Source organism: Apium graveolens, chromosome 7 (genome assembly GCF_009905375.1).
Source record: "Apium graveolens cultivar Ventura chromosome 7, ASM990537v1, whole genome shotgun sequence".
Lineage (NCBI taxonomy): Eukaryota > Viridiplantae > Streptophyta > Magnoliopsida > Apiales > Apiaceae > Apium > Apium graveolens.
In genome coordinates, this window is record NC_133653.1 from 91,691,547 (window position 1) to 91,763,635 (window position 72,089).

The following is a 72,089-nucleotide window of genomic DNA, read 5'->3' on the forward strand; positions in this document are numbered from 1 at the left end:
GTATTAGCCATAATACATTGGCGTGCTTGTATAGATCTCTTTTGAAATAACTCTAGCTTATAGGTTTTCGAAACCTCATACAATACGTCCTATATTATTTTGGATAGACCTCTTCCTCTCAGTGAAGAGATTCTATTCTTCAAATGATCTCGAAGAGTTAATAGAAACTTCATGTTCAAATTTTTTATCTCATAAATTTTTCCATGAAACTTTAGATCCTTTATCAACCTGTTGAATTTCTCAAACATTCCAGCAATGCCTTCATTTGGCTTTACCATAAAGGTTTCATACTGAGAGATAAGAACCTGCTTTATGTTCTCTCTCACTTCCTCAGTGCCTTCACATAGAACTTTTATGTGATCCAAAATAAGTTTAGCACTGCTAAGATGAGCAATAGTACCAAACATATCCAGATCCATAAAATCATAGATTATAATTTGAAAACATCCATCCAAAGCCACTTTCTCCTTTTTAGTCTCATTGTATTGTGATGGATCTTTTGGAACAAACCTTGATGGAATGACTTTTGTTCATTGAGTGGACTCAACAACCTCTGTCGGAGGCATATATGAACCAAATTTCAGTATGTCTAGATATAAAATATTAGAAGCCTTGATGAACATCATCTTCTTCTTTTTCCATAGAGCATGGTGCTCTCAATCAAACTTTGGGATCTTCATACTGCTTAGTTTTTTAGAACTCATTGTTTGTTTAGATCTTTTACTGTATGTGTGTTTATAGCCGGCTCTGATACCACTTGTTAGTAAACAAGGATCTCAACACTAAGAAGAGGATGAATGACTAGTTAAAAAACTTTTGGAATGTTTTCAAAACTAGAAATTTAGTTTATAAAATATCAAAGTTTAACAAAATAAAGCATGTAAAATACTAAGAGATTTGGGTCAATTTTATATTGTTATAGTTCCAACAAAAAATGATGGTATTTTTCTTGGCTTCTTCTCAAGAACTGTTTCTTGAATTTGGCTCACAGAGAGAAAATATATTACAAGAATGAATATGTTATTTGTTTCACACTAGCTAAAGATAGGATGTGTACCATATATGTAACGCCCCCAAATCCGGGGTCAGAAGATTTGGTCATCACTATAGAACCTCAATCCAAATCAACCTGTTTAATCAATAATTAAATGTCAGCGGAAGATATTTAGCACAATTGACCCCAAACTAATCCAAGATTTTTTAAGGTTACAGTTCTAGAAACAAGAAATCCAAGTTCCACAAATAAATTTTTCACTTTCTTTTAAAATGCTTTTCAACAAATTTCAACTCAAAACTAAACCCACTAGTATAACTTCGAAATAAAGTATACTAGGCCCAAATGAAATACACAACTATAATATAATATAATATAAACAACTTTATACAATAAAACTTACACTAGCCCGCAAACCCTGGACCAGCCACCTTCCAAGAGCTTCTTCTTTGCTTCCTTGAATTACGCAGTGGAACAGCGTAAGCTAATCCTCACTGGAGGTTAAATTTAAAAAAACAGGCAAGTATGAGCGGAAGAAATGCTCAGCAAGATCATTGTAATATATGTAAGGTCATTTTGATATAAACCCGACATTTGCATTAGAGCAGAACATTTAAAATCATAATTGCGGAATCATAAAATTTTAGTTGAGGAACCTCATAATTGATTCCTTAATTATATTCAAAACTATTTTGATATTTTTGAGCGAAAAGCTTCAGCCATACTTTAAATCTTGACGAGAATAAAACTCGTAAAATAGTGTTTACGGAAATATCGTAAACAATTCTAACATAAAACAATGATTATGGATTGAATCGTAAACTTTACTCAAAACCGAACTCTTGAAATTAATACTTATTTTGTTATCATATCAAATTAGATATCACTACGAACTTTGATGCTCACAACATCCCATACTGAAGTCAACACCAATCATCTGTACTAATACCACCTTTGATATTTAACAACAAATTAAGTATCCTCAAAGTCAGAAACTGAATCAAAATCGTATTTCATCTTTTATCCGGAAATAAAATACTTAATAAATCATTCCTTGTAAGATTATCAAAAACAATATAATAATTTAGATTAGAATCCTCGAACGACGGTGTGTTGCCGTCGGTGATCAGCCACGGAGCAACACTGGTATACCGAAGCATATCCAACTAAACAAAGGGGTACCCAAGGCACATATCGGCCTAGCAAGGTATTATATCCTGTATAACACATAGCTCATGATGGATAGCCGCCACGGCCTCTTACGCAACCATCCAATCTTAAAAACATTTTATTAAAAGGGGTCATAATACTTGACACCCTTATAAACTTTTATTCCCCCATTTACTTGGGCAGGAATACTCGCAAAACCAACTCATTTTTCTCAAAATCCAAAACATTTATAAATCCATTAATTTGATAAGTAAAATCATTTAACTATTCTGAACATAGAATAACAGAAGAGTACTTGCATAATAAACATTTAACTCAGCGATATGTAAAACATTTATCTATTCTGAACTGAAAGTAGGGAAAGCAATACTTGCATAATAGGATTTAAAATAAAAATCACTTGAACAATAAGTGATGATAGGGATACTTGCCTTTGGTCCTTAGCAATCATATACACTCGCAATAAGACAAATATCTCATGATGCTTTCTCAAGACGTCACCATTTCCTATTCTTAATTCTTTGATATGTGGCTAATGCGGTTACTGCGGTCTGATACGAAATCTTATCCAACTTCAGTCTTGATCCCCAACGTCTGGTTCTGTCCATCTCGAATCATCCGTAACTACTAAACCACTATGCAACTCTCCATTTTTCTTTTCTTTTGCTTGGTCTCACGTCCTTAATGCCCGATCCTATCATAAGCAAAAAGATACTACTTTAGTATCCTTCTGAAACGACTATCTTATTTCTACCCTTTCACGATATATATATATATATATATATATATATATATATAGCACATAACAAGTAGCATACATTATAGTTTAAAACTTACTACCAACTCAGAATATTATTTAACACAAGAACGCGCAACTTATGATAATATTTCTACGGAAAATTCGGCATGACCTATTCGTAATATGGACAATACCCTGAATAACCACACCACGGATACAACCCACAAGTCATTTTAATGTTCTTACCCAAACATATCCTATACGTGTTACATCTAACGATCATAACATGCTTTCAAATCATTAAAATCAAATCAGTCAAATAGATTTAGATATAGGAGAATTTTAGAAAATTTTGGCATGAAGTATTCGTAATTAAAACTATCCACCTATTTTTCAATTCCACAATTTAACCTTATAACCATACAAAATAAAGCTGCCTCAACTTGCAGCAACATAAAAGTAAACAAGTAAGAAAAATTACCCGCCCAGACTTACGGCACCTAAAAAATTACTCCCTCTGTTTTTTTTATTTGACGCTTTGACTTTTGCACGTATTTCAATGTGGTTTGACCGGCTAGTTAGAAATATGATTTTAAAAATTTTCTTTTTGTGAATTAAAATATATGTTGTCTACTTTTATTTACAAAAATAAAATTTTATAAATGATAATTTTAACTAGCCGGTCAAAAAACATTGAAATGTGTGCAAAAGTCAAAGCGACAAATAAAAAAAACAGAGGGAGTAAGAAAAATTACCCGCCCAGACTTGCGGCACCTAAACAATTAAGTAAAATTACCCGCCCAGGCTTGCGGCACCTAAACAATTAAGAAAAATTACCCGCCCAGACTTGCGGCACCTAAACAATTAAGTATACTTAATAATTTATAATATTTGAACTTACAGTTATATAATTTAGCATCACCAATTCAACTCGAGTAAACACTTAAATAAATCACCTCGCACATATATCACATAGACTAGTAACTATACACATATTCAAATCACACTCTAATAATTAGCAACGGAACTCAATCTCAAATAGGTATATACTAACATGTATTTCCATAAAACATATCGCTGCTATCACATATACAAATAACAAGTCAATGTACATGTGCACAAGTCAAGTATGCTAACTTAAATCTATAATTTAATAAACTAGAAAACACATATCAAAACACTAACCAACACTTCTATACTATAGGTTCATATATTTAATCTATTAAACAATAACTAGCAATCACATATATTAGCACAAAACCACATGTCGAGTTATAACACACAAAATAGCTTCCGAACCTAAAATTTAAGTTAACCAACCTCAAACGAATGATATTTTACAACACCTAGATGAACTTAAACAGAAAAGTTTAAAACATAAAAGTTGTAGGATATTTCGCGACCTTTCCAAAATGGTAAGGCTCGCTAAAAATGACCAAGTAACGAATTCAGAAACTTTAAAATAAACAGTTGCACAAGCATATTCAGCCCTGTTTCCGCAAGTAACTTAGTAGTTGAGACTCTTAAATCATTGAATTGGTTAATGAACTATAAGTAAAAATTGTAAATTCTGAATTAAGCTTTCCAAATTGGTATAGTTCAAAGTCATAGCTAAAATAATTAATTTACTATGAATTTTTGAAGTCAGGATGTATCAAACTAAAATAACAGGACAAATTTTATAAACGGCAGATTTTATCATAATTGCAAGCCGAATTTGGAAAAACACAAAGCAAAAAAAATTGTAGATAATTCCATTATCTTTCCATAGAGTGCAAAATCATTATCATACGATGAACTAGTTAAAAGTTACAAATTTAACAAGAACTCAGCTTATTTCTAAACGGATTTGACAACACAATTCACAACATATCATCCATATAACTCACTAATAATCCTTCAAATAACTATGTACAAATCTGAAAATTTTGTAGAACAACTTAAAATACCAAGACTCAAATTTAAAACCACCATAAACTATTATAACTTAAACATATATTAACCGGGTCAAGTCATAATGACTTAACGAACCAAAACTCAAGTTATACACTACTACACCATTGTTATAAATCTAAAATCCCGAAAATCATCCGTACCAACTGAAATTTCAGGTTTTATAAAATCAAGAATAGTAGTTGTCATTTAGACATTCAATCCGCCTAAGAATATAATCGAAATTCCACCAAGTATTGACTTACACAACTCGAAACTACACAAAATCAATTAGCAAGTTCATAACGATAATTAACAAGCAAAAATCAACCTAAACAAAATAATAATTTATACCGCCGGCTCGCCAAAGTTCATTTCCGGCGGTAGCAGGCCCGATGAGAGCCCAACAACGGGTTTCTCTGTACCAAGGCTCCACCCCTTCCTCCTTTAACCTTTATTCATCACTCATATCTCCATTAACATCTAATTCCACTATAAATCACAAGACCCATTTCAAATTTGTATATATATACGAATATGCTTACACGCAGCTATCAAAATGACTGTGAATAGATTTTGAAGAGGATGGGTAGTTAAATTATGCAAGAAAATGGAGAAAAGTGAGGATTGAGCGGTGGTGGAATTCTTGGCCGAGAGAAAATAAGAGAGAGAGTAGAGGGATGGAGAAGAATTGAGAGATGAGATGAAGAACAGGAGAGGGATTGATGTTAATTTATAAAAATAAAAATAAACTGAATTGTTAAAAACTGCCACGTTTTAGAAAATAGGACACGTACCCCTTTTTAGGGCCCGGTCCCGGATTGATTTGCAAAATAACGAACAAATGCACGGGCAACCATACACTGGAAAAATACCAAAATAATTTTAAAAAAATCCTAAAATAATTAATTACATATAAAATAAAATTTTCATAATTTTTGAATCATTTTTGAAATTAATAAAAATACCCCACTTTAATTCACACATAAAATCATTTAAAAAGCAATAATTGCCAAAATATTATTTTCTAAATTTTCTAAATCTTTATAATTATTTAATGAAATTATAAAGTCATAAAAATAATTTTATGGATAATACACAGTTTTATATAAATTAAACACTACAACAACCCCTAATAAATAGGATTTAATAATACAGCTCGACAAACAGATAAAAATAAAATACACCAATCATCATATAATCAAATAAACATGATTTCACACATATCTTAACTTCACAAAATATATCCCTCATATAATTCACATAATTCTCATTTAACGACTGATTAAATATTTTTATAATAATAATAAACAGATTTTGAAAAGTCCTGGTCATTATAATATAAATAAAAACAATATACTACAAAGTGTGCACACCCATTTACAGTAAGATGTCTTATTCTGCAAAGCGACAAGTTGCAACTTTTTAAGGACCACTTTATTCTTTAATACACCACTCATTCTTTGTTGTGTATTTCTTCTTTTCTTTCTCTCCAAGATTAGATGAGGCTTTACACATGTCCATGAACCACCTCCATGCATAATATGTAGTGTGATTCAGTTTCTTCAATTCCGGTAATCTGTACCTTCATTTGTCTTGTTGTGATGGATAAATAAAAATCCGTGAACTCTGCTTTTGCTTGACTTCATGATATAGTTCTCTTTTGAATTCTCGATTTAGAATAACTTTGTACAGAGTTAGACTTCACAACGTAGCATCTTTCTTGACTTCTCGGTATAGCACAGAGTTAGACTTTACGATGTAGTGCAGATTTGGACATCACGGTCTTGAACAAATTTGGACTTCTCGACATGGACCAAATTTGAACTTTACAGTATAGCTTTGACTTGGACTTTACTATTTGACATTGATGAACTTCATTACATAGCTCTTCTAGACTTCACGATATTGATCTTATCGAAATTCCTGCAACTTATTGACTTCATGAGTCTTCTTTCTTCAATTTGCTGCTTGAACAATCTTCATTGAACTTTTACCAAATTGATTTATTCTATATATATATTATATACAGAACTATTGCATAGAAATTCCTAAGCTCTTAAAGCATTAAGAGTTCTCTAGAAGGCAAACAAGACATGTCCGACAGAAACCTATCACTAATCCAAATGATTGAATTCATCTGCCATGTAAAGTGATAGTGTAACTTAAATAGACTTGTTATCATGGTATAGACATGTCATTTTATTTTTAATCTATAATAAAACAATATTTGACAGTGGAAATGAGAATATTTGAAGTTGTTCACATGACTATTACAAATTCGAAAAGGGAGGTTTTTTTATAAATTAACATATAATAAATATATAATATTATATTTTAAGACAATTAAGTTAAAAAAAATTACATCTTATATGTAGATTTAAGTAAATTAAAATAATATAGTATACAATTTTTTTTTAAAAGTTAAATACATTCAACACCCGCATTATTTTTCACAAGGTTTGGACCCTCAATACGAGCAAAGGTGATAGGAGTGTAAGGAGTCAAATTGTTTGTGAGCTACTCGAACTCGGCTCCTAAAATATTCAAATATGACTCAGTAATAATCGAGCCAGGCTTGAGCTTGAACTCTTTAAATTCTTTACCGAGCCGAGCATGAGTTTCTCGGATCGTAAGTTTTGTGAGCCTTATCGAGTCTATACTATTTTTAAGTTTTTTAATATAAATATTGTTAGGTCACACAACAATATAGAAGGGGGTTGAATACAATGTTTATACAATCAAATCGATTTAACACAAGTATGTAACAAAGATTAAATATATTAAATAAACTCTGTTACAATATGAACTGTTGTTATCTCTTAGTGATGAACAAATATCACTAAGAGCTGCTAGGTTACAATGTATAATCTTCTCGATAATGATAACACATCTAGTGTAAATCCTAAGTCTGTGTTTATATAGTACACTGTTAGATATATTTGATAATGTCATGGCTAATATGTTTTATGTTTAGCTTTCAGATCTTATGTGAACAGGATAAATCAGTACTTATACTGGAAGTCAGGACTTAAGGATATCAGTACTTATATTATCAGGAGATAATCATCAGAAGATAGATATCAGAACTTAAGTGTTGAAGGACAATCAGATAAGGACAGTAGCTGATTAAAGGAACGAAGATCGAGATAAACATAAGAAGAGATATGCATGAAGAAGGAATTTCGTGAAGAATGGAATACTTGGAAGAAAAGATATCTGATTGATATATTTTAGGAAGCGGAATTATATTCCATATCAATTAGCGATTATCTTGTAACTGTGTAGTATATAAACACAGACATAGGGTTTACACTATAAGTGTTATCATTATTAGAAAAGATTATTCATTGTAACCCTAGCAGCTCTCGTGATATTTGTTCATCACTGAGAGGTAACAGTTCCATACTGTAACAGAGTTTATTATTTCAATAAAGTTTGTTTTCTGTTACTTAAGTTCTTAAAGTTCGATTTGAGTGTACAATACACTGTATTCACCCCCTCTACAGTGTGTGTGTTACCTAACAATTGGTATCAGAGCCTATCTGTTAACTTACATACAGTTAAAGATCCAAACATAATCATGTCGGATACAGAAACTCCAACTAAGCCTACCACAACTGAGGAACAACCAAAGACACAAATTCAGAGTCGGTATGAGACCATCAGAGTCCCCATACTGAGACCATCTGAATATCCCATATGGAAGGTAAGGATGACCATGTTCCTGGAAGCAACAGATCCAGAATACCTGGATAGAATCAAGGAAGGTCCTCACAAACCAACCAAACTCGCTGTTGCAGTTGCAGGTGAAGCAGCAACGACCGTACCAAAGGAGAAGAGTGATTATACTGCTGAGGACATAACATCAATTGCTAAGGATGCTAAGGTACGACACTTACTGCATAGTGCCATTGATAATGTAATGTCAAACAGGTTAATCAACTGCAAGACTGCTAAGGAGATATGGGATGCTCTGGAAACAAGGTGTCAGGGAACTGACACAATTAAGAAGAACAGGAAGACAATACTCACTCAAGAGTATGAACACTTTGACTCAAAGACTAATGAGTCATTGAATGATTTATATGATAGATTTGTCAAACTTTTGAATGATTTGTCATTGGTTGATAAAGAGTATGATCTTGAAGATTCAAACCTTAAGTTCCTGTTAGCTCTTCCTGAATGTTGGGATTTGAAGGCAACGACAATAAGAGACAACTACAATCTTGATGAAACAACTCTTGACGAAATCTATGGAATGCTCAAGACTCATGAGCTGGAGATGGAACAAAGAAGCAAGAGAAAAGGAGGAAAGTCAAGGACAGTTGCTCTTAAGGCTGAAGAAGAATTCCCCAAATCAGCTTCCTCAAAGAAAGACAAGGGTAAAGCTCTTTTCATAAAGTCTGATACTGAGTCATCAAGTTCTGAGAGTGATGATGACTCAGATTCTGAAAGCTTGCCTGAGACTGATGCTGATGAGGAGATGATGAAGCTGTGTGCTCTTATGGTGAAAGGAATCACCAAGATTGCATACAGGAAGTTCAGGAAGGGAAAGAAGTTTTCCAGGAAAAGCATAAGTTCTGATAAGAAGAATTTCAGAAGATCTGAAGGCAGAGGAGGAAAGTCTGACAGAGGAGATTACACCAATGTTAAATGCTATAACTGTGGTGAGAAAGGCCACATATCTCCTGACTGCAAGAAGGTAAAGGGTGACAGAGGCAAGGATCTTGTCACAAAGCAGAAAAGCTGGACAGACACTTCAGACTCTGAAAGTGAGGAGAACTATGCATTGATGGCAAATGCTGATAAAGAAAGTGTTGATAGCAGTTCTGAAGCTACTGAAACAAAGGTACCTCAGACTACTTATGCTTTTCATACTGATGATATTAATGAGTTGAGAAGATATCTTAAAACCATGTTGGTTAGTTATAGAGATCAAACCTTAACATGTGAAAGATTAACTTCTGAAAATCTTGCATTTAAGAAAAGGAATGATTTCTTAGAAAAAGAGTTAGTCATGTTCCATCAAACTCAGAAGGATATAGATGATGCTTTTTATGTTAGGGATGAAGTGCTAAAAATGAATGAATCTCTAAAAACTGAGTTAGAAAAGGAAAGAGAGATAATCAGGACTTGGACTAACTCTGGCAGAACAACTCAAAATTTGCTAAGTAGTGAAAATTGGAAAGAGGGCTTAGGTTATGGAGAGAATAAGAATGATAAAGGAACTGAAGAAATTAAGCATGTTGTTAAGCAAAAGCCAAAGTTAAAACCTGTTAAGTTTGTAACTGTAAAGTCTGATAATGAGAAATCAGAAGTTAAAGAGGAATTAACTTCTGACAAACTAAAACAGGAAAAGACAGCTGAAGTAAACATAGGCTTAATGACAAAGAAGCAGCTTAAGCATAAGCTGAAAGATGTTAAGAATGCAAACAAGGTAAAATCACCTAGGAAAAATAGGAATGGAAAGGAAGGTGTGAACAAAAGCAATGATTATAAACCTGTTCCTGATGCTCCTAGGAAAACGTGTCATAACTGTGGAAGTTCTAACCATCTGGCTTCTTTTTGCAGGAAAAATAAGAATACTAACTCCTTACCTTCAAAATCAGGAGTTAAGAGTCAGTCTGTTAGATACAAACCACAAAATCCTTGTTTTCATTATGGTAGTTTATGACATTCCATTTATACTTGTAAGGAATATCATAGTTTGTACTATGATTATTATCAAATAAAACCTTCTTTGAAGAAAGTTTCCATTGTTCCTTCTAGTGTAAATTCTGATTCAAAGTCTGATAGTGTAAATTCTGATAAGAAAAATATTAACATAAACTCTGATGCTAAATCCGCTGCAAATGTTAACAAACTTAATAAGGCCAAAGGATCCAAGCAAGTTTGGGTCCTTAAAACTAATAATTAGTGGTCTTTGTGATTGCAGGGCAACAGGAAAAATATTCTAGTTCTGGACAGTGGATGTTCAGGACATATGACTGGAAATAAGGCCCTGCTATCAGACTTTGTGGAGAAAGCTGGCCCAAGTGTTTCTTATGGAGATGGCAACATTGGAAAAACATTGGGATATGGCAATATCAATCTTGGAAATGTCATAATTAAACAAGTAGCTCTGGTCTCAGGACTTAAACACAACCTACTAAGTATAAGTCAAATCTGTGACAGAGGTTATCATGTTGATTTCTTTGAAGAACACTGTGAAGTTGTGAGTAAATCTAAAGGCAAAGTTGTTCTGAAAGGATACAGACGTGGTAACATTTATGAAGCTAAGCTTTCAACAAGTACTGATGGCTCTGCAATCTATCTGTTAAGTAGAGCATCAATTGAAGAAAGCTGGAATTGGCATAAGAAACTCTCTCATTTAAATTTCAACAATATAAATGAACTGGTCAAGAAAGATCTTGTGAGAGGATTGCCAAACACAGTATTTGCTCCTGATGGTCTTTGTGATTCATGTCAGAAAGCCAAACAAAGAAAATCTTCATTCAAGAGCAAAACTGATTCATCAATTCTTGAGCCTTATCATCTTATACATGTTGATCTATTTGGTCCAGTAAATGTCATGTCTATTGCTAAGAAGAAGTATGCGTTGGTCATAGTGGATGAGTTCACCAGATACACATGGGTGTATTTCTTGCACACAAAAAGTGAAACTGCATCTATCTTGATTGATCATGTCAAACAGCTGGATAAAATGGTCAAAGATTCTGTGAAAATTTTAAGGAGTGATAATGGCACTGAGTTCAAGAATTTGATAATGGAAGAGTTCTGCAAAAGCCATGGAATAAAGCAGGAATTTTCTGCTCCTAGAACTCCACAGCAAAATGGAGTTGTTGAAAGGAAGAATAGAACTCTCATTGAAGCTGCACGTACAATGCTTGAAGAAGCAAAGCTTCCAACCTATTTCTGGGCTGAAGCTGTGCAGACTGCTTGTTTTACTCAAAATGCAACACTCATTAACAAGCATGGAAAAACACCATATGAGATGGTGAAGAAAAAGAAGCCAAATCTGAAATATTTTCATGTATTTGGATGCAAGTGTTTTGTTCTCAAGACTCATCCTGAACAGCTATCAAAGTTTGATCTAAAAGCTGATGAAGGAATCTTTGTTGGATATCCACTTTCCATAAAAGCCTTCAGAGTCTATAATTTGAGAACAAAAGTGGTCATGGAATCTATCAATGTCTCTTTTGATGACAAGAAGATCACTGGTCTTAAAGATTTCGTTGACCATGATCAGCTGAGATTTGAAAATGAAGACTCATATTCTGATACTGAAAATCCTGACAGTCTAAGTCCTGATACTGCAAATTCTGATGGATTAAACTCTGATGTTATTGAAACTGTGGTGACTACGTTAAAGGAAGATGCCCCTATACAGGGGGAACATACTCAAGATCCTACCACATCTCAAGAAACATTCGAACATGCATCTGGCTCTTCAAGTTCTGATTCGTCAAGTTCTGATAAGCCAAGTTCTGATAGTACTGAAAATCTAAATACTGAAGAATCCAACTCAGAGAGCATAGTTTCAGGGGGAGCATCAGAAAATTAAAATGAAGATAGCATGGATCATGGGGGAGCATCCAGTTCTAGAGAAAACCTTCCATCTGCAAGGAAGTGGACAAAATCACATACACCTGATTTGATAATTGGAAATCCTGATGCAGGTGTCAGAACTAGAACAGGTACTTCAAATGAGTGTCTTTACAATTCTTTTCTCTCTCAGACTGAGCCAAAGAAAGTGGAAGCTGCCAATTTCTTGGAGGCAGATTGGTTTCTTGGTACAGCAAGAAACAAAAGTCAATTTCCACATCAACTGCAGAAGCAGAGTATATTGCTGCAGGAAGCTGTTGTGCACAGATTCTTTGGATGAAGAATCAGTTACTGGATTATGGGTTAACATATTTCAAAATCCCTATTTACTGTGATAATCAAAGTGTTATTGCTATGACAGGTAATCCAGTTCAACACTCAATGACAAAGCACAGCAGCATCAGGTACCACTTCATCAGGGAACATGTGGATGAAGGTACAGTGGAATTGCATTTTGTTCCCACAGATCAACAATTGGCAGATATCTTCACAAAACCATTATGTGAAGCTACTTTTACAAGATTGGTAAATGAACTTGGAATGGTTTCACGTTCTTTCTCTAAATCTGCTTAGACTTGTTCTATGAATCAGACTTTATGCTCATTATTTACAGAATTAATCTCATTGTATATTATGTGCTTAATTGATAAATGTCTTTAAGTATTGACTGTTGTCTGATATATGTTTCTAAAGTATGATAAGTGATATGTTTGTTCTAGTACCTATTCAATCCTATGAGGATAACTGTGCTAGATACTGACCTAGTAGTCTTCAATAAACAAAATGATTCCATGGAAGAAGTAATTATTTCAGTGGAAATCTTATGACACTAGCAAATTCTGATAACTGAGCTTAGTTAAGTTTACTTTGTATATCTTATTACTAAGTCACAAATTAGAATAATGCTACTCATCTGTTAAGTTCTGATACTAGTAAAACTGCTGAATGTACTAAGTGCTGATAAACCTCTCTTATCAAAAGAATAAGCAAAAAGATCAAAGATTAAAATCAGGTACTCCTTTGAGATCTTGAGTAAAAATGTGGAAGGGACGACCCAAGTGCATTGCTGGTATTAAGTAAATATGCATCAGAAAAGCAAAATATTTTCTTGTTGACTTTTCACACTCTATGATTACTGGAGAAATACTCTAAAAATAGCATAAATTCTGATAAACAGTCGTGACTCACTTACACTGAGAAGCCACTGTAAAACAGAATTGCAAAAGATGCATAAAATTAGCACAAAACAGTAGAGATGGACTCTAGCATGAACTCATTCATCAGTAGGTTTCAGGACAATGACATATCTTTAGCAAAATTTTAGTTATGCCTTATTTCTAAGATGTACTGAAGTGAATCAGACTTTACTCTTTGTCTATTTTTAGCTTAATGCACACACTAATCACTCCATCTGAATGATGAAAATTTCTGTGGTGGTCTATGTTATTTTAGATAAACAGTCATTGTGTCATTATTGCACAAATTCTGAGGACAAGTTCTAAGTTACACGTTCTGATGATTAAGTTCTGACGTCCATAACTCAGAACTTGTATGAGTATTTACTAAGATAGGCATTCCTTTTTCGAGTTAAGAAATTATGTTCTGATGACTGTTAAGTTCTGGTATAGGTCTAAGTTCTGATTTCTCAGTCTAATCCTTTACTTGGCTTATCTGTGAATAAAATTTGATAACAGTCTCAGTTCGAACTCGAATATGTTGAAGTGGAAGATTAATAGTCACTATGATTAGGATTAATGGTATTTGTACTTGAACAGTCCACTGTTTCTTGTGTCTTGTGCGGTCTAGACCATGACTCCTCTTTCCAATGACTGTTATTCTTTTTCAAAGTCTAGGGAGATGAGGTAGAATTAATTCTACCTGTCAGCATTAAATATCTTTGCGTCTCTTGGCATTCTCTTGCCTTTATAAGCAACCACTTCACATCAGTCTTTCCATCACATTCTTCTCACACACTTATCTTCATACTTTTTCTTTCAAAAACATAATGGTCAGATACAACATGTTTTTGAACTACCAAACCTTCAATATGGAGCTAAGTTGTGCCGAGTGGCAGCAGGAATGGCATGTCACAGCCATTCCTGAGGAGATATGGGACTCTGTCCTACAGGAGGTACTGACACGCCTCCTGTTCTTCTATATGGACTACCATCGCCATCTGGAGCGATTGGAGGAGGAAAGGCGGGAAGCTATCCGTCAGCAAGAGCGAATCATACGACTCGCCATCTTGTTCGTCGAAGATAGGAAGAGGAAGATGACTTAATCTTGTCTTCTTCCTGTTCTTCTTCATCCTCAGCTTTGTCAGGCTTCTTAGCTAGGACTAAAGTTGTTGACGTTAGGATTAGAAGCTTAGGGAAAATCTTGTATAAGTATTGATGTAATTTCCATTTCATAAATATATTGACTTGATATATTAATGAAAATTATTTTTACTTCAAGATTTTGTCTCTGAGTTATTTTATCTTGTATTGATAAATCCTGATTGATATTCTGATGACCATTTAAATTTTGTTTTTATTTAAGTTCTGATTCTCTGTCAGCACTTATTCATCGAAATTATCTCGGTCATTTTTAACATGATTTATTTTCAGAATATTAATGTTGCAGTGAACAATAATTCAATCAGTGCTAACGGGTTAAATTTTGAATTAAAATTGTTTCCCTTGATAAATGGAACAGTTTTTCCTTGAAACTCGGCAAATGGGTAAGTAATGATTACTATTTTCTCGAGCCCAGTAACTATCCGTTATTACTGCATGTCTGACAGGTGTCCAACGGTAATATTTTTTTTGTATAAGTACAGCAGAGAGAAGATTTCTTTAATCTTTTTAATTTCTTCATCTTTTATCTCTCTTCTTACTTTTACTCTCCTTCACTTTACTTTTTCCATTGTTTTCATACAGACATTATCTCAAACACCTATCAGGCATACTTAATTCTCAATTTTTTCACATGGCACCAAAGGATTTAATCATTGATGGAGCTAAGTTTGTTCCAAACAACTATGCTGCAATTCTTGATCATACTGACGCTCCATCTGAATTGCACTTTGTGCAAGATCTTCTTGCACATAGTGAGGTTGGGTACGCTCTAACTCAGCCTGAATTATTTTCAAGTCAACAAGTTCTGAGGTTCTGGAGGACTGGAGTTTTTGATGATGGTGGTAACCGTGGAACTCCCAGTATTATCTTCCAAGTGGGTGATTCATCTTTTGTAGTCACTCCTGGTACAGTACGCAGGGCTTTACATCTTCCAGAGGATTGTACTTTCTCAGTTCCAGAGGACTCAGCCCTTCGGGAGTTAATGGCTGAATTGGGATATGAAAAGAGTCTTACGAAACTTGGACAGTTGAAACGGGCTAATATCAGAAGAGAATGGAGTTTCTTCTTTGATTGCATCACCAAAGCTTTTGGCAACAAATGTTCAAATTTTGATGTTATCCCAATTCTGAGTCAGCACATAGGGTATGCTATTATCCATCAAACTCATTTTGATTTTGCAACTGGAATAATTGGTTTTATTGGGGATAGGATGACAGAGGATCGAGATGTTTATTTTGCTAGATTCTGTCAACTTATTTACACTTACTGTACTGATGAACCCCAGTTAGTCAGCACTTAAACCCCACCTTTTGAGGTTGCAAAAAGGTACTTTAATGACCTGGTAAATGCTGATAATAAGAAGAAAGTGGTTAGACCATTACAGATTCCTAAGTCTGTAAAACAGATCCTGGTAAATGCTGATCCTGCTACTTATAGATCTGTTTACTCTGATGTCCAACCACCTCCAACCACCCAAAATCCATCAACCTCAGTACCTACCTCTCATTCTACTCAACCTACCCTCAGAACTTATCTCCAATCCTATCTCTCCACTTCACAGACTGCTCAACCTTCTTCTTCAGCACCTACTGTGAAGCCTACATCCTCTAAGCCAAAGAGAACAAAGACTGTTCCTCAAACACCTCAAAAGAGGAGGAGACTTACTTTGAGAGATGAATCAGATTCTGAGGAACAGATTCCTTCTTCAGAACCTGTGGTGGTTGAAGCTGAGAAAGCAACTTCTCAGAAGGATTCTGAAATTGGGGGTTCTAGGCTTCTCAAGAGGCTTAGACGTATGATAGTTCCTGAAACTCCCAAGGAATCCAAATCAACAAGGAAGTACAAGAAACAGAGGGCACAAAGGCCAGTTTCAGATGATGAGGAGGAAGCAGCTAAGGAAGGAGATCAGGAATCTCTGATCTCACAAGACAAGGAATTTGCTCTAGTCACTTCTTCTCCATCAACTCCATCTCAGGAAGCTGTATCTGACAAGGCTAACTCACCATCTGTGTCTCTTGTTAATCGAGGCACAAGTGTTGAAATTGATATTCAGAACCTGGTTGTGCCTGCAATACTTTTTTTAGAAGCTCCAACAGCAAATAATCCTTCCACAACACATGTTACTGATGCTGTTCAAACTCCAGAGTTATCAACAACACCTTCTCTGCATCAAGATACTGATGATCAGATTTTAGGTGAGCATCAGGATATGGCTGTTGATCAGAACTTAGTATCAGATCAGCAATTAGAGGATGCTGAAGCCTCCATTGCTACTCACACTGTTGTCTTATCAGAAGATACTGATTCTTTAAGTTCTGATGCTGCAAATGTTGGAGATACTGGTGAAGCTGCTACAACTGTAGATGCTGATGAAGCAGGTCCTTCAGGACATACTCCTCCACCGACTCTTCCTAAGTCTGAACTGGTAAAGGAGTTTGTTATCAGGGATGCACCAGTGCCTTGGAGTGAAACTCCTGCAGGTCAGGAGTGGACTAAGGAATGGAACTCAGTTTCATGTGTTCCAAATGTTTTACATCTTGCTGAGCACTTGACTAAAGCTGATGAAATGTTAAATTCTGATGATTTTAAAACCCAGCTTAGAGTCACTGCATTGAGTACTAAACATCTATAAGGTCTTCATTCCGATACTCATGCAGAGCTACACAAGATTCAGGAGAACTTTATCAAACAGGAACAAGTTTGGAAAATTGATAAGAAAAAGTTCTTTCAACCTACCATTGACAGGATTGCTTATATTGAGAAAACTCAAGAGAAACAACAAGCTCAGATTGATCAAATTCTGACAAATCAAGCTTCTCAGCAATCGCAACTTACTGAAATCTAGACCTCAATGGAACTACTTATCTCTCTTTTATTACCTGCTGATGCCAAAAAGGGGGAGAAGGTAATTAAGTCCAAATGCAAAACCAACAAGACACTGCAAGGAAAGGATGATGGAAAAGATGACCAAGGAAACTCTGGAATGGGTAGTGGTCATAGTCAAGGTAGAAGGTTTACATTAAGACAAGCTAGTCACAGAACAAGTTCTGATACTGGGAAAAGAATAAGTTCTGCTGCTGGTAAAAGGATACGTTCTGATGAACTTCTAGATCTTGATGAGGAAATGTCAAGACAGTTATTTCTTCAAGAAAATCCAGGGATGGACTTGGAAAGTTTAAAGGAAGAAGAAGCCAGACTTAAATCAGAGAAAGTCACATCTAAATCTGAAGCTTCTGGTAAAAAGTTACTTCCAAAACCTAAAGGCATTGTGATCAAAGAAAGGACACATAGTGAAGCAACTTTGGCTAGATCACAACCACAGATAGATCCAAGATCCAAGGGTAAAGAAAAGGTTGGTGAACCTATCAAGGCTTATGTACCTCCTGAGGAAGAAGAAATTACTGATGGAAAACATGATCTTGCTCTGACTTCAAGAAAAGTTCTTAAAACAACCTCTGACATGGCTCAAGTTGTTCAGAGTCAAGAAATTGTAAGTTCTGATATTCAGAAGAAGCAAGTAACCTCTGACAGTGCTCAAGTTAACTTGATATCAGAAAATAGATCAAAGACACTCCTACCAGGATTCACTAAAGCAAAACAGACTCAATCTTTGAAGACTACTACAAGTGGTTTTGAAGCAAGAGTAGTTACTGGAAAGGAAGCTAGAGATAAAACTGGATTGGGAAGTGCTGATGAAAGAAGAGTACACAACACTACCAATGATCCAACTTCCTTGAGTGAACCAGGTATTGGAGCAACTCCTGAGAGATTGAATCAACTGGAATCTGTACAGATGGTTTACCATACCTACTTGAAAGAATACATCATGTTGTATTTCATGACAGATGGTAGGGTTTATCATATAAGACAAAATGCCATTCCTTTGAAGTATTTTGAAGAATTGGAGCATGTACTTTTCTTACTTCAAGTGGATGACAGAATAACAGAGACTGCTGCAAACTACTTAAAAGAACAGATTCAGAGACAGAAAAGGCTTTATTCTGTTAAGTCTGATAGCAGATATGTTCCAAAGTACAGAGATCACAATGGTGATATTGTTGATATGAAGCCTAATACTGCACAAATCAGAACGTATCTTGGTATTAAGGGACTTGAATTCAATCTTGAGTCTGACAAAGCTTATGTCATAAGACTAGATCAGGAGTTGAGAAAAGCAAAGATTAATGATATCAGAGCTGCAATCTTTCAAACTGGTGAAGATACTGCAGAGCTTAAAGGTGTTAAAAGGAGAATGATTGATGAACTAAGATATGCTGAGAAATGTTTGTTGAAGAACTATCTCAGAACAACTCCTGACATCAGAGAGATCAGAAAATGAAGAAGCCAAGTCGAAGATCTATAACTGCTTAAATTCTGATATTTATACAGATTGAAGTTGTTATCAGAAGTTGAAATTGGTAAAAACTTTAAGGACTGTAAGTTGTAGTTATCTAGTCTATTTCTCATGCATTTGTACTTAATGTTTTTGACATCATCAAATATCTGTTAAACTTGTATATTTTGTTAATTTACAAGTTGGGGAAGATTGTTAGATATATTTGATAATGTCATGGCTAATATGTTTTATGTTTAGCTTTCAGATCTTATGTGAACAGGATAAATCAGTACTTAACTGTTGATCAGTACTTATACTAGAAGTCAGGACTTAAGGATATCAGTACTTATATTATCAGGAGATAATCATCAGAAGATAGATATCAGAACTTAAGTGCTGAAGGACAATCAGATAAGGACACTAGCTGATTAAAGGAAAGAAGATCAAGATAAACATAAGAAGAGATATGCATGAAGAAGGAATTCCGTGAAGAATGGAATACTTGGAAGAAAAGATATCTGATTGATATATTTTAGGAAGCAGAATTATATTCCATATCAATTAGCGATTATCTTGTAACTGTGTAGTATATAAACACAGACATAGGGTTTACACTATAAGTGTTATCATTATTAGAAAAGATTATTCATTGTAACCCTAGCAGCTCTCGTGATATTTGTTCATCACTGAGAGGTAACAGTTCCATACTGTAACAGAGTTTATTGTTTCAATAAAGTTTGTTTTCTGTTACTTAAGTTCTTAAAGTTCGATTTGAGTGTACTATACATTGTATTCACCCCCTCTACAGTGTGTGTGTGACCTAACATACACAGTTACAAGATAACTTCTAATTGATATGGAATATAATTATGTCTCCTAAAATATATTAATCATATATCTTTTACAAGTCTTCCAGTCTTCTAACTCTTTCCGTGCATATCTTCTTTTGTTTTAGTCTCGATCTTCTCCTGTAAATCAGCTTCCTTCCTTATATAAAAGTATTCCCGTACTTAAGTTCTGATATGACCTTAAGTTCTGATATTAAGTTCTAACTTCCAGTCAGTCCTGATTTCAGTAAGTCCTGATATGTCCTGTTTGTTAAGATCTGAAAACTAAACATGAATCATATTAGACATGACATCTCAAATATATCTAACAATCTCCCTCAACTTGTAAATTATGCAAAATATACAAGTTAATAGATTTGATGATGTCAAAAACATTTAAGTACAAATGCAATAAGAGTTTAACTAGATAACTAACTACAACTTATAGTCCTGGTAGCTTTTACCAATCTCACTGAGTCAATCTGAATCCATAATGATTCTTGACAAAGCTTGATATCAGCTTTTCTTCTTTATTCCTCAGGACTTGAGATAGTGTAGTCTTGACTTGCTTCAAATCTTCATCCTGACTTCCAATCTGGTAGATTGCAGTCCTTAGAGCAGAAATATGGTTTATTTCTAAACCATCATCCAGTCTTATTACCCTAGGATGAGAAGAATCTTCATTGTAGCATAGACATTTCCCTTTCAGAATCACTTCAAGTTTAGCAGAATCATTCTTCATTAGAATTTCACTTCCATCATCTTCAACAATATTAGGAATAAATTCTGTAACCCTTGAACCAAAAATTCTAGCTTTATCTCTTATGATCTTCAATATGAAATTTGACCATCTCCTGGTAATATCAGACTTTACCTCTAAAAGGTAATGAAAGAATTGAAGTTCTTTCATTGATTTATTCAGCATATATGATTCTGACATCTGATATGTCCTTCCATCTTCAAGAAGTAGAATCAGATTTTCCTTGACCTTATGCTTGTCATGAGCATCCAGTACCACTTGAACAGAGATAACCTTATCATGGTGTTTCTGTGTTACATCTTCAAGAGGTCTGTTAGTCAATAGAAATGGATCTCTAGTAGCAACTTCAACTCCTTTCTTGATCTTTGCTTCATCAGAACCTAGCCCAGTCATGTCTCTTGGTTCTCTAGCATTTAACCCAATAGTCATGAAAGTAGACAGCAATTGGATTTTCTTTGGATCTGATGGTTTGACATTTTTCCACAGAAGTTTCTTTTTATCAGCTACTTCCATCTTGTCTAAATCAACTTGAGCACTGTCAGAGGTTGATGTATTGATGACTTTATCAGATTTGTTGTTTCCGTTGTAGCTTGCAGTTCTTCACTCTGAACAACTTGAGCCTTGTTAGAGGTTGTCTTTGAATCTTCAGAAATCTTCCTTCTTTTCAGAGTTTGAACATCTTCATCTTCAACATGAGTATCATCAGTAACTTGAACCATTTTACACACTGGTTTTATCAGAATTTGAGGAATTTTCATCTCCAATGGCTTGGTTGGTTCATCAACTTTTCCCTTCCCTTTGTCTTTGGGATCAATCTCAAATTGTAATCTTGTTTTGGGCTTTGATGCCTCAGTATTTGACTTCTCCTTGATCACAATGCCTTTTACCTTAGGCCTTGGAGGTTTCTTTGCAACAGAAGCTTTTGGCTTTAGATTTGTCTTTTTAGCTTTAATCTAGCTTCTTCCTCCTTGAGATTTTCTAAATCCATTCCAGGATTATATTTCAGAAATAATCTTCTAGCAATTTCCTCATCAAGTGTCTGAATCTTGGCATCTTTGTAGTAGACTATAGTTTGCTTCCCCTTTAGCTTCAGAGTTTACATAAACTTTTGAGAGTCTTGACTTCCACCTTGTATCAGAACATCAGGCTTTGTCATCAGACTTTGCTCATCAGAACTTGATATCATATTTTGAGTTTCAGCACTTGCTATCAGATTTTGAGTTTGAGCAGCTTCAGAACTTGTCTTCTTTTGAATAGAAGATTTGCTTGCATCAGTAATTAGTTTCGTTGAAGAAACCTTGCTGCTATTCCCTTTACTTTAAACTTGACCTCTACCCTTGCTAGGGTTTCCCTGGTCATCAGCTTCATCATCTTTCTTCTTCAGTACTTGATCATTAGAATATTTGGACTTAACTATCTTCTCCCCCTTTTTGGCATCATCAGGTAGTAGGAGAGAGAGAAGAAGTTCCACTGAAGATTGGATCTCATCCAATTGAGCTTTCTGAGAGGCTTAATTTTGTAGAACCTCAGCAATTTGGGCATGTTGCTTCTCTTGAATCTTCTCAATTGTTTCAACCTTCTCAAGAGTAGGTCTGATAATCATTGTCTTGTCAATCTTGATCTGCATATCTAGCTTATCAGCTGATTCTTGTAGTTTATCAACCTTTGCTTGAGTTTCAGAGTGTAGACCTTGAAGGCTTTTGGTAGTTAGAGTTGTGACTTTAAGTTGAGTCTTGAAATCAGAATTTTCATCAGCTCATCAGCCTTGGCAATGTGCTCTTTCAGAACTTTAGAGCTTGGAATGAAATCAGTTTCATTCCACTTCTTGGTCCACTCAACTCCCCTGTGAGTTTCTTCCCAAGGAACAGGTGCAGCTTGCTCAACAAACTTCTTAACCAATGCTTCATTTCCCAGAATGGGAGCTGGAGTATCAACAGAAACACTGTCTTCAGTACTAGAAGAAGACTCATCATTCTCTGATAAGACAAGTGTATGTGAGGCAATGGGAGATTCTGTAACTACCTCTTCTAAATTCTGATCTTCAGGTTCCTGATCAAGAATTGGTGCGGATGGTATCTCAGCATTTAAGATTGGAGAATGAGTTGGAGATATATGAGCTGCTGTAGGAGCTTCCAGATAAAGAACCATTGGAATATGTTAGGTCACACAACACTGTAGAAGGGGGTTGAATACAGTGTAGAATACAATCAAATCAATTTCGAAAAAAGTAACAGTAAACAAATATATTCGATATAATAAACTCTGTTACAATGGAACTGTTCTGTCTCTGTGATGAACAAATATCACGAGAGCTGCTAGGTTACAATGTATGATCTTCTCTATAATGATAACACATATAGTGTAAACCTATGTCTGTGTTTATATAGTACATAGTTACAAGATAACTTATAATTGATATGGAATATAATTCTGTCTCCTAAAATATATCAATCGGATATCTTATACAAGTCTTCTTATCTTCTAACTCTTTCCATGCATATCTTCTTTTGTATTAGTCTCGATCTTCTTTCCTGTAAATCAGCTTCCTTCCTTAACTGTAAGTCCTCCTCTACTTAAGTTCTGATATCCATCTTCTGATATTTATCTTCTGATAATCTAAGTTCTGATATCCTTAAGTTCTGACTTCCAGTAAGTATTGATTCTAGTAAGTACTGATATTTCCTGTTTGTTAAGATCTGAAAACTAAACATGAAACATATTAGACATGACATTTCGAATATATCTAACAATCTCCCCTAACTTGTAAATTATGCAAAAATATACAAGTTAATAGATTTGATGATGTCAAAAACATTTAAGTTCAAATGCAATGAGAGTTTAATAAGACTATTAACTACAACTTACAGTCCTTGTAGCTTTACCAACTTCACTGGATCAATCTGAATCCATAATGATTCTTAACAAAATCTCTTACCAGCTTGTCTTCAGCTTTCCTCAGAACTTCAACTAACTGTGCTTTGACCTGCATCAGTTCTTCATCTTTACTATCACCAATCTGATAAATGGCTGTTCTGAGAGCTTGAATTGATGTTCCTTCAAGTCCATCACCAAGTCTGATAACTCTAGGATATGAAGAGTTTTCATTATAACATAAGCATTTTCCTTTCAGAATATGTTAGATATATTTGAGATGTCATGTCTAATGTGTTTCATATTTAGTTTTCAGATCTTAACAAACAGGAAATATCAGTACTTACTGAAATCAGCACTTACTGGAAGTCAGAACTTAAGGATATCAGTACTTAAATTATCAGGAGATAATTATCAGAAGATGGATATCAGAACTTAAGTGCGGGAGGACGAACATTTAAGGAAAGGCTGATTGAAAGGAAAGAAGATCAAGACTAAATAAAGAAGAGATATGCATGGAGAAGATTTCTATGGAAAATTAAAGACTTGGAAAAGAAGAAATCTAATTGATATATTTTAGGATACAGAATCATATTCAATATCAATTAGAGATTATCTTGTAACTGTGTAGCATATAACACAGACATAGGGTTTACACTATATGTGTTATCATAATCACAGTTATTATTTATTGTAACCCTAGCAGCTCTCATGATAAGTTGTTCATCACTGAGAGAGGACAGTTCCATATTGTAACAGAGTTTATTGTGTTGAATAAAATTTGTTTTCTGTTACTTGTGTTCTTATATTCGATTTGATTATTATAAACATTATATTCAACCCCCTTCTACAGTGTGTGTGACCTAACAGAATAACTTCCACCTTAGCAGAGTTCTTCAGCATAGGAATTTCTCTTCCATCACCTTCAATAATCATTGGTATATACTTAGAAGTCTTTGTACCAGAGATTCTAAATAGATCTCTTATAGCCTTCAAAATATATTCTTACCATCTTCTTATAACATCAGATTTTACTTCCAGAAGATAGTGAATATATTGAAGTTCTCTGACAGACTTCTTTAGCACATCAGTATCATCTAGTCTGTAAGTTAATCCATCATAGAGAAATAAAATCAATTTCTCCTTTAGATTATCCTTATCATGAGCATTTATCATAATTTGAGCAGACAAAACTTTTTCAAGGTGCTTTTGTTTGATTTGTTCATATGGTTTGTCTGTCAACATGAAAGGATCTCTCAGAGTAACTTCTACTCCTGTTTGTATCTTCTCTTCATCAGAACCTAATCCAAATTTATCTCTATGTTGCTTGGATCTCAATCCAAATGTTGCGAGTTGATTCATCATAAAAATTGGATTTTGGTTCAACTGGAGTAGCTTTCTTCCATAACAGCTTCTTCTTATCATCAATTGTCTTCTTTTCCAAATTAACTTGATCAAAATTTGTTGTTTCTTATATAGCTTGTTGTTCTTCATTCTAAACAACTTGAGCAGTGTCAGAGGTTGTTTTAGATTCTTTAGTTATCTTTCTTCTCTTCAGAATTTGAACAGTTTCATCTTCTATCAAATTATCATCATGCATTGTAGTTTGATAGACTGGAATGGAAGAACTTATCTTTTTCTCAATCTTTAAAGGTTCACTAACCTTTTTTTTTCCTTTTGACTTAGGATCAATCTCAGTTTGTGATCTAGTCTTGGACTTTTAAGTCTCAGAATTTGACTTTTCCCTGATCACAATGCCTTTTTCCTTAGGCCTTGGAGGTTTCTTTGCATCAGAAGCTTTAGACTTAAGATTTGTCTTCTCAGCTGCAAATCTAGCTTCTTCCTCCTTGAGAGTTTCCAAATCCATTCCTGGATTTTGTTTCAGAAATAATCTTCTAGCTATCTCCTCATCAAGTGTCTAGATTTTAGGATTTTTGTAATAAATAGTAGTCTGCTTCCCTTTTAGCTTCAGAGTTTGTAAAAAACTTCTGAGAGTCTTTAGATCTTGACTGAATCAGAATATCAGAACTTGACATCAGACTTTACTTATTAGAACTTGACTTCAGACTTTTAGCATTCATAGCATCAGAACTTGACTTGTTCTGTGTAGAAGATTTTCCTTGAACTTTTCCTTGACCTCTACTCTTATCAGAGTTTCCCTGGTCATCACCTTTATCATCCTTTTTCTTCAGTATTTGAGTAGGTGAGCATTTGGACTTAACTACCTTCTCCCCCTTTTTGGCATCATCAGGAAGTAAGAGAGAAAGAAGAAGTTCAACTGAAGATTGGATTTCTTCCAATTGAGCTTTTTGAGAAACTTGGTTAGCCAGGACCTCATCAATTTAGGCATGTTGCTTCTCTTGAATCTTCTCAATGACTTCAATTTTCTCAAGAGTAGGACTAATATATCTGTTCTTGTCAAGCTTGATCTGTAGATCTAGCTTATCAGCATGTTCCTTTAGTGTATCAACCTTTTTATGAGTAGAAGAATGTAGACCTTGAAGATGTTTGGTAGATAGAGCAGTGATCTTGAGTTGTGTCTTTAAATCAGAATTTGTGAGCAACTCATCAGCTTTAGCAATATGCTCTGTCAAAACGTTAGAACTTGGAATGAAATCAGTGTCATTCCACTTCTTGGTCCACTCCACACCTCTGTGAGTATCCTCCCAAGGAATAGGTGCTTCATGTTCGACAAATTTCTTCACCAATTCTTCCTTTCCTAGAATGAGAACTGGAGTCTCAATAGAAACATTGTCTTCAGAACTTGACGAAGAATCATTATGTTCTGACAGCACAACAGTGTGTGAAGCAACTGGAGATTCAGGAGCAGCTTCATTTAAATTCTGAACATCAGAATTTATCTCCAGAGCTGGTATGGTTGGTGTAGATGGTATCTCAGAATTTAAAATTAAAAAATGAGTTGGAGATTGCTGAGTTTCTGTAGATGGAGCTTCCAGATAAAGAACATTTGGTATATTCAAATTATGAATATCTATTTCAGAAGTTATAGTTTGTTCTTCAGCATCATCTGTAGCTTTCATAGGAGAGACAGGAGGTGTTGACACAGTATCCTGAGCTTGAGTAGGGAATGGCAGAGCTTCAATTACCACAGGTTCTGATGAGATCAGAGATTCCCGATCCCCTTCCTCAGCTTCAGTTGAATCCTCAGATATTGGCTTGGCCTTGTACCTTTCTGCCCTCATTTTCTTTAGTCTCCTTGCCAGTGAAGGAGTTGCTTTAGCAGCTTCAGAACTTACAGATTTCCTCTTCAAAGTATCAGAACTTTGAGCTGCAGTTTCTTTCTGAGAAGTAACATTCTCAGCTCCAACTATCACAAGTTCTGATGCATGAACTCGTTCTACAAATGTTTCTCAAATCATCACAATTTATTATTGACCATAATTTTAATCAAAACATTCATCAGAGGATAAAGTTCAAATAGATGAAGTAAAGATTAACAAATTACTATTAGAACATTCATAGTCACATAATATGAGAGAAACAGAGACTAAATCTTGCAATTAAGGGAAATTTCATTAATATATCAAACGAGTACATTTCATGAAATTTATAGATTACATGCAAAAATTACAAGATAGTCCTAGTCTAAAAAGCTTAACATCAACAGCCTTACTCCTAGTCTAAGAAAACCTATCGACTAGTTCCTCCTGCTGTTGACAAAGAGCACTGCAATACGGATTATCCGTTCTTACTGAAGGAGAGCCTCTCTCCTTTCTTCTTCCAATCAATCAAGATGGAGCTGATAGTCCATCGAAAAGAACAAAAGGTCTGTGTGAACCTCTTGTGGAACAGAGTTCCAGATCTCTTCAAGAATGGCGGTGACATGCCACTCATGTTGCCAGTCCTCACAACTCAACTCTATATTGAAAGTTTCATAGTTCATGAACAAATTGAAAAGAACCATTTTTGATTATGAAGAAGAAAAATGATGAGAATTAAAAGAGAGAGTGAGTTTGTGAGAAAATGGAAGATGATTTTGCTGACATAAATTGTCGGTTTAAATAGCCATCGGAATACCAAGGGACTCAGGACTATTTAACGATTAAGAGTAGAAATAATGATGCCTCGTCTCCCTAGACCGATGTGAAATTATAACAGTCAGTAAAAAGTTGTAGCAGGAGTTAATGAGCACGAGAAATAAACAATAATTACTGTGCACATGCAGTTTTTCAAGACAAACACGTTTACCACTAACCCTTAATGATTATGACTGTTTTTATCTTACCCAAATATATTCTGATTTAAATATGAGTGTTTCAGTTTTTACCACAAATAAGTCAAGTAAAGAATAATGCCACATAAGCATCAAGGATTCCATCAGGATTTAATATCAGAACTTAAACTTATATCATATTTTAACAGTCATCAGAATATGGCTTCTGTACTCAAAAAGTGAATATCTATTTCTGTGATTCTTCATACAAATACTGACTTGTTTTCTTCAGAGTTTAATCATCAGAATTTCCATCAGAACTTGTCCTCAGAAATTATGCAAATGACACTTAACTGTTTGTCAAAAACAACTTAATCACCACATTAATTTTCATCATTCATATGGAGTGAAAGTGTGTGCATTCAGCAGAATATCAGATAAAGATTAAAGTCTGATAAACTTCAGTACATCTTAGAAATAAGGCATAACTAAGAAAAGTGCTTAAAATCTGTCATCAATCATGAAGTCTACTATAGAACAAATTTATGCAAGAGTCCACCTCAACTGTTTGTGCTCATTTTATGCATATTTTGAAATTCCTTTTTATAGTGGCTTCTCTGTGTAAGTGAGTCACAACTGCTTATCAGGATTTATACTGTTTTCATAGTATTTTTCCAGTAATCAGAAAATGTGAAAAGTCACCAAGAAAATTTATTTGCTTTTCTAATGCATATTACTTAATACCAGTAATGCACTTGGGTCTTCCCTTCCACATATTTACTCTAGATCTCAAAGGAGTACCTGAATTTTATTTCCTTTTCTTTTCTTTTCTTTTGATAAGTGAGGCTTATCAGCATTTAGTTCATTCTTAAGATTTACTGAAATCAGAATCTGACAGATAAGAAGCAAAAATTTAGTTTGTGACTTAGTGATAAGATACACAAAGTAAACTTGCATAAGCTTAAAATCAGAATTTGCTTGTGTTAATGAGTTTCCACATAAATAACTAATTCAAACATGGGATTTCTAGTATGTTAAAGACTACTAGGTCAGCATCTAACACAGTTATCCTCATTGGATTGAATAGTCACAGAACATTCAAAACACTATCAGAGTTTAAAGATCCACATCATATAACAATCAGTATTTAATGAATTTCAATTAAAGAACAGATTTCATGAAGATAATACAATCTGTAAACACTGATCATAAAGTCTGATGCATGAGAACAAAAACTAAGCAGATTTAGAGAAAGAACCTGAAACCATTCCAAGTTTATTTACCAGTTTTGTAAAAGTAGCTTCACATAGTGGTTTTGTGAAGATATCTGCTAGTTGTTGATATGTTGGAACAAAATGCAATTCCACTGTACCTTCCATCACATGTTCCCTTATGAAATGGTACCTAATGCTGATGTGCTTTGTCATTGAGTGTTGAACTGGATTATCTGTCATAGCAATCGCACTTTGATTATCACAGTAAATAGGGATTTTAGAAAATTCTAACCCATAATCCAATAACTGATTCTTCATCCAAAGAATCTGTGCACAACAGCTTCCTGCAACAATATATTCTGCTTCTGCATTTGATGTGGAAATTGACTTCTGTTTCTTGCTAAACCAAGAAACCAATCTGCCTCCAAGAAATTGGCAGCTTCCACTAGTGTTTTTCCTGTCTATTTTACATCCTGCAAAATCTGCATCTGAGTAACCTATTAGCTTAGAATCCGATTCTCTAGGATACCACAATCCCAGATCAGCTGTACCCTTAAGGTACTTGAAAATTCTCTTCACAGCTATTAAATGAGGTTTTCTTGGATCAGCCTGAAATCTTGCACAAAGACATGTAGCATACATGATATCAGGTCTACTTGCAGTTAAATAGAGCAAAGAACAAATCATAACTCTATAGTTAGTAATATCTACTGGTGAGCCAGTATATTTATCTAACTTGGTTGCAGTGGCTATGGGAGTGGATGCAGTTGAACAATCTTGCATTCCAAATTTCTTCAGTAAATTTCTGGTGTACTTGGATTGACAGATAAAAGTACCTTCTTCATTTTGCTTGACTTGAAGGCCCAGAAAATAACTAAGTTCTCCCATCATACTCATTTGATATCTTGACTGCATTAGATTTGCAAACCTCTCACAGAGTTTGGCATTTATAGAACCAAATATGATATCATCAACATATATCTGTACCAAAAGTAAGTCCTTTCCATGGTTGAGGTAGAACATTATTTTATTAATTATACCTCTGTGAAATCCACTTTCCAGAAGGAATTGAGCTAAAGTCTCATACCATGCTCTAGAAGATTGCTTAAGCCCATAAAGTGCTTTGTCAAGCCTATAGACATGATTTGGAAATTTTGAATCTACAAAGCCTGGAGGTTGTTCAACATAGACCTCTTCTTCCAATTCTTCATTAAGAAAAGCACTTTTCACATCCATTTGAAAGACTTTAAACTTTTGTGAGCAACATAAGCCAAAAAGATCCTTATGGCTTCAAATCTAGCAACTGGTGTAAATGTTTCATCATAATCAATACCCTCATTTTAAGAGTAGCCTTTATCAACCAGCCTTGCTTTATTCCTTGTAATTATGCCATCACTGTCAGTTTTGTTTCTGAACATCCATTTTGTTCCAATAACTGATCTGTTCTTTGGTCTTGGCACTAGGGTCCAAACTTTTTTTCTTTCAAATTCATTTTACTCTTCCTACATTTCTTGCACCCAATCAGCATCTTGAAGAGCTTCTTCCACTTTCTTTGGTTCAGTCTGAGATAGAAAAGAGTGATAGAGACATTCATTTGATGTTATAGTTCTAGTTCTGACACCTGCTTCAGGATCTCCAATAATTAAGTCAGGTGTATATGATTTGGTCCACTTCCTTGCAGATTGAAGTTGACATCTAGAACTAGATCCTCCCCCATGATCCATGCTGTCTCCATCAACATTTTCTAATGCTCCCCATGTAGTTATGCTCTCTGAGACTTCAGAATTTGAATTGGATCCTTCAGGATTTAAAGTATCAGAGCTTCCAGAATTATCAGAATTTGGCTCATCGGAGTTAGATGAATCAGGACTTGAAGAGCTAGTGACAGGTTCTGATGCTTCTTGAAAGTCTTGAGATGTGGTAGGATTTCCAGCTTGCTCCCCCTGGACAGGTGCATTTTCCTTTGGAGTTGTTACCACAGATTCGATGACATCAGTACTTACAGGATCAGAGTTTAAGTCATCAGAATTTACAGAATCAGAATTTAAGTCTTCATTTTCAAATCTCAGCTGATCGTGATCATTGAAATCTTCAAGTCCAGTAATCTTCTTGTCATCAAAAGATACATTGATAGATTCCATGACAACCCTTGTTCTTAAATTGTAGACTCTGAAGGCTTTTGTGGAAAGTGGATATCCAACAAAAATTCCTTCATCAGCTTTTAGATCAAATTTTGATAGCTGCTCAGGAGGAGTCTTAAGAACAAAACACTTGCAACCAAATACATGAAAGTATTTCATATTTGGCTTCTTTTTCTTCACCATCTCATATGGTGTTTTTCCTTGCTTGTTTGTGAGTATTGCATTCAATATAAAACAAGCAGTCTGCACAGCTTCAGCCCAAAAGTAGGTTGGCAGCTTTTCTTCATCAAGCATAGTTCGTGCAGCTTCAATGAAAAACACTAGTTCGTGCATAGTTCGTGCTTCATCGAGCATAGTTTGTTTATGAGTCCTTTTCTTTCTTTCTACAACTCCATTTTGCTATGGAGTTCCAGGTGCAAAAAATTCCTGTTTGATTCCATGCTTTTTGCAGAACTCTTCCATGATTGAATTCTTGAACTCAGTGCCATTATCACTTCTTATAATTTTAATGGAATCTTTGACCAACTTATCCAACTATCAGACATGATCAGTTAGAGTAAATGCAGATTCACTCTTCTTGTACAAGAACTACACCCAAGTGTACCTTGTGAACTCATCCACTATAACCATAGCATATTTCTTCTTTGCAATAAACATGACATTGACTAGACCAAATAGATCAACATGCAATAGGTGATAAGGCTCAAGAATTGATGACTCAGTTTTGCTCTTGAAAGAAGATTTTCTTTGTTTTGCCTTTTGACATGAATCACAAAGGCCATCAGGAGCAAATACTGATTTTGGAAGTCCTCTCACAAGATCTTTCTTTACAATCTCATTTATATTGTTGAAGTTTAAATGAGAGAGTCTTTTGTGCCAATTTCAGCATTCTTCAATTGATGCTCTACTCAACAGATAGATTGCAGAACCATCAGAACTTGTTGAAAGTCTGGCTTCATAAGTGTTACCATGCATATAACCTTTCAGAACCACTTTGCTTGTAGAATTTCTTACAACTTCACAGTGTTCTTCAAAGAAATCCACATGATAACCTCTGTCAGAGATTTGACTCACACTCAGCAGATTGTGTTTAAGTCCTGAGATAAGAGCTACTATTTCAATGATGACAATCCCAAGATTAATACTGCCATATCCCAGAGTTTTCCCATGTTGCCATCTCCATAAGAAATTCATGGGCCAGCTTTCTCCACAAAGTCTGAGAGCAGGGCTTTATTTCCAGTCATATGTCCTGAACATCCACTATCCAGTACTAGGATGTTTTCCTGTTGCCCTGCAATCACAAAGACCACTAATGGTTAGTTTTAAGGAACCAGGCTTGCTTGGATCCTTTCACCTTTTTAAGTTTGTTAGCATTTGCAGCGGATTTAATATCAGAGTTTATGCTAACATGTTGTTTATCAGAACTTATATCAGACTTTACACTAGAAGGAATTAAATCAACTTTCTTCAAAGAAGGTTTCATTTGATAATAATCATAGTATAAACTATGATATTCCTTACAAGTACAAATGGAATTCCATAAACTTATACAATGAAAACAAGGATTTTGTGGCTTAAACCTAACAGACTGACTCTTAACTCCTGACTTAGGAGGTAAAGAGTTTATATTCTTATTCTTCCTGCAAAAAGAAGCAAGATGGTTAGAGTTTCCACAGTTATAACATTTCTTTCTAGGAGCATTAGGAACAGGAATATAATTATTGCTTTTATTCACACCTTCCTTTCCATTCCTATTTTTCCTAGCTGCCTTAACATTGTTGACATTCCTTATTTCTTTCAGCTTATACTTAAGCTGCTTCTTTGTCATTAAGCCTATGTTAAGTTCAGCTGGTTTATCCTGTTCTAATTTCTCAGAAGTTGACATCTCCTTAACTTCTGTCACAGACTCTTTCATCTTTTCAGAATCAGACTTAACAGTTTTAGCTACAAACTTAACAGGATTTATCTTTGGCTTAACAGTTTGTTTAACAACAATTAGCTCAATTTGTTCAGTTGCTTTTTCACTTTTATCATCTCCATAACCTAAGCCCTCTTTCCAGTTTCCACTACTTAATAAATTCTGAGTTGTTCTGCCAGAGTTAGTCCAAGTCCTGATAATCTCTTTTTTTTCTAACTCAGTTTTTAGAGATTTATTCATTTTTAGCAATTCATCTCTAACATAAAAAGCATCATCTCTTTCTTTCTGAGTTTGATGGAACATAACTAACTCTTTTTATAAATAATCATTCCTTTTCTTAAAAGCAAGATTTTCAGAAGTTAATCTTTCACATGTTAAAGTTTGATCTCTGTAGCTAATAAACATGGTTTTAAGATATAATCTCAACTCAGTAATATCATCAGTATGAAAGGCACAAGTTGTTTGAGGTACCTTTAATTCAGCATTTTCAGGGCTGCCATCAGCATTTGCCATTAAAGTATAATTCACCTCTTCTTCAGAATCTGAAGTGTCTGTCCAACTTTTCTTCTTTGTGACAAGTGCCTTGCCTTTGTCACTCTTTTCTTTCTTGTAGTCAAGAGATATGTGGCCTCTTTCACCACAATTGTAGCATTTGACATTTGAGTTGTCTCCTCTGTCAGACTTTGCACTTTTGCCTTCATACTTTCTGAACCCTTTCTTATCAGTACTTCCACCTTTCTTGAAAAACTTCTTTCCCCTTCTGAATTTCCTGTAGGCTATCTTTGTGATACCCTTCACCATAAGAGCACACAATTTCATCATCTCTTCATCAACATCTATTTCAGGTAAACTTTCAGTTTCTGAATCATCATCATCAGAAGTTGATGATTCCGAATCAGACTTTATGATGAGAGCTTTTTCTTTGCCTTTCTTTGAGACAGGCACTTTGGGGGATTCCTCCTCAGTCTTAAGAGCAACTTTCCTTGACTTTCTCCCATATCTCTTGCTTCTTTGATACATCTCAAGTTCATAAGTCTTGAGCATACCATAAATTTCATCAAGAGTAGTTTCATCAAGAGCATAGTTGTCTCTTATAGTAGTAGACTTCAAATTCCAACTTTCACGAAGAGCTAAAAGGAATTTTAGATTTGAGTCTTCAAGATCATATTCCTTGTCCACCAGTGACAGATCATTCAAGAGTTTAACAAACCTGTCATATAAGTCAGTTAATGACTCATCAGCTTTTGAGTCAAAGTGCTCATACTCTTGAGTGAGTATAGTCCTCATGTTCTTCTTAATTGAATCAGTTCCCTGGCATCTTGTCTCCAAAGCATCCCATATCTCCTTTGCAGTCTTGCAATGAATTACCCTGTTTGACATGACATTATCAATGGCACTATATAGCAAATGCCTTACCTTTGCATCCTTGGAAATGGATGAGATATCATCAGCTGTATACTCACTTTTCTCCTTTGGTACGGTCTTTGCTGGCTGATCTACAAGTATAACAGAGAGCTTGGTTGGCTTATACGGTCCTTCATTAATTCTGTCAAGGTATTCTGGATCAGTAGCTTCCAGAAACATAGCCATCTTCACTTTCCATATGGGATACTCAGAAGGTCTCAGTATGGGAACCCTAATAGTCTCATATCGACTGTGGATTTGAGTGTTTTTAGTTTCTTCAGTTTTGATGGGCTTGGTTGGATTTTCTGCTTCTTCAGACATGATTGTTTGGATTTTTACTGTATGTGTGTTAACATATAGGCTCTGATACCAATTGTTAGGTCACACAACACTGTAGAAGGGGGTTGAATACAGTGTAGAATACAATCAAATCGATTTCGAACACAAGTAACAGAAAACAGATATATTCGATATAATAAACTCTGTTACAATGGAACTGTTCTCTCTCAGTGATGAACAAATATCACGAGAGCTGCTAGGTTACAATGTATGATCTTCTCAATAATGATAACACATATAGTGTAAACTTATGTCTGTGTTTATATAGTACACAGTTACAAGATAACTTCTAATTGATATGGAATATAATTCTGTTTCCTAAAGTATATCAATCAGATATCTTATACAAGTCTTCTTATCTTCTAACTCTTTCCATCCATATCTTATTTTGTATTAGTCTCGATCTTCTTTCCTGTAAATCAGCTTCTTTCCTTAACTATAAGTCCTCTTGTACTTAAGTTCTGATATCCATCTTCTGATATTTATCTTCTGATAATCTAAGTTCTGATATCCTTAAGTTCTGACTTCCAGTAAGTATTGATTCCAGTAAGTTCTGATATTTCCTGTTTGTTAAGATCTGAAAACTAAACATAAAACATATTGGACATGACATCTCAAATATATCTAACAGAATATTCAGATTGTGAATATCTATTTCAGAACTTGTTGCTTGTTCTTCAGCATCATCTGTTGCTTTTATTGGAGAGACAGTAGGGGTGAGCACAGTATCTTGAGCATTGTCTTGAGCTTGAATTGGAAATGGAAAAGCTTCAAGTACAATAAGCTATGAGATCATAGATTCCTGATCCCCTTCCTCAGCTTCTTCAATATCTTCTAATGGAGGCTTAGCCATGTGCCTTTTTGCCCTCATTTTCTTCAATCTCCTTGATAATGAAGGAGTTGCTTGAGCATCAGAACTAGCAGTTCTCTTCCTTTTCAAAGTATCAGAACTTTGAGCTTCAACATTTATCTAGTTGGGTTGACCCTTCAGCTTTTGTTTCTTTCTGAAAAACCATAGTTTCAGCTTCAACAGTCACAGGTTCTGATGCATGAACCTGTACTTGTTCCTCTTCACTATCAGATTCATCCCTGAGAATCATCTTTTGTTATCTTTCGTGGAGGTTGATGAACAGACTTTGCCCTCTTAGGCTTGGAAGATGAAGGTCTGATGGTATGTGTTGATGGTTGTTGTTGTGAGGATTGAGTTGATGGTTGGAAGTAAGTTCTGATGGTAGGTTGAGTTGGTTGAGGTTGAGAGGTTGTTGGTTGTGTAGTTGTTGGAGGTGCTGATGGAGGTTGGGTTGGTTGAATATCAAGATATTTAGAAGTGTATGTGGCTGGATCAGAGTTTACTAAAAACTGTTTGACTGATTGTGGGATTTGGAGGGGTCTCAAAATAGTTTTCTTATTATCAGCAGATAATAAGTCAGTAAATGCTCTCTTAGCAAGTTTAAATGGTGAAATCAACTCACTTGCTAATTGGGGTGCATCAGAGTTATAAAAGCTATAAATAAGTTGACAGAATCTAGCAAAATATATAGTATTTCTATCTTATGTCATCCTATCCCCTATGAATCCTAGTACAGCAGTAGCATAATCAAAATGAGATTGAGTAATCAGAGCATACCCAATTTACTGACTGAGGATAGGTATTGCATCAAAGTTTGAACACTTATTTGCAAAGGTTCTTGTGATGCAATCAAAGAAGAAACTCCACTCCCTCCTGATGTGGGGTCTCTTTAGTTGTCCAAGCTTTGCCAAAGTTTTCTCATAGCCTAGATTAACCATTAGTTGTTGAAGAGCTGGCTCCTCAACTGTGGAAAAAATGCAGTTTTCTGGAAGATGGAGTGCTTGTAGAACTGTGGCCAAAGTCACCACATGGGCATCCTCCCCTGCTGTAAATACGATACTTGGAGACCCATTGGCACCACCATCATCATAAACTTCTGACCTCTAGAACTCCAGCACTTGAGTCCCTGAGATAGCTTCAGGTTGAGTCAAAGCATAGCCTATTTCACTTCGAGACAAAAAGTCTTGAATGAAGTGAAGTTCTGATGGAGCTTCATCCTTAGAGAGAATAGCTGAATAGTTGTTAGGAACAAACTTAGCTCCATTGAAAACTGTCTTTTGGCGCCATTTCTCTGAAAAATAAGTGAGAAAATAGAGTGTGCACAAGGTGTTTGATAAAAGTCCTGTAAGAAAAAGCTTCAGAGAATATTAGAGAGAGAGAGAATAAGAGAGATTAGAGAAAGAAAAGTAGGTAAAAGATAATAAAATATTTTAACTCCCATATTTATACTCTCCTTTTGAAAACTGTTATGATTGAAGCAGAACAGACTTTAGACACCTGGCAGCATATCATTAATCAAAACATTATTAGTGGGCACGGGTATTAAGCAGTAATAAATGTGCACATGCAGTGTTTCAAGAAAAACACGCTTCCCACTTACTAAATGATTATGACTGTTTTTATCTCACCTAATTATATTCTGATTAAATATGACTGTTACAGTATATACCACAAATAAGTCAAGTAAATAAATAATGTCACGTAAGCATCAGAGTTTGCATCAGGATTTAATATCAGAACTTGACTATTATTAGATTTAAAAGTCATCAGAACATGGCTTCTGTACTCAAAAAGTGAATGTTTGTTTCTGTGATTCTTCATACAAATACTGACTTGTTTCTTCAGAGTTTAATCATCAGAATTTCCATCAGAACTTGTCCTCATAATTTATGCATATGACACTTAACTGTTTATCTAAAACAACTTAATCACCACAGTAATTTTCATCATTTATATGGAGTGAAAGTGTGTGCATTAGCAAAATATCAGATAAAGATTAAAGTCTGATAAACTTCAGTACATCTTAGAAAAAAGGCATAACTAAGAAAGGTGCTTAAAATCTGTCATTAATAATGAAGTCTACTATAAAATAAATTTATGCAAGAATCCACCTCAACTATTTGTGCTCATTTTATGCATCTTTTGACATTCTTTTTACAGTGGCATCTCAGTGTAAGTGAGTCACAATTGCTATCAGAATTTATGCTATTATCAGAGTATTTCTCCAGTAATCAGAGAATGTGAAAAGTCACCAAGAAAAATTTATTTGCTTTTCTAATGCATATAACTTAATACCAGCAATGCACTTGGGTCTTCCTTTTCACATATTTACTCTAGATCTCAAAGGAGTACCTGACTTTAATTTTCTTTTCTTTTCTTTTCTTTAGATAAGTGAGGCTTATAAAGCATGTGGTCCATCCTTAAGATTTACTGACATCAGAATTTGACAGATAAGAAGCAAGAATCTAGTTTGTGACTTAGTAATAAGATACACAAAGTAAATTTGACTAAGCTCAACATTAGAATTTGCTTGTGTTAATGAATTTCCACATAAATAACTAATTCAAACATGGGATTTCTGGTATGTTAAAGACTACTAGGTCAGCTTCTAGCATAATGATCCTCATTGGATTGAATAATCACAGAACATTCAAACCACTATCAGAGTATAAAGATCTACATCAGATAACAATCAACATTTAATGTATTATAATTAAAGCACAGATTACATGAAGATAAGACAATCTTGTAAACACTGATCATAAAGTTTGATGTATGAGAATAAAAACTAAGCAGATTTAGAGAAAGAACCTGAAACCATTCCAAGTTCATTTACCAGTATTGTAAAAGTAACTTCACAAAGTGGTTTTGTGAAGATATCTGCTAGTTGTTGATCTGTTGGAACAAAATGTAATTACACTGTACCTTCCATCACATGTTCCCTTATGAAATGGTACCTAATGCTGATGTGCTTTGTCATTGAGTGTTGAACTGGATTACCTGTCATAGCAATAGCACTTTCATTATCACAGTAAATAGGTATTTTAGAAAATTCTAACCCATAGACCAGTAACTGATTCTTCATCCAAAGGATCTGTGCACAACAGCTTCCTGCAGTAATATATTCTGCTTCTGCAGTTGATGTGGAAATTGATTTCTATTTCTTGCTAAACCAAGAAACCAATCTGCCTCCAAGAAATTGACAGCTTCCACTTGTGTTTTTCCTGTCTATTTTACATCCTGCAAAATTTGCATCTAAGTAACCTATTAGTTTAAAGTCTGATTCTCTAGGATACCACAATCCTAGATCAGCTGTACCCTTGAGGTACTTGAAAATTCTTTTCACAGATATAAGATGAGGTTCTCTTGGATCAGCCTGAAATCTTGCACAAAGATAGGTAGCATACATGATATCAGGTCTACTTGCAGTTAAATAAAGTAAAGAGCCAATCATAGCTCTGTAGTTAGTAATATCTACTAATGAACCAATATCTTTATCTAACTTGGTTGCAGTGGCCATGAGAGTGGATGCAGTTGAACAATCTTACATTCCAAATTTCTTCAATAATTTCTGGTGTACTTGGATTGATAGATAAAAGTACCTTCTTCATTTCGCTTGACTTGAAGTCCCAGAAAATAGCTAAGTTCTTTAATCATACTCATTTGATATCTTGACTGCATTAGCTTTGCAAACCTCTCACATAGTTTGGCATTTGTAGAACCAAATATGATATCATCAACATATATTTGTACCAAAAGTAAGTCTTTTCAATGGTTGAGGTAGAACAGTATTTTATCAATTGTACCTCTGTGAAATCCACTTTCCAGAAGGAATTGAGCTAAAGTCTCATACCATGCTCTAGGAGCTTGCTTAAGGCCGTAAAGTGCTTTGTCAAGCCTGTAGACATGATTTGGAAATTTTGAATCTACAAAGCCTGGAGGTTGTTCAACATAGACCTCTTCTTCCAATTCTCCATTAAGAAAAGCACTTTTCACATCCATTTGAAAGACTTTAAACTTTTTGTGAGCTGCATAAGCCAAAAAGATCCTTATGGCTTCCAATCTAGTAACTGGTGCAAATGTTTCATCATATTCAATACCCTCTTGTTGAGAGTAACTTTTAGCAACTAGCCTTGCTTTGTTCCTTGTAATTATGCCATCACTGTCAGTTTTGTTTCTGAACACCCATTTTGTGCCAGCAATGGATCTCTTCTTTGGTTTTGGCATTTGGGTCCAGACTTTATTTCTTTTAAATTCATTTAACTCTTCCTGCATTACTTGCACCCAATCAGCATCTTGAAGAGCTTCTTCCACCTTCTTTGGTTCAATCTGAGATAGAAAAGAATGATAGAGACATTCATTTGATGTTGCAGTTCTAGTTTTGATACCTGCTTCAGGATCTCCAATTATTAAGCCAGGTGTATATGATTTAGTCCACTTCCTTATAGATGGAAGTTGTTCTCTAGAACTAGATCCTCCCCCATGATCCATGCTGTCTCCATCAGCATTTTCTGATGCTCCCCCTATAGTTATGCTCTCTGAGACTTCAGAATTTGAGTTGGATCCTTCAGGATTTGAAAAATCAGAGTTTCCAGAATTATCAGAAATTGGCTCATCAGAACTTGATGAATCAGAACTTGAGGAGCCAGTGACAGATTCTGATGCTTCTTAAGAGTCTTGAGTTGTGGTAGGATCTTCAGCTTGCTCCCCCTGAACAGGTGCATTTTCCCTTTCAGTAGTTACCACAGTTTCAATGACATCATAACTTAACCCGTCAGAACTTACAGGATCAGAGTTTAAGTCATCAGAATTTACAGAATCAGAATTTAAATTTTCATTTTCAAATCTCAGCTGATCATTATCATTGAAGTCTTTAAGTCTAGTAATCTTCTTATCATCAAAAGATATATTGATAGATTTCATGACAACTGTGGCGCCCTCCAAACCCGGGTCAGAAGTTTGGGGTCCACACTCACACCTTATTTATAACCTGCTTATAACAATAATAAAGATAATAATAATATATGCAGTGACCCTACTTACTAACCACCACGGACCGCAACAGGTTAAAGTATGCACACAAGCCAAACACACTAATACATTACAAACCGTTCAAATCCCAACCATTCCAAACTCAAAACTGAGTATTAAACATTATTACAAACTTTTACAAACTTAAATTATTCCAAAAGAAACCTACTAGCTCAGCTTTCTCAACCTGAACCCCTAGCTCTCGCGTTGGACTGGGGATCCTCTTTACCAACTGGTTCTTTTTTAACTGGAAAGAATATAAACAACATCGCACGAATGAGCTAACTAGCTCAGCAAGTCACAATGACAAAACTGAGAATAATGATCATCAGGTGAATATGTTTATGATATCAAGTGAACAATGGATTATGATTTAGAATTGGATATTATACTTTTAATTTAAAAACCAAGGTTAGGCTGCTGATCAGTCACGCACTAACCCCGAGCAAGGCACACAGCATTGCTCTAACCACTGGATCCAAGGCACACATTGGCCTAACTTGACCATTATATGGTCTGACCACGAATCTGGTCCACAATTTTATAAAAACAATCCAATTCTAACATAATAACAGAATATGCAATAATAAACAATAAACGAAATCATTAACAATAATAAATGTTTAACAATGGAAGGGTTTCAATCCTTGTAAGGATCAACCAGGTACTTTCAAAGCTTAAATGCTGGGTAATGAAAAAAATTTGAATAATAAAGGAAACAACGTTCCAGGGTTTCAAGGATCTGGTCTTTCAAAGCATAAGATATCATGGATTGAGTATATAGTAATCCAGTTCAGTGTCTAGTATTTAGTTGGTATGTATTTGTGGAGTAGTATCGTAGATTTGTGATTCGTGTTTGGGTATACAATAATCAATGGCTTAGAAAGAATATGGTTCACGGCTCAAGAACAATAACTGAAATCAGGATTTAGGTTTCCGTGCTTCAAAGCACTTGCAATGTCAACAAGACTATCAAGAATTACAATATCTCGAGAAAGTTCAGAACACTTGCCTGGTATTAGCTTACTACTCCGCACTCACTTCCAATCACAACCGTCTTACTCTTCAACTATCTGTTTTCCTTTCCTACGTCTTGCCTTTTCTGCTCACATATCATAAGCATCTATCAATCATCAACTCACAAGATTCTATTCAACACACACTTCTATCTACCCTTCGTTTTACCCAAATCTGATTAACGGATTGAAATCTATGCAATAACGAAGTAAACACCGAATATATAGACCGATAGTCAAACAACAGGTCACGTATAACACATAATACATCACGTAATCAATGACATATCATTTATAAAGAAGTCTCGGGTCATAAATGTGCTTTCGGGTATTTAAAATAATTTTTAAAACATTTTTCAGAATTAAAACGGGTCGTTGGATCAATTTCGGGTTAATAAACAGGGTTCGGTTGGCCAATTCTGGCTCCGAAACAATTTTAGAATAATTATCGAGCCTTGAAAATAATTTAGAATAATATTTTAAAGCTCGAAACTATTTTTCAGAATTTTTAAATCATTTTTAAATAATTAAATCAAATAAATAATTAATTAAAATTAATTAATAATTAATTAAATCAATTAATCAATTAATTTTCGAATTAATTGACCAATTAATCAATTATAAATTAACTGAAATTAATTAACTAATTAATTTAGATTTATTTATGAATTAAAAATAATTTTCAGAATTAAAATAATAATTTTTAGAATTTTCAGAAATTAAAAAGGAATTTTTATAATAAAAATAATTAGGAAATATGATTTTTAAACATTTTTAAAACAGGAATCAAATTTTTGCAAAGTCTGGAAACCTCAGGGACCTAACTGCATCGTTTTCAAAAGTTGGGGTACCAAACTGTAATTTTCCAGCTCTTCGCCGGAAAACAGTCGGGTTCGCTGGAGAACACGTTCCCGGCGTCCTCACCCCACCAATACCTCCAGATCACATCTACACAACATCAGAAACACAACCATGCAATCAATTCATCCTAACAATCCCTGAGTTGGCCGGAATTTGGCCGTGAAATTTTCCAGTTTCCGGCAAACATCGGAAAACTTCAAAACACAACTCCCTTCTCTACAGACCTCGGTGGTTCATGAAACTTATACGACTAGATTGCAAATTTCACAGAGAACACAACCCACTATAACACAACATCAATCTATCACAGAATAAGAAACCCCCAAATTTCAATTAAGAACATTCATACGGGTTATAAACCCTAATTTTGAAATTCAAAAATTAAACTCAAATTTGAACATGTTATTGAACTCCAAATCAGACGTATGACATATGAAAATCATCAGGAAAACAAGCTCTACAACATGCAATCATCAAATCATACAAACAATCATCCGAACAAAAATTCATATTTTTAATAAAATAAATTCGAAAATAAATAAATTTTTAGAAAAATAACCTTGATTTCTGCAGTGAAACAAAGCTCAGAATCTGATAGAACACCTCAAATCCTTCATTTTGGTTACTCAAGCTTTGAAAACAGAGATCGGTAACGCCTTCGTTTTGCTGTTTGATTCTTAGAACAGTTTTAAGAAATTAGGGCTTTTCTCTGAAAATTATATAATTATCTGTCTGCAAATGATTTTGATACGAAATAAAATACGGTAAAAGACTATTTATAATTACGGAAAATTAGTATCCCGTTGGATCATTCCGGATATAAAATGGTACGTTTATTTATAAAAACTGATCCAAACGGTATCGGTTTTCGGGATAATTATCCAGATCAGTACAATTTGTACTGCGGTCTTGGTCTCAGCGCCTGGTTACACGTATTACGAAATGACAATTGGGATAGTTTAATAAAAAGCTCCCGTTTATCGAAAATACGGGTTTTATTGATTTACCGAAACGAATATTGTATCGAAAATGTTGCGCCGGGACCCGCGCAGGACAAACCGTAAGCCGGATTGAAAAAGTCGAAACATGGAAAATGCTCGAAATATTACAATTAGGTTAGGAAGGAGTTCTCAGAAGAGTTTCGGGTTCCAAAAACGTAACAACGGTTGACGTCGGTTGGTTCCCGTTTTTATAAAATAGATTTTAATTACCCGGAAAAAGATTTTAGAAATTTCATATGATTCTTATAAATCCATAAATCAACATAAAAATAATTAGGAAGATATGACAATTATCTATATTTTATTTTGGACATATAAAAATTAAAATACTCAATTAATATTATTTTTGAATATTCAAGTACAAATAACACTTAACAATTAACTCACAGAATAGATATTGAGCACACATAATAATTATTTAATATCAAAAATAATTACACGATATATCCCGGATATTACAACAACCCTTGTTCTTAAAATGTAGACTTTGAAGGCTTTTGTGGAAAGTGGATATCCAAAAAAAATTCCTTCATCAGCTTTTAGATCAAATTTTGACAGCTGTTCAGGATGATTCTTAAGAACAAAACATTTGCGACCAAATACATGAAAGTATTCCAGATCTGGCTTCTTTTTCTTCACCATCTCATATGGTATTTTTCCATGCTTGTTTATGAGTGTAGCATTCTGTGTAAAACAAGCAGTCTGCACAGCTTCAGCCCAAAAGTAGGTTGGTAGCTTTGCTTCATCAAGCATAGTTCGTACAGCTTCAATGAGAGTCTTGTTCTTTCTTTCTATAACTCCATTTTGCTGTGGAGTTCCAGGTGCAGAAAATTCCTGCTTAATTCCATGTTCTTTGCAGAACTCTTCCATTATTGAATTCTTGAACTCAGTGTCATTATCACTTCTTATTATTTTAACAGAATCTTTGACCAATTTATCCAGCTGTTTGACATGATCAGTTAGAGTAGATGCAGTTTCATTCTTCATGTGCAAGAAATACACCCTAGTGTATCTTGTGAACTCATCCATTATAACCATAGCATATTTCTTCTTTTCAATAGATATGACATTGACTGGACCAAATAGATCAACATGTAGTAGATGATAAGGCTCAAGAATTGAAGATTCAGTTTTGCTCTTGAATGAAGATTTTCTTTGTTTTGCCTTTTGACATGAATCACAAAGGTCATCAGGAGCAAATACTGATTTTGGCAGTCCTCTCACAAGATCTTTCTTTACAAGCTCATTTATGTTGTTAAAATTTAAATGAAAGAGTCTTTTGTGCCAATTCCAGCTTTCTTCAATTGATGCTCTACTCAATAGACAGATTGCAGAACCATCAGAACTTGTTGAAAGTCTGGCTTCATAAATGTTACCATGCCTGTAACCTTTCAGAACCACTTTTTATGTAGAATTGCTTACAACTTCACAGTTTTCTTCAAAGAAATCCACATGATAACCTCTGTCACAGATTTGACTCACACTTAGCAGATTGTGTTTAAGTCCTGAGATAAGAGCTACTGTTTCAATGATGACATTCCCAAGATTAACATTGCCATATCCCAGAGTTTTTCCTATGTTGCCATCTCCATAAGAAACTCCTAGGCCAGCTTTCTCCACAAAGTCTGATAGCAGGGCTTTATTTCCAGTAATATGTCGTGAACATCCACTGTTCAGCACTAGGATATTTTTCCTGTTGCCCTGCAATCACAAAGACTACTATTGGTTAGTTTTAAGGACCCAGACTTGCTTGGATCCTTTGGCCTTTTTAAGTTGGTTAGCATTTGCAGCGGATTTAATTTCAGAGTTTATGTTAACATGCTGTTTATCAGAATTTATATCAGACTTTGCATCAGACTTTACACCAGAAGGAATAATACTAACTTTCTTCAAAGAAGGTTTTATTTGATAATAATCATAGTGCAAGGTATGATATTCCTTACACGTATAAATGGAATGTCATAAACTACCCCAATGAAAATAAGTATTTTTTTGGTTTAAACCTAACATATTGACTCTTAATTCCTGATCTATGAGGTAAAGAGTTTATATCTTTATTCTTCCTGCAAAAAGAAGCAAGATGGTTAGAGTTTCCACAGTTGTGACATTTTTTTCTAGGAGCATTAGGAACAGGCATATAATTATTGATTTTATTCACACCTTCCTTTCCATTCCTATTTTTCCTAGCTTCCTTTACCTTGTTCACATTTCTAATCTCTTCAGCTTATACTTAAGCTACTTCTTCGTCATTAAGCCTATGTTTACTTCAGCTGGTTTATCCTGTTCTAATTTGTCAGAAGTTGACTTTTCCTTGACTTATGTCCTAGACTCTTTCATCTTTTCAGAATTAGACTTTACAGTTTTTTCTACAAACTTAACAGGATTTACCTTTGGCTTAGTATTTAACAATAATTGGCTCAATTTGTTCAGTTCCTTTCTCACTTTTATCATCTCCATAACCTAAGCCCTCTTTCCAGTTTCCACTACTTAGTAAATTTTGAGTTTTTCTGCCAGAGTTAGTCCAAGTTCTGATAATCTCTCTTTCCTTTTCTAAGTCAGCTTTTAGAGATTCATTCAATTTTAACACTTCATCTCTAACATACAAAGCATCATCTCTTTCTTTCTTAGTTTGATGAAGAAAAACTAACTCCTTTTCTAAATAGTCATTCCTATTTTTAAAAGCAAGATTTTCAGATGTTAATCTTTCACATGTTAAAGTCTGATCTCTATAACTAATGAACATGGTTTTAAGATATAATCTCAACTCTGTAATATCATCAGTATGAAAAGCATAAGTTGTTTGAGGTACCTTTAATTCAGCAGTTTCAGGACTGCCATCAGCATTTTCCATCAAGGCATAGTTCACCTCATGTTCAGAATCTGAAGTGTCTGTCCAGCTTTTCTTCTTTGTGACAAGTGCCTTGCCTTTGTCACTTTTTCCTTTCTTGCAGTCAGGAGATATGTGGCCTCTTTCACCGCAATTGTAGCATTTAACATTTGAGTTGTCTCCTCTATCAGACTTTCCTTTACCTTCAGACTTTCTGAATCCTTTCTTATCAGAACTTCCACTTTTCCTAGAAAAATTCTTGTCTTTTCTGAATTTTCTGTAGGCTATCTTTGTGATGCCCTTCACCATAAGAGCACACAATTTCATCATCTCTTCATCAGCATCCATTTCAGGTAAACTTTTAGTTTTTGAATCATCATCATCAGAATATGATGACTCTGAATCAGACTTTATGATGAGAGCCTTTCCTTTGCCCCTCTTTAAAGCAACAACTTTAGGAGATTCCTCCTCAGCTTTAAGAGCAAATGTCCTTGACTTTCTTCCATGCCTCTTACTTCTTTGATCCATCTCAAGTTCATGAGTCTTGAGCATACCATAAATTTCATCAAGAGTAGTTTTAGTAAGGTCATAGTTGTCTCTTATGGTAGTAGACTTCAAATCCCAACTTTCAGGAAGAGCTAAAAGGAATTTTAGATTTGAATATTCAAGATCATATTCCTTGTCTACCAGTGACAGATCATTCAAGAGTTTGGCAAACCTGTCATATAAATCAGTTAATGACTCATCAGCTTTTAAGTCAAAGTGCTCATACTCTTGAGTGAGTATAGTCTTCCTGTTCTTCTTGATTGAATCAGTTCCCTAACATCTTGTCTCCAAAGCATCCCATATCTCCTTTGCAGTCTTGCAATGAATTACCATGTTTGACATGACATTATCAATGGCACTATGCAGCAAATGCCTTACCCTTGCATCCTCGGCAATAGATGAGATGTCTTCAGCTATATACTCACTTTTCTCCTTTTGTATAGTCTTTGCTAGTTGATCAGCAACTACAACAAAGAGCTTGCTTGGCTTATGTGGTCCTTCATTAATTATATCAAGGTATTCTGGATCTGTAGCTTCCAGAAACATAGCCATCTTCACTTTCCATATGGGATACTCAGAAGGTCTCAGTATGGGAACCCTAATAGTCTCATATCGACTATGGGTTTGAGTGTTTTGAGTTTCTTGAGTTTTGGTGGGCTTGGTTGGAGTTTGTATTTCTTCAGACATGATTGTTTGGATCTTTATTGTATGTGTGTTAACAGATAAGCTGAAATACCACTTGTTAGGTCACACAACACTGTAGAAGGGGGTTGAATACAGTGTTTATACAATAAAATCAATTTAACACATGTAACAAAGAACAAATATATTAAATAAACTCTGTTACAATATGAACTGTTGTTCTCTCTCAGTGATGAACAAATATCACTAAGAGCTGCTAGGTTATAATGTATAATCTTCTCGATAATGATAACACATCTAGTATAAACCCTAAGTCTGTGTTTATATAGTACACAGTTACAAGATAACTTCTAATTGATATGGAATACAATTCTGCCTCCTAAAATATATCAATCAGATATCTTCTACAAGTCTTCGAGTCTTCTAATTCTTTCCATGTATATCTTCTTTTGTTTTAGTCTCGATCTTCTCCTGTAAATCAGCTTCCTTCCTTATATGAAAGTCTTCCCACACTTAAGTTCTGATATGACCTTAAGTTCTGATATTAAGTTCTGACTTCCAGTAAGTCCTGATTTCAGTAAGTCCTGATATATCCTGTTTGTTAAGATCTGAAAACTAAACATGGATCATATTAGACATGACATCTCAAATATATCTAACAAATATATTTTTAAGTAAAGATCTCGTATTTTATTTATATTTTTATATATTTAATCGAATCAAAATTGAGCTAGAGCGGTCATATTCCAGAGTTTTATCAATAGTTGGGGAAATGGATTCGCCCTTTCAAGCCGAACTCGAGCCTAACTAGTGTTAGGAATATGTTGTAGGCTTGATGATATTTTACCAAAACACCTTAGTACATTTAATTAGGTGTGTTTGTAGCTTTCAACGGATAATCTTACTTTGTCATCCGTTGAAAGAGTAGCTTATGTTTAAATAAGTTTTTGTAGCACATTCCTGTATACTGGAATGTCTTAGAGAATTAGAAGTTGTAGGATATTCTACGTCATGTCGGCTACTAGAATGATATGCAAAATAGGTTGGCTAATTGTAAATATTAGACGCCTTGTAATTTTTCATAAATGAAATTGAGTCAACTGTTATGGAAATACTTTCAACGGATGTTTCTACAAGGCTTCAACGGATGACCCAAGTCCCAATCAATGGATGATCCAATAGAGTCTCGATGGATAATTAACAGAGTCTCGACGGATAATCAATAGAGTCTCGATGGATAACAAATTCAAATAGGAGTTGATAGTGACTTGACAGTCACATGGATTGATTGTATACAAAAGGAATGTGGCAGCCTATAATCAGGATTATGAAAATCAAGAAGCATTTCCATTTTTATGCAAAACAGGGATGTTCAAAGATGCCATATACATATCTGGATTGCATTGGACAGAGAAATAATGAAACATGTGATTATACCTAGATAATAAACTTATGTTTTATCTTACTACACATGTAACTTGGTGATATATAAACCAAGCGTAGCAAATAGTTAATCTTGAATTGACACAGTCAAAATAAGCCAGAACAAGAGAGCATTTGTAAGCCATATCTTTAAGAACTCTCTAGTTCAGTTTGTAAGAACACTTGTAAGCAGCTGTGTGCTTTTGCATCAAGGAGATCTTCTACATTTATATATATATCTGGTGGAAATAAAAATCCACCAGAAAGTTTTAAACATTCGTGTTTATTTACTTTGTGTTTCAATACTTGAATATTTCTCATCCGCAATTAGCCTATTCAAACATTGTTATATTTATGTTTGTAAGAAGTTTTAATTTCCAAAAGAAATCAGAATTCCATTCAACCCCTCCCCCCTTCTGTAATTCTGTAGTTATATTGCTTGGGAATAACAATTAGTATCAGAGCAAGCTCTTAACACACTAAGAGTTTAAAGATCAAAACAACTAACAACATGAGTAGGAAGGATGTTGGAGTGAAGATCCCTTTTCAGGACAAAGACAACTATCACCACTGGAAGGTGAAAATGCACCTGCGTCTCCTCTCTCAAGATGAAAGGTATGTTGATTGCATTGAGAACGGCCCTCATGTTCCTCGAAGAGTTGCTACAGATGCTGATGGAGATGTAAGCAATGAGCAAAGTATTCCAAAGCTACAATCAGAATGGACAGATGAAGACAATGAGCAAGTGTACAAAGATAAAAAGGCTATGAACATTATGTTCAATGGTCTTGATGGAGATATGTTTGACAATGTCATCAACTGTAAAACTGCTAAAGATATTTGGGATACAATTCAAATCATATGTGATGGAAATGAACAAGTGAGGGAAAACAAGATGCAATTTTTAATCCAACAGTATAAGCACTTTCATTGTGAAGACAGTAAATCTTTGAGTGACATTTTTAGTAGATTTAAAAAACTACTAAATGCACTGAAGCTGCATGGAAGAGTTTATCAGATAAAAGATTCAAACATGAAGTTCATTAGATCTCTATCAAAAGATTGGAAGCCTATGACTGTCTCTCTTAGAAATTCTCAAGATTACAAGGAGTTTACTTTGGAGAGACTATATGGCATTCTAAAAAATTATGAGCTTGAGTTGGAACAAGATGAGCAGATAGATAAAGGAAGGAAGAAGGGAGGATCTATAGCACTGGTAGCTGAACAAAAGAGAGTGAAAGAGATGAAGGTTGAAGCTGTGAAATCTGCACCAAACTCTACGGTTTGTGAAGGCAAAGGAAAAAGGCTAGTGGCTGAGCAAGAAGAAAATTTCAGTTAGGATGAAATGGAGGACATAGATGAACATCTAGCTTTCATATCAAGAAGCTTTGCCAAGCTCAAATTCAAAAAGAATTTTGGAGCAGCCAAGCCAAATAGAAACATGGTGGATAAATCCAAATTCAAGTGTTTCAAATGTGGCCTGAGTGGTCATTTTGCAAGTGAATGCAGAAGCCTGATTCTGAGAAAAGGGGGTTTGAGCCTGTGGATTACAAAAAGAAGTATTTTGAACTGCTCAAACATAAGGAAAGGGTTTTCCAGACTCAAGAAAATGACTGGGCAGCTAATGGGATAGATGAAGATGAAGAAACAAGCTATGTCAATCTAGCTTTAATGGCCAAATCAGATGAAGCGGAAGTCAGTTCTTCAAGAAATCAATTATATCAATAAATCTAGAACACCTTTCTGAAGATGAGTGTAATGATGCTATAAATGACATGTCAATAGAATTATATCAATTGTGTGTTACACTTAAATCACTCACTAAAGAAAAAACAAAAATTAAGGAAAATAATCTATTTTTAAGTGAGAGGAATATTATGTTAGAAACTCAATTTGTTGAGTTTGAGAAAGTCAAGATAGAGTGTAAAATTTCTAAAGAGGAACTGACTGAATCCATAAAGAAATAGGAGATTTTGAGAAAGCAGCGTGAACGAGAGCATGAGGTAATCAAGGCTTGGAAGTCATCAAGAGATGTACACACTCAAATTTCCAAGATTCAAGGTATTGGGTCATTCTGTGAAGAAGCCTGGAAAAAGAGCAAGGAGAAGCTGGATCATGTGTTGATGGAAGGATTATCAATGGATGTGGAATTAACGAATGATGAAGATTATCCGTCGAAAACCAAAAGGGATTATCCGTCGAAAGATAATGAACCATATCCGTCAATTGAAAAGAAACCAATTAGCAAAGCCAAGCTAGCTAAACTCAATGAGAAATATGGATCAGTTTCCAGGGAACTTCGTTACAGGAGAATCAAGTCAATTCAAGGAGAACAAAAGAATTAACATGAGGCATCTGTCAATGAAGAAACTAAATGACAGATTGGAGAAAATTGAGGTCAAGGCAGACTCCAAAAAGAAAAACAACATAAATGGGAAAGTAGGAATTAACAAGTATAACAACTACACACCTGATAAATATGCACCTAGAAAAATATGTGTTAAGTGTGGTAGTGTTAATCATTTATTTGTTAATTGCAAATCTTTTATGCATGCACCCATGTCTGCACCTCCCTCATTTCCCAACATGCCCACAATACCTATGAATGTCATGCCTGCACAAAATTTGAATGCACAATTTGTTAATATTCCATTTTCATAAAATCCTTACTATGATGCATTCAGTATTCCTCAAATGACATTTAGCATGCCATACTTGAATAATATATTTGCACATAGTATGCCATTTCATGTTAACCAACCTGTGCATGATAATTCTGTGATTATTAATGGTTTTAAAAGCCCTACTCTATTAACCAAGGTTGAATCTCAATCACCTAAGTCAAATGAGGACAAGCTTAAGAAACCTAAAAAGAAGGCTAACAAAGCAGGATCCAAGGAAACTTGGGTACCAAAATCAACTTGATTTGATTTTGATGTGTGCAGGTAAACAGAAAGAATCTTTGGTATTTGGATAGTGGTTGCTCAAGGCACATGACTGAAGATTCTACCCTTCTCACTGAGTTCAAGGATAGAGCTGGTCCAAGTATTACTTTTGGAGATTACTTTTGGAGATGACAACAAAGGGGATACTATGGGATATGACTTGATTTCAAAAGACAATATCATCATTGAAGAAGTTGCCTTAGTTGATGGACTCAAGCACAATTTACTGAGTATCAATCAACTATGTGACAAAGGCAACTCTGTAACCTTCAATTCAGAAGCATGTGTTGTTACAAACAAAAAGAACAACAAAGTGGTTCTCACAGGAGTAAAAAAAGGAAATCTGTATCTAGCTGACTTCAACTCGTCCAATGCAAATTCCATTACTTGTCTTTCAGCAAAGCAAGTCAAGATGAAAGTTAGTTATAGCACTAGAAGCTGTCTCATCTAAACTTCAAGACTATGAATGAGTTAGTCAGGAAAGACCTAGTAAGAGGCATTCCTCAAGTTGAGTTCTCAAGGGATGGACTGTGTGATGCATGTCAAAAGGGAAAGCAAATCAAGGCATCATTCAATAAGAAGCTTGAATCTACAACCGAAGAACCACTACAACTCGTGCACATGGATTTGTTGGACCAGTCAATGTGTTGTCAATCTCAAAGAAAAGAACTGTCTAGTGATTGTGGATGATTTCTCAAAGTTCACTTAGACATATTTCCTCAAATCTAAGAATGATGCTAGTGAAATCATTATCAATCATATAAGGCAAGTCAACAATCATCCTGATCTCAAAGTTAGAAGAATCAAGAGTGACAATAGAACTGAGTTCAAGAATTCTATTATGAGGTTGTTTTGTGAGGAAATTGGGATCATGCATGATTTTACAATAACAAGGACTCCATAATAAAATGGAGTGGTGGAAAGAAGCAATATATCTCTTATTGAAGCTACAAGGACAATGCTTGAAGAATCAAAGTTACCAACTTACTTTTGGGCAGAAGCTGTAACTATTACATGCTACACTCAGAATATTTCTCTGGTCAATCAAGCAAAATGCATGATTCCTTATCAATTGTTCAAGAATAGGAAGCCAGCACTAAACTTTCTTCATGTCTTTGGCTTTAAATGCTATATTCTAAGGAATTAAACTAAGCAGCATGGAAAGTTTGATGCCAAAGCAGATGAAGGTATTTTTGTTGGGGCAGTTGGAAAAGCATACAGAGTCTACAATCTCAGAACCAACATTGTTATGGAATCCGTACATGTTGTGTTTGATGATAATAAGATTGAAGGACTGCAAGATGAAGGTTTCCATGAAAGCCTCAAATTTGACAATTTTGAGATGAACAGTGATGATAGTGATAAAGAAAGTGCTCTAGAAATAATCTCTAATAAAAATGTGGAAAAGTCAGCAAAAAATGAAGCACAAAATTCTACATATGTCGAAAGACAAGGTGCATCATCCATTGAAAGATAAACTGCATCATCCGTCGAAAGATAAAACTCAATATCCGTTGAAAGTCAATATAGATCACACAAAGAAAGGACCTCAACTTCAAGTCAAAGATCCACAAACTCAGGGGGAGTTTCCTCTAATCAAAACTCAGTCACACATCAAGACAACTTTGAGGCCTCTTCATCAAGAGCTAATCTACCTCAACAAAGGAAATGGACTAGAGATTACCCATTTGAGCTCATTATTGGTGATGCATCTTCAAGAGTACAAACAAGAAAAGCAACTCAAGAAGAATGTCTATATAGCAGCTTCCTGTCACAGGAAGAGCCAAAGAAGGTAGAAGAATATTTGTTGGATCTTGATTGGGTTTTAGCTATGCAGGAAGAGCTAAACCAATTTGAAAGTAATAAAGTATGGAAGCTGGTACCCAAACCTAAAGGAAAGAATTCTATTGACACCAAATGGGTATTATGAAATAAGATGGATGAAAATGGCATAGTAGTTAGGAGCAAAGCTAGATTGGTTTCCAAGGGCTACTATCAACAAGAAGGAATAGATTTTGATGAGACTTTTGCTCCTATTACAAGACTTGAAGCCATCAGAATTTTTCCAGCCTATGCAGCCCATGCCAATTTCAAGGTCTATCAAATGGATATTAAGAGTGCATTTCTGAATGGAGATTTGGAGGAGGAAGTCTATGCCAGTCAGTGTAACGCCCTTCAGACCCGGGGTATAAGTCTGGGGGTTACTAGCTAATCACCACACATGTACAATCTGATTAATATTTAATAAAGAAATGAATCTAACCCCCTTTAACACTAACCAGGATCTTTTTAGGTTGAAGTATGAAAACAAGAACCACTAACTACTTTATTACAAATCAAATTCAAAATCTTACAAACTCTCTTTATTATAAACCATTATTTAAACAAATTTAAACTAAGTTCATCTTTTATTCAAACACACACACTAACTATCTACACTCCACCTGTTCGGGCAACTCAAAACTTTCTTCCTGAATTGGAATCAACACCTTGGGTATAAGAGGATCCCGAGGCTTGACCTGCTTCTTTACCACTCGAGTCCCGATGGGTTTCATATTCCTTCTTAACTGAAAATAATAAGGTGAATAACAATAAAAAGGGGTGAGCCAAAAATTGCTCAACAAGTCTGCAAAATATAAACAGTGTTAGAGCAGTTTAAGTGAATCGATAACCTGGATATATCTGCAAGGATATAACCCCGCGAGAATAGAAAGAAGGCCATTACTAGTGAGTACAAGCGACTAAACTGGACACAAGTTCACATCTATACCCTACTGATCAGCCAGGATACAGTGCAGATCTATATCCCACTATATAGATCCAATCGGGCACCCAGGCACTACGGCCCATCTCAAGGATCCGGTTATGTCCCAGTCTCTAGGATTAAGTACACTTAATCCCCAAAGTATCACTATTCAGTCCATGGAATAGCATTTGGAACAATCGATATGCTTTGATATATTCTAATCACCAGAGTATATCAATATTTGTGAGTAATAATTGGTATATGAATAATGAATTCAAATAAAAAGGAGAAATCAAGAATCGAAATAAAATATGAACAAAAGAATCAAAAGAGTGTAAGCGTGATAAGAATCTGAAGAAATATCATTATTCTGAAATTAGAATAGGGGAAAAACTTGTCTTCTACGCGACTCACTGCAATTAAGTCACCTTCGTCTATGACTGACTCAACATGCCTTGTTGGCTTAGCTTTTGTTAGAAAAATAGACTGGTTTAGTCATTTCGTACTTCAATTGCGTCTTGAATCAACTTCACATCATTCCTATTACCTACCCATACGCTTATGACTGACTCGTATATTATATGTTAGCAAGTAAGACTCGATTAACCACATAATACACATAAGCACATAGGCACATAATCATTTTTATAGTTAAAATAATTTTTAGAATTAAAATCGACTCGCTGATCGCTCACCTGATTATTATCTGACTCATTTCCTATTTTTTGGAATTTTTCGGACTTGTCTACTCGACTGATAATCAAACAAATAACAAAGTCAACTAATTTCTAGAAGAAATTAGGCTTTAATATTATTTTTAATGAAATTATTTCATTTTTCTGAGTCAAAGGGCTTTCGTTTCGTTTGAATCGGACTAACGGTTTAATTATTATGAATTAAACAAGATCTAAATTAATTAATAATTAATTATAAATAATTAATTATAATTAAATAATCCTTAATTATATTTTTATATAATCATTTAATAATTGTTGTATTTTAAAATAATAAATCCTTAATTATTAGGATTAATTACAATTTATTACAATTATTCACAACTTATTATCAATTATTCGATCGGATCGATTATTTACAAATAAATACTCGATACAACTAACTATTACGTTATTCATTGAATAAATAATTATTATTCGAACCATAATCTAACTCAACGATCAACTATTCGTATACATACGAGCTACTCGCATTCCTCGTATAATTATCGAATTATTATTATTATTACAATTTAAACGATTAATAAATTATCTGTATTTAATTACTCGTTACGAATAATTATTATGATATTCTGCGAATAATTAACTATCGTTCGAATAATAATAATAATTTAACTCATCGTTCAATTACTCGTATAGATACGAGTTACTCGTAATTATTAATCATATTATTCAATTATTTTTAATCCTTATTTATTAATTAGTTACCTAATTACTAATTAATAAATAACTAATAAATAATTAGATAAATAATTAAATAATTAATTAAATAAATAACTAATTTTGAATTTCTAAATTAATAAAATAATTTAAAAATTATTAATAATAATTTTCAGAATTTAAATCTAATTTTTATTAGATTTTTAGAATTTATTAAAACTGATTTTGATTTTAGTAAAATATAAATAAGTAATTGAATAATCATAAATAAAATTCAGGATTTCAGGTTAGGATTTTGAAGATCAAACCCGGGTCGAAACCGGGTCGACCACGGGTCGTGAAGAACCACCCAACTGCCCAGAAAAACCCGACGCCGGCGGGCTGATTCCGGCGGTCAAAAACGCAGCCACACGTCCTGATACGGTCTCGTTGCTCATCGTATTCAGTCAAGAACGGTGCCGAAATCCCCTCGTGAACGATCTCCAGCCGTCCTCCTCTTTTCCACGTCTTCCCCGACGTCGGGAACCCAAAAACGCGGCGGTGGCGACGTCGTTTCCGGCGACGCTAAAACGAACACCAAATCACGCAAATCCGGTGCAAAATAACTCAGAACTCGACGATCTAATCATTCCCCACAAAAACATCATCATACAACTAACGATTCAATCAACCAGAATTCAAAATAAAAACCCGAAAATATAAAAACAAAATCAATTCAACAATCAACAAAAACAATTACATAAACATAAACTACGATTCATAAGCTTTGCAATAACTACTTGCATGTTCGATTTGGAGGTCGAAATCACGTTGAAATCTTGGATTGAAATCAAGAACTCAAGAACCCTAATTCTGGAATTTGGGGATTTTCAGCTAATTCTCCAAATTTTTATGATTAATTAGTAATTAATTAATAAAAATTAGGCTATTTATACTTTGAGAAATAATAACCCTAAATAAAATTAAGGGGCTAATTACACTCCTAATAAAAATATTTGGCCCCAATTTTTATAATTTTTGGGTATTAATTATGAATTTTTAAATATCTAATAAATACAAAATATATGCCAAAAATTCCCAAAAATTATGAATATTACAAAAATGCAAAGAAAAATGATGTATGATAATTCCATGATCATATAAAAATAAAAAATGTGATTTTTGTGGGGTTTTTAACACCCAATGGGGCCCGGAAAAGTCATTTTTCGCAAAATGAGAAAATTTATAAAATGCCTAGATGTTCAGAATAATGCGATGGTAAAAGCCGTTTGATGAAAAATAAGCCCCATTATTTTATTTGAAATACCTAGTTTAAAATCATGGTGCGGGTCGTAAAACATTTGAAATAAAAGCTATAAATGAAAAATAAAATATCTGAAAAATACCTTAAAATACCAGGACAACACAGAATACACGTAACACATAGCAATTAGGGTTTGACAGATAATTACACATAAATGACACATTAATGCACATAATTTATTATCAATATGATATTATACGGACGTAAATTTCCCAGACGTTACATCCTTCCCCCCTAATAGGATTCTGTCCTCAGAATCTTGCTATGAAAACAAATGAGGATATTTCTCTAACATTTTACTCTCAAGTTCCCAGGTTGTTTCTTCAACCATAGGGTTTCTCCACAATACTCGCACTGAAGATACAGACTTATTTCTCAACACTTTCTATCGCCGATCTAAAATTCTTATTGGTTGTTCTACAAAAGACAAATCAGGTTGGATATCTATCGGTTCATACTCTATTACATGCTTAGAATCAGGATAATATCGCTTAAGCATCGACACGTGAAACACATTGTGAATATGTTACATATAAGGCGGTAAAGCTAATTCGTATGCAACTTTTCCCACTTTCTTCAAAATTTCAAACGGTCCGACGTATCGTGGCTTCAATTTACCCTTGTTGCCAAATCTGGTCAATCCTTTCCATGGCGATATTTTGAGTAATACGTGTTCTCCTTCCTGGTAGTCCATATCCTTCCTTGCTTAATCTGCATATTTGTGTTGCCTGTTTTGTGCTGCATTCAATCATTTTCGAATAAGTTCTATCTTTTCTTTAGTCTGTTGGATTAATTATGGACCCAAAACCTTGCGTTCTCCAACTTCATCCCAATATACTAGTGATCTGCATTTTCTTCCGTATAACGCTTCATACGGTGGCATTCCAATGCTTGCGTGATAGATGTTGTTGTAAGAAAATTCAACCAAAGGTAAATGCTCATCCCAACTGCCTTCGAAATCAATCGCACAAACTCGTAGCATGTCTTCAATTGTTTGGATAGTTCTTTCACTTTGCCCATCGGTTTGCGGATGATAAGCGGTACTCATGTTTAATTTAGTTCCAAGACATTCTTGAAATTGTCTCCAAAATCGTGAATTGAAATGGGGATCTCGATCAGACACGATAGATATTGGAACTCCATGTCGCATCACAATTTCCTTGAGATACAAGTGCACTAGCTTGTCGAGCGAAAATCTTTCATTAATCGGTAGAAAATGTGTCGACTTCGTTAATATGTCAATGATTACCCATATCGCATCATGATTTGCTTTAGTCCTTGGAAGTCCTACCACAAAATCCATCGCTAGATGTTCTCATTTCCATTATGGAATATCTAATGGTTGTAGTAATCTGCTCGGACGTTGATGTTCCGCTTTAACTCGCTGGCATGTGTAGCATTTACTTACCCATTCTGCTATCTCCTTTTTCATATTTGGCCATCAAAAGTTTTCCTTCAGATCTCGGTACATTTTTGTACTTCTTGGATGAATGGAATACTTTGAACTGTGTGCATCTCGCAATATTTCTTCTTTTAGTTCTGTCACGTTAGGGGTCCAGATTCTTAATGCAAAGCGTATGATGCCTTCATTATCCTTCTGAGTTGTAATTTCTTCTCCCATTAAGTCGTCATCTTGACTCATCATTTCTTCTTGACAGTGGCGAATCTTCTCTAGCAACTCCGGTTGAAAAGTCATAGCGTAGATAGCTTCAGTAGATTCATTGGGAATACGAATTTCGATTTCCAATTTGTCAAATTCCTGAGCTAATTCTTCGCATGAAGTTAACAAATTCAATCTTTCATTCCGGCTTAGCGCATCTGCCACAACATTTGCTTTCCCTGGATGATAACTGATCGTAACATCGTAATCTTTAATCAATTCCAGCCATCGACGTTGTCTCATGTTCAGTTCCTTTTGCGTAAAGATATACTTCAGACTTTTATGATCCGTGTAGATTTCGTATTTCTCACCGTAGAGATAGTGTCTCCAAAGTTTCAATGCAAATACGATCGCTACTAATTCCAGATCATGCATAGGATATTTCTGTACACATCCTAATCCGCGATGTAATATCCCATATTTTCAGATATTATTATTATTATTTGGAATTATTTATGTGATTTTATGTGAATTTTTGTGAATTATCTGGTAATTGGAATTTATGTTGGGATGTTTATATATGATATTATTTGAATATTTTAATTTTTAAACGTGTAGATTAAAATATAGATAATTATGGTATTTTTCTGGTAATTTTTGGAGTGTTATATGATTTTATAATGATTTATGAATTATTAATTATTTTCTGAATAATTACAAAATTATTTTATAAAGCCGGGAATCGTCCAACTTCAACTGTTTTTGCGTTTTTACAACCTAAAACTCTTCCAAAAACTCTTTTCTAACCTAATCTGGTAATTCCGGACATTTTCCGTGTTTTAACTTTTTTCGATCCGGATTACGGTTTGACCCGTGCGCGGCCCGGCGCAAGATTTTCGGTACGATAACCATTTCGATAAATCAACAAAACCCGTATTCTCGAGAGACGGGATATTTTTACATTATTTTCGTATATGGTGTTTTATGAAAAGCCCGGTTTTGAATTATCCAATTCTGGTATTAAATTGTATCATTTTTATAGCTACTTAGCAGCTAAGTAATCTATTTTTGGATCGTTTTGCAGTTACTTAGCGGTTAAGCAACAAATTTATCGATCCAATATGATCCAACGCGTACCAATATTCTATAAGTATAAATAGCTTTTTATTTATTATTAATTATTATTAAAAATCAGATTTTATTTTATTTTTTTCAGAAAATGAGAAAATTCTTTAATATTTGTTCTTGAGCTTGTGAAGATCAAACACTGATTTTGGAGTGATCTGAGAAGCAAAACCTGTCATGTTTGTAATCAAAACGAAGCTCTTGAAGAGCCCTCTCTGATTATGCCATCAAAAACATTCACAGAGGTATAAATTTTAAAATTCGATTCTAGGGTTCTTGACCCGAATTGGGGGTTTTTGATCTATGAATTGTTTGATGATTTTGATGCTTGGATGAGCTTTATGATTGAATTTAGAGTCGATTGATGTATTTAATTGATGATTATAACCCCTCGAGTAGTTAATTCGAGTTCATGATATTTTTCGAAACTTTGACTTGATTTTCTGAATTTTATGTTAATTGTTAGATCAATAGGATTGTATGAATAGATTGTATGTTGGATAAGCTTTGATTTAGTATATATATTGTTAATTTTGGTTGCGAATCACTTATGTTCGTATGTTCGTCGGATTCTTTGTCAGTTTTATTTGATTTTTCCGCCGGAGAAGACGATGAAGTCGTCGTCGGTGTTAGCAAATCGAGTATCTGTACTATAGGAAAGAATTAGAATGATTTTGCAGCAAGAACGGAGTGAAATCGTTCTGTTTTGTCCCAAGCGGAGGTTACCGGAGTCCGGTGAAGACTCGCCGGAAACTGGAATTTTCCAGAAACCGGTCGGAGTTCTTCCCAACCCGGTTTCTTCTTCCCCAACCCGAATTTCGACCCGGCCACGACCCGAGTTCAATCCTCCTGGTCCATTTTTCAAATCTTAAAAACTGTTATGCAGTTTCTTTTTAAATTTTATTCTTTTAAAATTCTAAAAATCTATATTTTTAATTCTAAAATTATTTTTTAAATACGAAATTAAATCTTAAATTATTTGATTAATTAATTTTAAGTGATAATTAATTATTTAATTAATAAATTAATTTAGTTATTAATTGGTTAATTATTTTAATTAATTATTAATTAATTTTAATTTATTTAATAATTAGATTTAATTATTTAAATTGATTTAAAAATTCCAAAAAATAGTTTCGAGCTTTAAAATATTATTTTAAATTATTTTCCAGGCTCGATAATTCTTATAAAAAAAATTCAGGTGTTCGAGCCCTATTATTTAATTATAAAATAATTCGGAGACCAGTTTTAATTCCGAAAAATGTTCAAAAAATTTATAATAAATAAACCGTTCGTCCGTGTAATACGAAACGAGCGCGTACAGACTAAGAAAAATATTCTGCTTTCAACAAAAATACTTTTGAGACCCAAATTATTTTGTTTCGAAAGGTCGTTTATTTTACGAATCATTTTGAGTCGATTTTGATCGATAAATCATATTTTTGACCCGATTTCCGTTCTAAGCGTATCGAGTCGACCCTTTTGACGAACCGAGGCATGTGTTATATGAATTATGTGATACGTGAGTTGTGTGTTTACGTGCTATGTGAATTATGTGCGTACGTGGGTCAAGAGTTCTGTGTTTGATTATTAGAGTTATGTGTGGGCTATCGTATGGGTAGACGATAAGGTATTGACGCACAGTTCGTCGAGTGATTATCGTTTAGACGATTAAATTTGTATCTTTTAATTATAGATGCGAGTCTTTCAAGATCAGAACCAGAGGGCATGGATGAAGACTAGAGTTGAACAGTGTGGAATATTGGGTTGCAGTACTACATAAGCAGCAGACCAAAGAATTAGTAGAATAAAGACGGTGATGTTTTGAGACAGAATGTCAGAATAGATACGTCATAGCGAGTGTAACTAACTGCTAAAACCCAAATGCAAGTATCCCTATCATCACTTATTTTTCAAGTGATATTTATTTTGAAGCTTATTATGCAAGTATTGCTTTCCCTATTCAGTTCGTAATAGATAAATATTTTACATATCGCTGAATTAAATGATTCTGTTTATGCAAGTATTCTTCTGTTATTCTATGTTCAGAATAGCTAAGTGATTTTACTTATCAAATTACTGGATTTATAAATATTTTGGATTTTGAGAAAGATAATTTTGTTGCGAGTATTCCTGCCCAAGTGAATGGGGGAATAAAATTATTTAGGATGTCGATTGATTCAGCTCATTTTTTAATAAAAAGGTTTTTAAGATTGGAATGGTTACTGGTTATTGGTTACAGCATAGGTGATCGAGATATCGGTCCAGCTGTAATATCTTTTAAGGCTTGTTATGCCTTTTCTGGCGCCCTATAGGTATCGTATGTCTTCGGGATACGGGTAGTACTATACTTACAGTATGGCTGCGGGATACCGGTGTTGTTTCGTGACTGATCATCGGAAACAGCATGAAATATAATTGGTCCCAATCCAAATTGATATCTAAATTTCTTTATTATTTTTGATATTCATAGAATAAATGATTTATCAACTGTTTCTATTTTGGAATAATGGTAAAATACAGTTTTGATTCAGATTCTGATTTATGCTGATACTTACGTTATTGTTAAATATTAAAGGTGGTATTAGTATAGATAATTGATGTTGACTTCAGTATGGGATGTTGTGAGCATCAAAGTTCGTATTGATATCTAATTTGATATGAAGACAAAATGAGTATTCATTTCAAAAGTTCGGTTTTGAATAAAGTTTGCGATTCAATCCATAATCATTGCTTCTTGTTATTGTTGTTTACGATATTTTCATAAACACTATTGTACGAGTTTTATTCTCGTCAAGATTCAAAGTATTGCTGAAGCATTTCGCTCAAAAGTATCAAAATGGTTTTGAACACAATTAAGGAACCAATTATGGGGTTCCTCAACTAAAATTTTATGATTCAGCAATTATGATTTTAAATGTTCTGCTCTAATGCAGATGTCGGTTTTATATCAAAACGACCCTATATTTGCTATAATGATCTTGCTGAGCATTTCTTCCGCTCATACTTGTTTTTTTTTAAAATTTAACCTCCATTGAGGATTAGCTTGCGCTGTTTAGCTGCATAATTCGAGAAAGCAAAAAAGAAGCATTTGGAAGGTGGTTGGTCCAGGGTTTGCGGACTAGTGTAATTTTTATTGTATAAAGTTGTTTATATTATATTATATTATATTTGTGATATTTTATAGTTGGGCCTAGTATACTTCTTTTCAAAGTTATACTAGCGGGTTAGTTTTGAATTGGAATTTGTTGAAAAGAGTTTTAAAACAAAGTGAAAAATTTATTTATGGAATTTGGATATCTTGTTTCTAGAACTGTAACCTTAAAAGATCTTGGAGTAGTTTGAGGTCATAAATAATAATTATCTTCCACTGGCATTTATTTATTAATTTAATAGATTAATTTGGATTGAAGTTTTATAGTGACGACCAAATCCTCTAGCCCCAGATTTGGGGGCGTTACACGCGATATGAAGCTTTCGAAACTGGTTCTATACCTGGCGCTAAATCAATCATAAATTCAATTTCTCGATCTTGCGGTAACCCTGGAAGCTCGCCTGGAAAGACTGTTAGGTCCCAATGTGTTTGTAGAAGGGGGGGGTTGAATACAAACAGTACCGAATAATCGAATTAAATGCGGAATAAAAAATATGAAACAAAATTCAAGTTAAATAAAAATATTATTAAACTTGAAAGGTGTTACAACAACTGTATCGATTACAAGGAATTAATCTCAAATTAATTATCACAAATTTAGAATAAATTCGACATGAACTTTTTCTATTTTTGCAATAATTAGAATCAAATGCTAAACGCGATTTGAGATTAAGTTCTAGGGATTTTGATCCGCTAGATTGTTACACAAGAACAAGAGAATGATTTCTAGTTGATTGGATTTAACTTTGCAAACTAGAAATTTGATCTTGAATTTAGCAGAGAAGATATAATGTTTCAGAGGCGGCTGCTTTGTTCTTGAGTTGTGTTCTGTGTTGATTGTTTTACTTGTGTTCTGCTACTTTCCTTTTTAACAAATTAACAGACTTGAATAGAGCTGGCATGACAATCCTTTTAGCTGGTAGGACATTCGGTGAGACTATCCTTTTAAACTAGCAAGACAATCTCAATAGCTAGCAAGACTATCCTTTGAACTGGAGAGACTTTCGGTATGACTATCAAAATGAACTAGCAAGACTATCTCCTCCCAGTGTAACTTTCGGCAAGACAATTATTTGTACTAGCATGACTTTCGGTATGACTATTGATTGTCATACCGATTGTCATACTAATACAAACGGTTGTCTTGTTGAATTTAAAACAGATTTTAATCCAATTAAAATTCTGAAAATCCTTAATATTAATTTAGAATTAGTTAATCAATTAATTCAATTAATCAATAAATTAATCTTTGCAGATATAATTTATTTTCTTAATTAAATTATATGACTTAATTAATTAATAGAGAATTAATACTAATCTTGAGCAGCAACCATTCTTCTATAAATCTTCTGAAAATCACTGAAAATTATGAATCAATTCCACCACTTCAATGTTGACACTCGATGTACTGTCTGGTTCATGAGTGACTAACTTTCGTGACGTTTCTTCATGTCTTGACTTTGACAACTTGATTTTCTTCAGATTAAATCCTTGTAATTCTCTGATACCCAGACGAGATCTATGTCACTTGATTAAATCCACAATCTTGATTTGTATCACTGAGGCTTGATCAATTTCTTGAGCTTCTTCCAGTGAATTAATTCCTCAAGTCTGTAGATGAACCTTGTTTCTGAATCCTTTGACAGATATTACTTTGCGAGATCTCTTTGACGGTAGATCCACTATTTACTTATTACATTCTTATTTGAGTTGAGTTAAATCCTCGAATATACAAATGGGCTATGACATATGCCTTACAATCTCCCCCTATTTGTTTGTTAGACAATAACACACAAATACCTAGAGGATAACTCAACTAACAAATAAGAAAAAGATATAAACAGAAATGCTAAGTAAATAGCAGAAAAGTTCTGGATAACATTTAACCTTTTTTAGATTCCAAATAGATGTTCCTCTAGACTGAACATATCTTCAAGTAGTTTCATCTTCTTTTGTACAACCACATTTCCTGTTGAGAAGCACATATCTCTCTTGCTTCTCTCCCTATGAGAATGAACTGATTAAAGAAGATCACCTTTGTTTACCACCTCTCCCGTACAATAGGATCCGCAGATAAAAACCAATGGTACTCTCCTTTTGAAAACAGCTTCTTCCCTTACTAGAAAATCACCTTGTGTTTACCACCTCTCCCGTATAATAGGATCTGTAGTTACAAATAACAATGGTGTGGTGTAGTGTACATATGTAGGATCTTTTTCTTCCTCCCTGCTATTTCTCCCCCTTAGTTGAGGAATCCTCCAAACTATTTCTTAAGCTTTTACCTCCCCCTTAGAGAAGGAATTTATGCCGTTGTCTGAAGGAGTTCTCATATTTCACTTGGTTGGAAAAGAAATAACAAGTAGTTTCTCTTTCTTCCTCACTGTGAGTGTGTGATTCTATTTAGTGTACCTCACATGTGTTTCACTCTTCTCTCCACTCGTGTTTACACTCATTCTCACAAGTGTATCACTCCACTCATAGCTCCAAAAATCAGCTGTACCTGCAAGAAAAATCACCTTAGCCATCCTTAAGGAGGTCACAGGTGGTGCAATGGGAGTTCACAAATCCCCATCCTCGTTAAACTCGTCAGATGAATCTGAGTCATAATTTACAAGTTGCTAGTTTCCCTTTTAGGGTTCCAGATTTGAATTCTGGGAAGGTAAACAATGATCCAAAGAATTTAGTATAAAGATCAAGGTTCCCTTCTAATGTCTGTGAAGACATTTCCTTGTGACTCATCAGGTAATATCTGAATCATTGTCAACAAGTTGCTGATCTGTACCTATGTCAGATCCACTATCCGCAGATGTATCCAGGGGATTTAAGCCTGGGGAGGTAGACACTGACCACTGACATATGGCTTTTGGATCAGTATCCTCTCCTAACACCTGTAAAGGCAATTGGTCCATTAACGAACCTTAAACAATCGAATCTGACCTTAAAATGGTCGAAACTCTTGTTTCCGTCAACTCATCCTTTGTGTGTGTAACCTCTCCTTGTGCATCAAGAATTGTTTATGTTTGAAGTGGTTGTAATAACCCCAATTTTTGGGAAATTTTTGAAACCCTTATGAATAGTGTTTTTGCTGAATTAGAAAACTTTTCATGCCACACTATGTAGGGGTTCTGATATGGATATTCTGAGATTTTATTAGTACTTTATATGGGATATAAGTGTATGTAAAGATCGTCAGAATCCAAATCCGAACACTTTGATTTTTCCCGGAAATCCAATAGATACGGAAAGAATTGAGTATAAGGTAACAGGATAAAAAGGATTTAAATTAAAGGATTATAAGAGAGGATCATAAAAGGAATACAATATATTGAGAAAGGTTAAGGGAACCTAAGTAATAAGATCCCGGGTATGATCCCTCAAACGATAAACGAAAACGAAAGTTAAGCGAACCGTATAACAGATCAGCGGTCATTAGGCAAATGATTAGGAAGTTAATCAAGGAGATTAGTGGGGATGATGTCATCCAACCAATAGAAAGACCATGTTTAGATAGCTCATGTTACGAGCTTCGTTTTGATATGTAGTTCGTTCGATTCCGATGCACGGTTTAGGAGAAACGACCGTTTCAAGTAACGGCGTTTCGCGAACGAAACTTTTCCCCTCGCCTTACTTTGAAACATAGGTTAAAGACCAAAAAGGGTTAATTAATGTATGAAACATTTATGGTAAGTGTGTTAGGCAGTTGGTAAGGCACTCGCGAAGGAATCGCCTTAAAACTCGTAAAGATTAAATTATTAAAAATGGTGGAGCCGAGGGTACTCGAGTGACTTAAGAGAATCAGTAAGCGCAAAACAAGCGTTAGAGTCTAAGTTAGTTAAAGTATAGATTTACAAGTGACTTTGGTTTAATTCCAACTTACTTGTTGTTTATAGGTTACCAGACTCGTCCCGAGCCATTCGTAACCCCGAGTCGCTCAGGCAAGTTTTCTACCCGTTATACTGTTGTTGTGATGTATATATGTATATGCATTATCTTGCGATAGATGCATGATGTTTATATTAGAAAATGTTGCAATATATTGAAGCATGCTGCTATGGTATATATATGCATGCCTGTTTCATATTCTTTCCATATATAATTGTTGATTCAGTTGATAATACCTATGCTAGAGGATAGCGGTAACTTGCATATACCCTTAGTATAGGGACCCAAAAGGTGGAAATATTTTCTAAACCGGGAGTCGAGGATCCCGAGTATAATATATATTTATATATATATATATTGATATAGTTTTTAAAAACTATTAATCGAATAAGGTTTATTCGATAACTTTATTTTATTTAATGAATATTATTACGAATATTTATTCGAGGACTTATGACTCCTTTTATTTTATTATTTGAATATTATTTGAATATTCATTCGAGGGCTTATGACTCTTTTATATTATTTATTGAATATTATTTGAATATTCATTCGAGGGCTTATGACTTAGTTTATATTATTTAATGAATATTATTTGAATATTCATTTGAGGATCTATGACTCCGATTATTTGCTGAGATATATTCTGTATTTTATTAAAGAATAATGTTTCGATAATCAAACTTATTTTCGATTATTCAAATAAAGATAGTACTTTCATATAAGTATATCTTTGGTTATTTAATACTCATTTCAAGTATAAGTCTTACAACTTCTACTTCAATTATTTGTATAAAGATTATTCTTTATGGGAATATTATTTAAATAATAATATTCAGACATCTTCTAAATATATTGGGACTGATTTACTTCATTAAATCAGCATTACTTCAAACACTCTTTAAAGTGTTTTCGAGTCTTCAAAATGATTTTTAAAAGTTAGAGCGGATCCCAAAACTCATTTTTATATTTAAGATCTTCCTTTTAAAGGGGATTTAAATACTCGTTCAAAACCTGAGGGATCCGGCTCTATGGTGTATTTTATATTCGCAACAAGGTTGCTGTTTTGATAAATGAATTGATTACTTGCCCAATGTTCGGGAAGTAAGCCCATCTAATTGAGTCGGCATAAGCGACAGGCCGGGGTACGGTCTATCAAAGTGTAAGTGGCTGGGTGGCAGTCCATCAACACGTGAGTGGCCGGGTAACGGTCTAGCGCGAGGTCCTAATGCGGCCAGGGTGATGACCGGTGAGGAATTCATCCATCTACAGTAGAAAAGGTTACTTATTGGTATCTTTGCCTGATCAACAAGATATCTGGTTTATGCCAAAATTCTTTTCCTTTCCAAAATTCATTGGATATTATAACTCTGTTCATACTTTACATGACAGAGATTTTCAGGAAATGTATGAGATATATATATATATATATATGGATATATATATCAGGACTTAATGAAGTATCTCGTAACTTCATTATTTATAATGATATTTCAAAGATTGAATCTATTCAAGTCTTATCTTGTAGTCTCATCTATGTGATGAACCTTTGAAACTGATTATAACTTGAACGGGGGTAGTTCAAGTAGTATTTGGTAAAGATATAAGTATTTTGGGGTATCTTGTAACTTCATCTTTTAAACTTATATCTAGTTAATGATTGTCTTATGAATGACAAAGATTTTCGGAAAAACGTTGAGACAAGGTTAGATATATGAGATCACCTTGCAACGATATTTTTTTGTATATACAGTTATAAACTGGAACTCTGTGTATATTATGGATGGAAGAGGAATTCCAAGATTTTGAAAAGTATATATGTATATATACTGAATATTTTGCGACTTCATCGCATTAAGATATCAAACTTGGTTCATTTCTTTTGACCAAGACTTTTATGAGTACTATGAGAAGGCTCATATACTATTAATCATTATACATATTATTTTGGTGGGCTTGCTGCTCACCCTTGCTTTATTTCTTCATCACACAACAACAGTTAGGAAAGATGGCCAGACTCCAGCAGACCCAGCGCAAGCGCGTGGGAAGCGTCCCGCGTCTTCCCGTTGATGTTGTAGCTGCTATAGCTGCAGAGGTAGATCTATTGTAGATCAGACCATCTACTTTTGAGAATCAATTATGTATAATTATAACTTGTGGCAGATAATGGCAATTAACTGTAAATTTATCAAGTAATCATTTTGGGTTGTAATAACTTTTAAATTGTGGATTCAAAGACTTGTACTTATTTAAATTTCATCTCTGAGACTATAACGGGTTGTGGTGTGTGTTAGTGTGGGGTCACAGCATAAGGTTATTTATTATTAATTAAGTGGAGTGATATTATGGAAAGAAAGACCGTGACGACCCGGATCCCCGACCCCGGATCTGGGGGTGTTACAGTGGTGATACTACATCGGATACCCTGGCCGACAGGAAATTTCAATAGACGCACCCTGTTGAGAGAATGAATCTAGTAACTGTTTATGTGCCTTTTCAGCCATTACATCTTTTTGAGAAGATGTATGGGGGCTAGCAGTTGTCTCGGTTTAAATACTACTCATCTATGTAGGAGACAGAGCTACTGGGTTGACTACAGAACCTTCCTTATGTGGTGCACTAAGGCACTATCTCCCTCACACTCATTCATACTACATTCAGTGGTAAGAGAGTGTTGGTTGGTTCTGTTTCTGTGTTTGTCTTTACAGTCTGGGATAGATGTTGTGGGTTTTCAACCTCATGACTGTCAATGAAAGAAAGCCATTGGAGACTGAACCTGTATCACAGAACATAGGGCAATATAGAGAGATAAAATGTACTTAAGATCTATAATGAATGAAAATTATACATTTAATCTTTCGAGAGAGATGATGTACAATAGTGATTTCAAAAGATTTTACATGAAATAAGAAATCACTAATGTAGAAAGAAGTTTGATTTACTCCTAAAACTCACTGCACATATAAAACAATATGTGTGTGCCTAGTGATAAGAGAGTTATTAATATGACGACTCTACTAGTTCATATTAAACTGTAACTTCAGTTAGAGTGTCATACCATGTCCTTGACGATTGCTTGAGTAGTACACTAGTTTATACCAACCTGAAGTGAGACTGTGAAGAAGAGATTGCATAGTCCAATAGATCTGCAGCTGTAAAGTCCATGAACTGTGGTGCATTGACTTCCTCTTTTGACTCACCAACCAGGAGTACACTTGTACACATCTTACTAGAGTCCAATTCCAAGTGTAATGTGCAGCAAGTGCCTGATATGTCATAATATTCTCAAGTCTCGTCACTGGTGCTATATGTTAGATACTGCTTCCTGATAATAACCTAGCACAATATACAAATTTACAATGATAACATTCTCAGCTTGCAAACAGCCATATCCCTCAGATAAACCTTTGCTGTTATCTCCAAAGGTAACCATGGGGCCAGCTTTCACAACCAAATTTGATAGCAGGGCTCTATCTCCGGTCATATGTCTAGATGATCCACTGTCAAGAATCCACCCTATCGGTTACACCTGTTTAATGCCCTGCACTACAAATGGATTAGACCTTCTTTGGAACCCAAACTTGGTTGGGCCCGGCATACTTGTAGAATTGTTCTTTGTCAGGCAAAACAACATTTTTAATTTTAATGGTCTCAACTTTCTCACTGACTGAACATTTGACCTTATAAATAGCCTTAACAAATTTCTGTTTAGGCTTAGGCACAAATGTCTCCTTTCTAGCCTTAGAAGGACTAGCAGTCTTAGACCTATCATGCTTCTTGTTATTCACATGCTGACGAGGAGTAGTCTTAACATTAGAAATATGCTTACCATTAAAATAACCATACAACATATTAAAAGCACAAGACATATAATTAAAAACACCACATGATTTATGAGAGTGATTAACAGCAGGCAATTTATGCATGGTAGTCATGTCATTTTTTGTTTTCCAACTCAAGTGTGTCTGAGTTAGTCTCAGTTGCTTTCACAACTTTGACTGGAACTTTCGACACACTCGACTTGGAAACAACCTTCTCATTAGCAAGATCTTCAGCATGTATTTCTTCTTGAATAACAGAAGAGGTCGCATCAAATGGTTCAACAATTGATGGTTTATAGAGGGGTTCATCAACACCCTTAAGCACATGTGGTACTTCCCTCCCTTTAGCACAGACATGAGGAGGGGAGTTTATGCCTAATTCTCTAATAGCAACATTGTAATCATAACCTATTCCAGATGTTTGATTAACAGATTGCTTACTGTAGAACTCTTTAGCCTTCGAACAAGAATTGAAGTAGGCTCTAACCTTAGTCTCAAGATCGGTGATCTTGTCTTTGAGAATAGTTTCGAGTTTTCTATAACAGTCAACTCTATTCTCTAGAAAAGATACTTGTTCTTTTAATTTGTCTTGATTAATATGCACAAGTCTTAATTCATTGACCTCTTTCTCTAGGTCTTTAATCTGTAAACTTAACAGTTCATTATCACGACGTGCATTATCTAAGTTACCTCCTAGATGATAAACCAATTCCGCATCAGTATATTTTACCTCTTTTCTTGATGATGAAGCTTTTCCATCAATAGCCATAAGAGCAAGATTCCCTTCTTCTTCATCTTCACTATCAGTATCATCCCAGCTTCTTCCCTTTGCCAGATAAGCCCTTTCAGAGTTACTCTTCTGATTTGAATTATAAGAGTTCTTCTTTACTTGCTTTGGCTTCCTACATTCTGTGGCAAAGTGTCCCAACTCATTGCAGTTATAGCATCTGATGGTGCTCTGATCAACCATCCCTATTTTGTATCCACCACTGCTGGTGTTAGAGGATGAAGATCCACCTTTCTGGAATTTGTTGTCGTTGGACTTGTACTTAAGCTTGGGATTCCTCCTGAATCTGACATTGGAGAATCTTTTGATAATTTGGGCCATTGACTCATCTTCCAATTGCTCCAGCTCTTCCAAGGAATAAAAATCATCA